Source organism: Cucumis melo, chromosome 9 (genome assembly GCF_025177605.1).
Source record: "Cucumis melo cultivar AY chromosome 9, USDA_Cmelo_AY_1.0, whole genome shotgun sequence".
Classification (NCBI taxonomy): domain Eukaryota; kingdom Viridiplantae; phylum Streptophyta; class Magnoliopsida; order Cucurbitales; family Cucurbitaceae; genus Cucumis; species Cucumis melo.
This window is the reverse complement of record NC_066865.1, coordinates 9,274,798-9,346,886: the sequence shown is the minus strand read 5'-3', so window position 1 is coordinate 9,346,886 and position 72,089 is coordinate 9,274,798. Positions and strand designations below refer to the sequence as shown.

Genomic DNA, 72,089 nt, shown 5'->3' with positions numbered 1-72,089 from the left:
CATGCATCTCAGAATGATTCCTGTTCTTTAATTGAAACGACTAATTCATTGTCATTGGAAACTCCGCTAAATTTTGATTTTGAAACTCTTGCATATGCCTTGCTGCTTATTTCAGCAATTTTGCTTGCTTCTAGGTTGAATTCTCTGGATTTTCATGTGGAGGGCCTAGCAGTCATGAAGTTGCACTTAAATGGCGAAACACAGCAATTGATAGGCGCAATAGGCGTGGCATTTCACAGATAACTACTGGGAGCTCAGAAAGTTTTGAACTGTCATCAAAAACATCAAGTCAAGAAGCTGAAACCTTCCTTCTGAATGCCATAAACATGAACTTCTTTGAGCGTTTAAACTTGGCTTGGAGAATTTTATTTCCAAGTCCAGCATCAAAGAGAAACTCCAATGCTTTGATTGCCAAGCAGCGACTAAAGATGATCCTCTTTGCTGACCGATGTGCAGTTAGCGATGAGGCTAAACGGAAGATTGTTAGCAATATTGTACGAGCTCTATCAGATTTTGTAGAAATTGAATCGAAAGATAAAGTTCAGTTGAGCATGTCCACGGATTCTGATCTAGGAACCATTTACTCTGTCACGGTACCTGTGAGGAGAGTGAAAGCAGAATATCAAGAAGCAGATGAGAGTGGAACGATAACAAACATAGAGTACAAAGATAATGGAGAGACGTCTGGGTCTGTTGATGTGAGGTTTGATTTCTTCATTCCAGATTGAATGCATCTATGCTTTTTGTATGAGTGAAATTGATAAATCATTTGTGTTTGAACGGTGGTAGTGACCAAAGCTTTCTTCTTCTGTATATAAATTGCATCGGGGCGTCAGAGAATTGTGTTTCATCTGAGAATGTAGTTGAATTTACTCTTTACCTTATTTTGCTGTGCTTATTTCCGTCTAGAAGTAGAAGCCACGTTGACGCTTTGTGTTATCTTTTCTTATTCTTGCGTTCCAACTTTTTATCTATACATATAGGTGACAACTTACACATAACCCAGTTGATTAAGATATAATAGACCCAGTTGATTAAGATATAATCTATTTGACTGAAATGTCAAATATTCCATTCTCAATCTTCTCTTTTTTTCTTTCGTTGGGGTAAGTTTTAGATTTTTTTGAAAATAAATTACCCTGACAAATAGCTATTTTAAGCGTGTGTGAAACATTTTAAATCTTTTTTCTTGAGAGATATTCAGACCCATCCAGTCAGGAAGGTAAGAATGATAAATTTGGAGGTGGCAGTTGGAAACATAGAAAAAGGGTAGGAATAAGATTTTTAGCTAATTGGGGATGTTTGGATTTATAGCTGTATGTGTCTGGCATAGGTTCAAAGTCAAATACAGTGTATTTATTTACCTGTGAATACGAAATTGCAACAAATTTCTTCATATTAATGGAATATCTCAATTTTAGATTCTTAATTAGTTATCTCATTTTACAATAACTAAACCTCAATCTTTAATAAATATATTTAATAAATTAATCAGATTTTTAAATTATATAATTAATTAATCCATAATATATATTTCTAAATAAGATTTCGAAAATATTAATTTTCCGAAGTAATGTTTTTTTAATAAATTTTGAAAATATGTTTCTTTTTCTTTTTCCTTTTTGTTATTTTGGATTATATCTTTATAGATATATTTTCACCATGTTCATTGTCTATGTATTTCTATTAAGTTTTTAAAATATGTATCCTTATCTTTCGCTTCTATCTTTAGAAAAATTTTGAAAATATTTATTTTGTATAAGTCTTCAAAATATTATTATTTATATTGTTTTTATTATTTTAACGTTGTTTTAAACTAATTTATAGACTATATCTTATTTGATTTTAACAATATTTGTATATTAATTACATTCTTTATACTACATTCTTTAGCAATATATTCTAAAAACATGTGTATAGACAATAATAAAATTATAACGAACAAATTTTTGTTATGACTTTATAACGAATGTCTATTTTCAATGGTAGATGAATTGAATCTTCCTAGTATCTCGATTATCATATTGTTGAGGTATATGCTCCATTTTCATCTTCGTGTCAAGAATTTGTATAATGTATTCAAGGTAAATCGTTGAGTCTGTATCGACTGGTGCTGGAAGTAAACATATTCGAATAGTGAACTACCTAATATCCAACGTATTTAACGATTCTATGCAATGAATTAAATAACAAATACAATAATAAAAAATACAAGGTATTTTGTATTCACTTTTTCATTTTTTGAATGATAAAGTTTTCTTAAATTCTTTAAAATTTAAGCATGCTTAAAATTTTCACTTTTGTCAATATACTAATTTTTTTCATCTATCTTGTATATTGATTTTTTTTTTTTCAGTTTCAACAAATACAAAGTATTTATGTATTTATTTAATTATATATTAGAATCGTAAACCACTTTACAAGATGATTTAATTTATTTCACTTTTCGTAATATACAGATTTTTTTATTCTATCTTATATATTGAAATTTGCTTTTCAATTTCAACAAATACAGTGTATTTCTTTAATTATAATTGTAAACCAACTTACAAAATGGTTTAATTTTTAGAGAACTTTTTCCTTAAATGACCAGGTATTTGTGTGGTTTTTAAATGTAAAGTAAAACCATATATTTTTTATATGAAAAAAGACTATGTTATTGAGTTACTAATTTTAAAAGATGAAAAATTATCTTATAAATTTAAAGATGGTATGTGTTGAATAAGAAATTTTGGAATCAATTACAAATTGACACATCAATTACTAAAATAATTGTATTTGGGATTAATTGAAAATCGACATGTGTCCTAAATTAAATTTAAAGACAAATTGGACAATTCTAAAGATGTCACATGTCTTTATCATGACAATTGAATTAAATTAATTATTTTGGTTTAATTAAATATTATTTTCTTGGGCTAAAATTCCAAAAAATGAGCTTAATTTAACCCAAAATTAAATATGACCCAAATCCATGTGATTGAAGCCCATTAGTATGGTCCATGGACCAGACCAGACCCAAGTTCATAAAAACCCACCAATAAACTCTAGAAATAGAGGAGTTAGAGGAGTTATCTTCATTTGTGGGTGGAAAATTTTTGACTCTACATGGTCTAAAAAGAATTCTCCTAAGAGCTAGAAGACTCCCCAACTCCTGAAGTCGACCACCCTCGAAAATTGAAGCTCCTTTGAAGATACAAGTTTTCTTCCAAGACTCCAACTTCAAGAACATCACGTGCTCCGCTTTCTCAAATCAAGCATAAGCATCTAGTTGAGAGAGAATTAGAGGATCAAATTCTAAAGATCGAACCACATCACATCAAATCAACATAAATACAACACCAACACAAGTTCAACCCCACGAACCAAATTTCTACAGAAATCTTGTGTGAACAAATTGGCACGTCCAGTGGGACATCTCTATCTTTCATCTCTCTCTCGTCATCCAAATCTACAAGAAAATCAATGACATCAAATAAGGTTGCATCCAAATCTTCTACTACAAGTGACTCTTAACTGGACTTGTCACCTAAAGTCACTTAAAGAGAAGCATGCAAGAACAAGAACAAGCTTCTGTCCTCAAGAAGAAAAGTTTGGAACAACTGATAAAATCTCCTAAAGGCGGGATCATCATTAGAGAGAATCCTTTATTCAACAACTCTATGCCTGCTTCTAATTTATCAGACAAAGAATCACACTTTGAAGTAGTGTCTGTCATGATGGCAGATGTGACAGCTGAGGCAACCATGACAGAGATGGAGAGGAAAATAAATTTTCTAATGAAAGTTATTGAGGAGCGAGATCATGAAATCGCCGCCTTGAAAGATCAAATGAAGGCTTGTGAAACTGCTGAGTCGAGCAAAACTCCTGCTGTCAAAGCTAATGATAAAGGAAAAGTTGTGTTACAGGAAAATCAAACGCAACAGTCTATGTCTGTCACCTCACTGTCAGTCCAACAACTACAGGATATGATTGCAAATTTCATAAGAGCTCAGTATGGAGGATCACAACAAACTTCTTTCATGTACTCCAAGCCGTACACCAAGAGAATCAATGACTTATGAATGTTTGTTGGGTACCAACCTCCAAAGTTCGAACAATTTGACGGAAAGGGAAATCCAAAGCAACATATTGTTCACTTTGTTGAAACATGCGAAAACGCAGGATCAAGAGGAGACCCGCTAGTCAGGCAGTTCGTTCGAAGCTTAAAAGGAAATGCTTTCGAGTGGTATACTGATCTAGAGCTGGAAGTAATTGACAGTTGGGAACAGCTGGAAATAGAGTTAATTAACCATTTCTATAGCACTAGGCGTGTGTCGTTAACATGATGAAGTTGACGAACACCAAACAGCGGAATGGAGAGCCAGTCATTGACTACATAAACTGATGGAGAGCTCTAAGCCTCAATTGCAAAGACAAGCTAACAGAACTATCTGCACTGGAGATGTGCACCCAAGGTATAAATTGGGAACTTCTCTATATTTTACAGGGAATAAAACCTTGCACGTTTAAAGAATTGGTAACTTGTGCCCATGATATGGAGCTGAGTATTGCCAACAGAGGAGCAAAAGATTTTTTAGTTCAAAGAACGAGCAATGACAAGAATGAAATCAATGACACTAAAAATATTGCAAATAGTGTCCTAAACGAGACTATGGTTTCAAGAGACTCCATTCAAATCTTTCTCTAAAAGAAAAGAAACAAAACTTGAAAGAAATCATAATGGCGATGAAAGCGACGCCCAACTCTTAGAGAAAGACAAAAAAATTTATCCCTTTCCTGACTCTGATGTTGTAGACATGTTGGAGCAATTGATAGAGAAACAACTTATTCAGTTACCAGAATTAAACGACCAGAGAAATCAGGAAAAGTAGATGAGCCTAACTACTGCAAGTATCATCGGGTTATTATTTAAAAAGTGCTTCGTGTTGAAGGAGCTAATTCTAAAGCTGGCTTGTGAAAATAAGATTAAGCTGGATATTGATGAAGTAGCTCAAACGAATCATGTTGCAGTCAAGATGACTTCAAGTGTTATGCCATCAATGTTGCTTTATGATCAAAGAGAAAGTTTGATTCAATTTAGGACTTTCGAACCTATACTTGTTCGATTCCAACAAAAGATCATGACGACAAACTCTAAAAACAAAGAAGAGCCTATTGAGCATGATGACAAAGAATGGATAATAGTGGCTCGTTAAAAAGGCAGACAAACAAATTCTATTCAAACGAAGTCGCACTTTCATCAAAAGCATTCAAAAGGAAGCATCTCTTATAAAAGTAAGGAAAAAAGAAACAAGAAGATGTTGAAGCCTAGGCCTATCAAAGAAAAAACCGAGGACTTCCTTTGACCTCGACGATCGATAACTTTGAGAGAATTCTTTCTAAGAAGCTTCCTAGAGGATAATAAAAAAGAAATATTAGAAGTCACTACATGTCATGCTGTCAGCGTAGTAGAAGTCGACAACAACTATGCGTTTTCTGAAGAAGTCGACAATTCAAATGAAATTAATCAAAGGACTTCTGTCTTTGATCGTATCAAGCCTTCAACTACTACTCGATCATCAGTCTTTCAAAGATTGAGTATGGCTACAAAAGAAGAAGAAAACCAATGTTCAACGTCTACTTCCACTCGAACTTCAGCTTTCAAAAGACTGAGTATCTCCACATCGAAGAAAGATTGACCTTCAACATCTTCTTTTGATCGTCTAAAGATGACAAAAGATCAACAACAAAGAGAGATGAAAATTTTGAAAACAAAGCTATTTCATGAAGAAAACAATAACGACGGTAAGATTCACAATCGTGTCCCATCATGCATGAAGAGGAAGCTATCTGTTGACATAAGTACAGAAGACTCCTTGACAGTGAAGCCAAGACATATTATATTCACCAATTATACAAACAAAGAAGGTGAACAAATCCTTGATGAAAATATGAGCTAATAAACATGCAAAACTCCTTATCGCAAGAGCCTAAACTACATGGTGCTCCTAGCACACAAGAGCTTAAAAGGTGAATGGCCAAAAAAGAAAAAATTGAACTACATTATGACTTGTCCCTATATTATAAAGGGTACGTAGGCAGTTTAAGGGAAACTTTAAGTTCAGTCCAGTAAAAAAAATCAATTGAACTAAGTTATGACTTGATCCCTATATTATAAAGGGTATGTAGGTAGCTTAAGGAAAACTTTAAGTTCAGTCTAGTAAAAAAAATCAATTGAACTACGTTATGACTTGATCCCTATGTTATAAAAAGGGTACGTAGACAGCTTAAAGTTCACTTTAAGTTCTGTCGCATGCAAAAAAAAAAAAAAAAAAAAAAAAAAGAATATTATGCATTGTGATGGTGTAGGCTCATAGTAAAGGATGTATAAACAACACAAAATAAAATTCAGGAGGAGACACACTAGAATAAGAACATTTTCATTACCATTAAACAAAATCTTGCATTTACAAGAATACAACGAAAAAAAAAAGAATGAGGGCAATGGGGCAAAGTTAAAGCTTCTCCTTGAAGTTCTTAAATTTTTTGCCTGTAGCCTCCAGGCTCTTATGAACCGTAGCTAGGGCTTCAGTGGCTTCTTTGGTGACTACAGAGATGTTTAATTGTTTACCTTCTTAAGATAGTTAGCTTTGTCTTCTTCAAGAAACTTCGTCGTTGCTTCTTCAAGTTCAAATTCAAAGGCTTATCATTCTAGGTGCAGCTTCGCCTCTTCTCCAAAATGTCGACCAGCGAAATCTACTCTTCGATATGTTGCAGACGAGGATCTTTCCATGCGTTGCGACCGAGAGGAACTTCATCTTCATCTTCTCACATGTGTTATGGTCAGAAGAATCTACATCTCCATCTTCTCACATGTGTTACAGTCAGGAGGATCTACATCTTCATCTTCTCACATGTGTTGCGGTCAGAAGGATCTACATCTTCATTTTCTCACATGTGTTGCAGTCGAGAGGATCTACATCTTCATCTTCTCACGTGTTGCGGTTGAGAATATCGTCGTCTCAAATATATTGCAGCCGAGAAGGTCGTCGTCTCAATTATGTTGTAGTCGAGAATATTATTGTCTCAAATATGTTCTAGCCGATAATGTCGTTGCACTACTACAAAAACTGACTCTCTTGACGGTTTTAAACTGTCAAGAATGAGTATTCTTGACGTTTTTAAAACCGTCGTTGAATCCAGTGTCAAGAAAGGCCATTTTCTTGACGGTTGTAAAAAGTGTCAAGAATTGATATCGTTGACACTTTTTAACCGTCAAGTATTCAATTTTTCATGACAGTTGAGAGCCGTCAAGAGGATACGTTTTTATGACTGTTTTAAACCGTCAAGAATGAGATGATGAAGCCCGAAAACCGTCAAGAATACGATTATTCATGACATTTCAAAACCGTCAAGAGTAAATTTTTCATGACATTTTAAAACCGTCAAGTATTCAATTTTCATGACATTTACAAACCGTCAAGAGTTCATTTTTCATGACATTTAATAACCGTCAAGAGTACTCTTTGCCATGACATTTGGAACCGTCAAGAGTGCTTTTTAATGACATTTTAGAACCGTCAAGAATTTTGTTATTTATGACATTTGCAAACCATCAAAAAATATATTGTTAATGACATTTGAAAACCGTCAAGCAACTTTTCATTTTTTTAATTGTAATTTATTTTATATTATTCTTCCTGTATTATGCTCCCATTGGTCCAAAAATTCAACTACATATAAACGACAAATATACATCAAATGGCAACTAAACATCATCCATTAAATATCATTTCCAAAACTTTGCATCATATTCATATATCATTTACAAAACCAATATATATATATATATAAACAATTTGAACAGATTTCCAAGAATTGAACTAAACATCATCTATTTAACTAACCTAGCCCAAAAGTATATCATCCCCAATCCATAAACTTTCATAATGGCAACCCCCTACATATATGAACAGTTCACCTATCAACAATTCACCTAAACTCTAATCCTCTACAAAGTCTCAAAAGTATATCAATTAACCTCTACCCTCCATATGAACATTTCAAAAAATCAGCCACAAAAAATAAAGTTAATTTCCTTTTGCAGAGATGACGTCATAAGTCCTAGATCACATGTACGAACCCAAAAACTCTACCAACTCAACCCGCACCTCATCTAACTCGGCTTGTGAGTATGATTTTCGTGTATCAATCTGTAGACATGCAAAATAAATGAATTAGTATTCATGAAAATTATTATACGTACAAAAGAAATAGTTTGATATATAACATACCGAATCCGAGATGACAATGCTTCCCCTATTTACAATTTCTCTCATATACTTCATGACATAGTATCCACACGTAGTGCTCCCGACTTGTAGTGGACACTATAAAAACAATAAATTAGAATAACGGACTAGTCTTAATTGCTAGTTATCTACAAAATACAATTGAATTTAAATATTTATACTTGCCTTTACTGTTCGCCATAAAGTTTGTTTCCTGCTTTTATTAATGTTCTTTTGCGAGTGAAATATTGCTATTGCTCTGTTTTGCCAAGATAAGATTGCACATATCTTAGAATATTGTACATGCATTAGAATTAAGAGCACTACATGATATAAAAGATTAAACTTACGTGTCGGTTACATATCTTGTAGTTGCTTTTGATGTCGTCCTTAGCGAGTCAAGGTAAAACACTGTATCCTCATACGCATTTATAGCAAGCAGTGCCCAATGACCCCTAATTATACAAAAATGTAAGTACTATTTTATTGTAAATGCAACCAATACCCTAACTAAACTTACCCGGGATTAAAAGGAGCAAGAACTACTTGGTCGGGTTTGGACACCATCAATCTACTACACAAGTTTCGAATTCGAGATTCTTGTGTGTTTCCAGAAGAGATTAGGGACGGATCTACAAAGACATACTGCATATTTTCTTTCGAACCACTAACAGACGAATACAAGTACCTACAAAATATATAAACTCGTAAAAGAGATACATAAATTTAGATGCAAAGGAATGAAATTGACTTACATCATATAGGCCACCAATGTAAACGTTTTCACTTCGTTCATGTTACAAAGATCAACGATATCCTCTCGAAGCACAGAAGTCTTTCGACTAACGCCAAAAAGGTCAGCAGGTAGTGAAAAAGTGATGCTGGAATCTTTCTCCATTACCTTCTCAGCATATCTGAGAATCGACTTCAACGCTAATGGCAAAGTTGATGTCGATTCACATACAACTTCTGTAGGCATTTTTATTAAGTCCCTCTCCTAATTCAAGAACATCCAAATTCAATAAGACGTACAATATTAGACATTCGAGTTTAATAGTGGATTACATACCTTCAAGACGTCCAACTCTGGTTCATTCATCTTCATCACCTCCTTCCCTTTCTTTTCCTTATGTTTTGGTTTGTCCAACGATTCCACTTCTATTCTCTTACCCTTCTCTTCAATCCCCTCTAACACTATTGGCCTTGAACAACTCCCGTGTGCAAACAACGGTGTAGATAAGTTTGAGCGAATTTGTGCCTCTAATTCACTAACTCGCCTACGGAGCTCTTCATTCTCAACTAGAATGTTCGCCTCATCTTTTGATGTTTTCTTAACTGAATGAAAGTACGTTGTTGGAGTAACGTATCCACCAACCCCATACACGACCATTGTGCTCTTTCGTACCCAATGCTTGTGTTAATACATCATTCGAACAGTGTCTATTCACAGATGATGAATCTGTATTCATTGATATCTCATCCTAAAAAAGATAGCAAAATTAATGTAAGTTATAGAAATGATTGCTTATGTAATGGATAATTGAAATGTGTGATTGTAATGACTTACTATTTTATGGACGACTTGCTGAATGTCGTCGTTGTCGTACTGTCCTTGCTTGTTAACCCTCCCCCCCCCTCCCGTGACAAATTCGTACAAGAATCCTAGTTACAACTTTTTATGCAACCATTTACAAGAAACAAACAACAAACTTACAACTTTTTATGCAACTATTTACAAAAAACAAACAACCCCCCCCCCCCCCCCCCAACTTTTGATGCAACCATTTACAAGAAACAAACAACAAACTTACAACTTTTTATGCAACCATTTACAAGAAACAAACCCCATCCCCCCCCCCCCCCCCCCCAACTTTTTATGCAACCATTTACAAGAAACAAACAACTTTTCATATGTTTTCTTTGTAGTCATCAATCAAACATTGTAATATAGTTAGATTTAATTATTTAAAAGTGAATGAAAGAATGAAGAAATCAATGAATAAACTTACTCCATATATGGTTGAACATCAATCGTATTTTCCAACACATATCGATGAGCTTGACGTAGAAGTTCTTGTTTAGGTTTGAATGGAACTCCCATTGACAACGGCCTACCAATGTTTGAAGTGTCTAAATGGTCTTGTGACTTGCGAGTCCCAAGCCCAACGGGATCCACTCCAGATAAGAAATCAGAACAAAATTCAATAGCTTCTTCTATTAAATAACTTTCGGCAATACAACCTTCTGGACGATATCTATTCCTCACAGAGTTTTTGATGACTTTCATGAATCTTTCAAAGGGATACATCCATCGAAGATATATAGGGCCACAAAGTTTGACTTCCCTAACTATGTGTACTGTGAGATGAATCATGATTGTGAAGAATGAAGGGGGAAAATACTTTTCAAATAAACACAATGTTACCACAATATCTTCTTCCAACTTGTCTAATTGTTGCGCATCTAACACCTTGTTGCATACAGAATTGAAAAAGATGCACAACCTAGTTATAGCATAACGAACATGTTTCGGTAGCACCGATCTTATCGCAATGGGAAACAACTGTTGTATGAGCACATGACAATCATGAGATTTTAAACTATTAAGTTTTAAATCTGTCATTGACACAAGGTTTCTAATATTGGAAGAGTAACCTTCGGGAACCTTTATTCTTGACAAAGTCTTTAAAACACATCGTTTTTCTTCCTTTGTAAGAGTATAACACGCAGGAGGAATGAATATTTTCTTCTCACTACTAATAGGGGCAAGCTCTGGTCGAAGTTTTAGATCAACTAAATCACGTCTAGCATTCAATCCATCCTTACTTTTACCAGGAATATCAAGAAGCGTACCTAAGATATTCATGCAAACATTTTTTTCGATGTGCATCACATCTAAACAATGTCTAACATGAAGATCTTTCCAATATGGCAACTCAAAAAAGGAAGATAACCTATTCCAACAAATCTTTTCACTTCTGTTCATCGATAGGTTCTTATGGATCTTCTTTCCTTTAGGAAATTCAAGATATTTCAATTTCAAGTACACATCCTCCCCAGAAAGTGGTTCTGGAGTTGTACCAAGTTCTTTTTTACCGTTGAATAACTTTTTTTGACGTCGGTACGGATGATCGCGTGCTAAAAATCTTCGATGTCCTAGGTATGCTATTTTCTTCCCATGTCGTAACCTTATAGAATTTGTATTATCTCCACAAATTGGGCATGCCTTATACCCTTAAACACAACATCCACTGAGGTTACCATATGCAGGAAAATCATTGATTGTCCACAACAAAACCGACTTTAAGTTGAATACTTCTTCTCGATAAGCATCATAACATTCAACACCATTTTCCCATAAAAGTTTTAAGTCTTCAATTAGTGGTGCTAAGTATGTGCCTATATCATCCCCTGGTTGTTTTGGCCCTGAAATTAGCATTGATAGCATCATGTATTTTCTTTTCATACACAACCATGGTGGAAGATTATAAATAACCATAAATATTGGCCAACAACTGTATTTAGAACTCATGTCACCATGAGGATTTACTCCATCAGCTGACAATGCTAAACGAAGATTTCTAGGTTCAGAACCAAAGTCTGGCGATTTAAAGTCTACTAACTTCCATGCTGGAGAGTCCGCGGGATGTCGTAACTTACCATCCTCAATTCTTTCACTAGCATGCCAAGTCAGGTTTTCAGCACATTCAATACTTCTAAATAGCCTTTTAAATCGTGGAATGGGTGGGAAGTACCATATCACTTTTGAGGGAATTTGCTTTCTCTCTTCATTTCTATCCTTAACGTTTTTCCACCTCGATTGACCACATTCAGGACATTCTGTTGCATTAGCAAATTCTTTCCTATAGAGACAACAATTATTAGGACATGCATGAATCTTTTCATATTCCATTCCTAATGCACCTAATGTTTTCTTTGCTTCGTACAATGAATTTGGGAGTTCATTGGTAGTTGGCAGAATTTCCCTCAAAGTTTTAAGTAATTCTGAAAAACTAATATCACTCCATCCATATCTAACTTTTAAATTATACAATTTAACTAGAATAGACAACTTGGTATACTTTTTACATCCTTCATACAATGGTTTTTCAGCATCAATAAGCAACTTCTCAAATCCATTTGGGTCTTTTGAATACTCCTCGTGAGCAACTTCAATCATTTCTTTTACACTTCCAACATCATTCTCTTCACATGTATGTGTGTCAAACTTTGAACATTCTCCATAGAAAGATGAGTTAGGAAGTGCTTCACCATGCCAAAACCAAATTTTATAACTTTCATCAATACCATTAACATATAAATGATCTCTAACATCCTTTCTACTATGCTTTTCACAATTCCCACATTTCAAACAAGGACAACGAATGTAAGAGGTACTTGTATTCGAAAATCCAAACTTGATGAAATTTTCCACGCCCAACTCATATTCTTTGAATAATCTACTTTTATGCATCCATGATTTATCCATAATTGTAAATCTATTGAAAAATAAAGTAAATTAAATTAGTTCAAAAAGTCTTGTCAATATATGAAAGAATACAAGAAATTCATAATATGAAAGAAATTCATATGAAAGAATACAAGAAATACAAGATTTTAGCAACTTCTACTAACAAAAAGAATACAAGTTACTATAGGCCATAACCAAATCTATAACATTAAAATCCAACAATCAAAATACAAAGGAATAAGAAACAAACATCAAGAAACTTCATATCCCCTCAATCTCCTTGCCCAAGTCTATGGATGGTTGAATCAACTTAGAAAATTTGATGGCAACACAAAAAGGGAAAAAAAAAGTGACAAAGAAAGTTTGGGATACTATAAGGTTTAAGTTACTTTCAACCTTCTAATTTTGCTAATATCAACTTGTAACATTGTCATTGGTCCTCATTACCAACTATTTAATGAAGTATGGTACGATATTTTGATGAACACAGGACACACAGCAAAGGGTAAGAAAGTTCCACTTTTCATTTTCCTTAATCATAACTTTCTTCAAAGCATGACTTCTACCGTTGCATAATAAATAGGAAAAGGAAGGGATTGGATATGTAATTTCTCTAATGTAATAATTTAGTGCTGAATTTTAGTTGGTCATGATAATAACAATATGACATTTTTTTTATCAAAAGTTATCATTTTATTTTTAAGTTGGTTCTATTTTAGCCTTTATAATTTCAATCCATTTTTGTCCTTTACATACAATAACTTATTTTTTTCTAATTATTATTGTTTAATTTTGAACCATACTTGTAAGTTATTTTATTATTGTCTAATTTTGAAGAAGGTTAGCGTACCTACAGAAATTAGGCCTATTGTTATGGTAAAAAATGAAAAAGTTGAAGATGACATACTTTGTCAAAAACTATATGATTTTATTGTAACATCTAATATTGAAATTCATGTTGATGTGGGTGAGTTAGAGAAAAAAGAGACCAAAACAAAAGCATATAGTTTGTTAAAAAAGAATCTTGCAAAAGCATGAGGATAGTTTATGGCCTAGAGATAAAAAGGAAAGAAAGGTCGAAAAGCAAAGGTCTATTGAGAGAATTAGTGAGGTTAAATCTATTTTGTATCCAAAACAAAATTTTTTGATCTTATATACAAAAAAAACTTGTTTCCTAACGGGTGAGCTCATCCCATGTTTTTCTAAAGTTTCTTTTAAGTTCTTATAAGAGGCCAAGACACTCATAAAGATGCTTGATTTTAAGGTTGCTTTTAAGATCAACAATGTCATATGCCATATGTCTTTGAAGGCCAAATCAAAGATAAACAACTCATAAGTCGCCTCAAAATTAAACCATGGCAGCAAAGACACTTTTGGAAGAATCACTGTGATAAAATGACAAAATGACTATGATAAAATGAACTATGAACTCAAAATTAAACCATGGCAGCAAAGTCACTTCAGTTTTGAACTCAAACTCCGAAACCAAATAATAAACTATGATAAAATGACTTACGGCTGGGTAGTCGTCGATGAATGAGGTGATGCGGCGGTTGTCGTCAGGCAGTTGTCGTCGGAAGAGACGCGGCGGTTGTCGCAGCCCGATTGACGAGATGAATGGCGCGAGGCGGTGGTCGTCGTCGAAGCTGCTGTCGTCGAAGCGTGCCGCCGTCGAAGCTGCGGTCGTCGAAGCTACGGCCGTCGAAGGTACTGTGTCGAAGCGGCAACCGTCGAAGGCTTTCTCGTGCAGCCGTCTTGTCGTCGAGCGTGCCGCCTTTCGAGATGAGGAAGAAGAATACCGCCTCTAGGGTTTTTTTTAGATAAATAAATTTAATAATAATAATAAAATTTAAAAAATTTAAAAAATAATATAAAATAATAAAAAAATAATAATATATTTTTTAAAAAATAGGTTTTTTTTAAAACATTCTTGACGTTTTTAAAACGTCAAGAAACATCAATAAATTTGAAAATGAATTTTTTTGACGTTTTAAAACGTCAAGAATTTATCGACATTTCTTGACAATTTTAAAATGTCAAGGATAAATATATACATTTGACGTTTTAAAAAAACGTCAAAAATATCAAACTCATGATAATTCTTGACGTTTTAAAAATGTCAAAAATGTAAAATAAACAACTTGACGGTTCCAAAACGTCAAGGAAACATTGCATATTACTTGACGTTTCAAAACCGTCAAGAATTCTGTAAATTGCCTCCCCTCCACCTTTTAATCAAAATTCTTGACGGTTTTTTCATTAAACCGCCCCTTTCTTCAACCGTCAAGAAAGGGTCTTTTTCTAGTAGTGTTGTCTCAAATATGTTACCACCGAGAAGGTCGTCATCTCAAATATGTTGTCGTCGAGAAGATTGTCATCTCAAATATGTTGCAGTCGAGAAGATCGTTGTTCTTAAATATGTTGCAGCAGAGAAGATCATCGTCTCAAATATGTTGCAGCCGAGAATGCCATCGTCTCATATATGTTGCAGCCGAGAATGTCATCATCTCAAATATATTGCAGTCGAGAAGGTCATTGTCTCAAATATGTTGTCATCAAGAAGGTCGTCATCTCAAATATGTTACAACCAAGAAGGTCATCGTCTCAAATATATTGTAGCCGAGAATGTCGTCATCTCAAGTATATTGCAATGGAATTTAAAGAGTTATATAGACACCTTTTAGCTTGTTTTTTGAGTTATATTGACACTTAAGAAACTTTTTAGGTTGACATTGATATCACGTGCGAATATCCTTCAACTAAGATAGTCAATCATGATATTTTATATTTATTCTATGCTTTAGTTGTAATGTATATGTTGTGGCTATCCTATAGCTACGATAGCCAATCCTGCATATGTTTCATATTTACTATATGCTTTAGTTGTAATAAGTTGTGCCTATCCTATATGTATTTTGTAGGCTTAAGTTTTAGTCATACTTAGGTAGTTTTAACTTGTTGTGACAGTTAAAGTGCTACGTAGACACTTTTTTGATAGTTTGTAATTGGTTTTTAATTTGAAAGTTACACGTGAGTAGTTTAACTTATTTTGAAAGTTAAAGTGCCACTTAGACCATTTTTTGAGATTTTGGGGTTGGTTTTGAGTTAGGAAGGTACACTTGAATATTTGTAATATGGTCTTTAGTTTCAACATCAGACTTGAGTAGTTTTCACTTAATTTGAAGGTTAACGTGCTCGAGTTACACCTTTTAACTTGTTTTGACATTTAAGCATACACAAACCCTTTCTTGAGTTAATTAACTTGTTTTATTTTAGTTAAAGTGCCACTTAGAGACTTTTTTTGAATATTTTTTGTTTGGTTATGAGTTTGGAAGGAACACTTGGGCATTTTGAAAGATTTTTTTTAGACTTAAAATACTTTTAAGGTGACTTTTAGTTTGAAAGTCACATTTAGTCATTTGTAACTTGTGTCGATAGTTAAAGTGTCAACATCGATCATTTTTAGAGATTTTATGTTTTGTTTTGAGTTAGAAAGATACACTTACTCTCATTTTAGAGATTTTGTGTATGTGTATTTTTTAGGTTGAAGAGTTAAAGTAAAACATTGACACTCTTTGAGTGTTTTGTAGGTCAGTTTAACGCTTAAACTAAGTGTTGTTTTGTGAGTTGAAGTGTCACCTAAACATTCTTTTGGGGACCTTTTAGGTTGGTTTTGGGTTTAAAGTCACACTTAGGCCATTTACATCTTGTTTGAACCTTCACTTTAAAGCATATGACATTTTTTTTAGCTTTTTGGATGGTTTTGTAAAAGTATCACTTCGACACTTTCTCAATTGATTATAGTTGGTTTTTTGTTTTATGATTACACTTAGGCCTTTGAAACTAATTTTGTAGTCAACTCTAGGAGTTAAGACACTTTTTGTAACATTTTTAGTTGGACTTTAGTTTCAAAGTCACACATGAGGCATGTAAGTGTTATTTTGAGAGTTAAAATGTTGCCTAGACACTTTAGACACCTTTTGGGAACTTTTTAGGTTAATTTTGGGTTTGCAAGTCACACTTAGGCCATTTGCATCTTGTTTGAACCTTCACTTTAAAACATATGACATTTTTTTAGCATTTTGGATGCTTTGTTGAACTATCACGTGGACACCTTTTAATGTATATTGTAGTTGGTTTTGAGTTTGGTAGTTACATTAAGTTATTTGTAGGTCGGACGATTTTGACCCATAAAGTGTACATATGTAATTTACAATTTATTTATTTTGATACTTAATTCATTTGAAACAAGTAGTTAAGATTTAACATGTTCTTATTCATTTTAATGTACATTTCAAAGGTTTATGTAGTAATTTAAAGAAGGGGAGAATGACTATTTTTTCTAGGCTTTCTGACTGAGCTAACCATTTTTTGTATATTTAATATTTTTTTTGTTCATTTTGATATGCTAAAATGAAAATCAATATAGCTCATGTATCATGATACACTAAAGAATTATTGTTTGTCATATTTTGACAAAGCATTAATGGTTGAAAATTATTTCATTTTAAAATTTTTTGTTGCAATGTTCGATATATTTTATTATAGCCAGAAAATTCATTATATATTTGAAAATTAATCTAGAAGCATACAACATTAGTAATAAATATGAAAAATTAGAATTTTCTTTGCCATGTATTTTATGTTGCTAGAAATATGTTGGTAGTTAGAAAGCTTTGGCGACGTTTTGTGCATGGGCAAAAAAGAAACAACTTATCTATCAACAAATTATTCGTAGCCAACAATTAAATTTTTATCTAAAAAAAGTATTTGACACATGCATATATATACTTTTGCCGACGAATTTAGCGTGGAGAGAATTTTTTTTTTTTGCCGACAAAAATCTTTTCATTAGCAGAAACAGTTTTTTCCCACGAAACAAACGTGGCGAGAAAGTCTATTTTGCCGACGTGATGATAATCGTGGGTAGAAAGACCTTTCTACCTACGTTTTTTTTTTGTGGGCGAAAATGTTTTTTTTGCCCACGACTTTAATTGGCATGGGCATTTCTAGCGACATAACGTGAACAACGCGAGGAACAGTTTCTGCCCATGAAGCGTGCCCACAAAAAAAAAAAAAGAAAAAAAAAAAAGAGAAAACATCAACAGAAGCTTTGCTCACATTTCTCTACGTCGATAATGACCAAAATTCTTGTAGTGCTTGGCCCAAAGGAAGATTTGACCTAACTATTAGTCTATTTATTTTCCTCTTGTATCATTTGTTAATATAATTAAGAAAATAATAAAAGGAGAGATTTGCACCGTGGTTTTTCTCCCTGAATTAGGATTTTCACGTAAAAATTGTGTTTGCTCTTCACCTCTTTTTACAATAGAAATAGTAGTGTTATTATATAAATCTGACTATTTTATGATATATGTTCTTATACAATCTCATCACATATAGGATACCCCCACTTACATGTTTCTACATGAGCATCTTGGGATCATTTCATTTATATTAACTACATAGTGGACCACATCCATAGTGTCGTTATAATAAGATGCACAACCTTATTGCTATACTATAAACCATTTAAACTATTAATCGAACTTGATCGACTATGTTTTGTCTCTATATAAGTTCAAATACTCACACTATAGTCAAGGAACATTGTTTATTGGATTCTAAGTGTATAATTACGAGTCAATTTCTTTTTTATTAACAATTTATTAAACAATATCTCAATAGCAATTTTATTAAATAATAGAAAAGTATAACATTCACTTATGAGTTTTAGGACATAAAACTCAATCGAAAATTCCCCTTGAACTCTCGACTCTTTTACTTAACTGCACTAAGAGTTGCTCTCAGTTTTAATATTTTAGGTTCCAACCCCCAACACCGATATACGACACAGAGAGTTGGAAGACGAACTCCTGATGATGTCCGATCTGTTTAATACTAAATAAAAACAGCAAAATTTAGCTCATATAGAACTTTTCCTTTCTACACATGTGAGTGTGATGAATTTGTAGAATTATAAATTCGTCTCGGAAAACTATATTTCCTACAACAATAAAAAATATTGAACTTCATTATTTATTTTAGGGAAAATTTCAATTTAAATTTTAAATCCAGAACTTTGGAAGTTATATCAATTTAAATACTAAATTAATTAATTTAAACCTAGAGTTGTATTAATTTAGATCATAAACTAATAGTTATATCAAATTAGCCCATGATCTTTTCTAAAGGTGCTAGTTTAAACCTTTAACTTTCATAATTATATCAATTTAAAACCCTCTAATTATAAGGGAGCAAAAGAAAAACAAGGAAAACCCAAATGAAGAAGCAGAGAGAAAAAAAAAGAAACACTCAATTTATGTTTTATTTGGATACACATATAGAAGTTGAGAGTTTAAATTAATATATTTATGAAATTTAAATGTTTAAATTGATCGACACTTATAAAAGTTCAAAGTCTAATTTGATATAACTATTAGTTTCAGATATAAATTAGAGAACAACACTATAATATATAAATTGATACAATGATTATTTTATATATGGTTTAAATTAATACAATTTTCAAAGTTTAAGGTTTAAATTGATATTTGTCCTTTATTTTATATTCGTAACTTTTAGATAAATTATTATAAATGACAAAATTGTTGAAAATATTTATAAAATATAGTAAGTTTTTTTTATCATCAATATCATTTATAGAAATTTATTAATATCTACCCGTGATAGTTATAAAGTTTTGCTATATTTTATAAATATATTATTTTTATATTGTTACAATATATTTGAAAATACTTCAAACTTGTAAAAGTTTTATTGAGAGAAAAAGAAAAGTATTTGAAGTGAAGAAGAGTGTCGGTGTAAATTTAAAATAGAAGGGTGTTTACGTAATATATGTTGTTGAAGTAAGATATAATTAACTTCAACCTTTTGTTTTAACTTTTTCTAAAGGAAAAAGAACAAAATGTTGTCTCACTCTTTTATAAATAAAGTACTCCATCAACATATCTCATGCTCACCAAATTATATCATAACTTCAAATCTAAGTTGTCTAACCATACCCATTTGAAAATATAATCCTTTAAGTTTGGAAAAGTTGTATATATTTCCTTCTAATAGATATGTTTTTTCTCATCATTATTATTAGGATTGTTTTTAAATGCAACAAGAATGAATCAACATATTTATAAATATAACAAAAATATCATTTATATATGTTAATAGATACTGATAGGCTACTATTATCCATCAATCACTATTACAAAATTGTGGTTAGTTGACGCTTTTTAACTGTCAAGTATTGGTTTACTTGACGCTTTTCAATGTGTCAACTAATCCAGTGTCAAGAATAAGGAAGGTTTACTTGACAGTTTTTACGTGTCAAGTATAATTATACTTGATATTGAAAAAACGTCAAGTATATACTTATACTTGACAGTTTTTATGCGTCAACTAATCTAGTGTCAAGAATAAGGGGTTTATTTTTGACAGTTTCGAAGTGTCGAGTATAATTATACTCGACATTTAAAACACGTCAATTATGGATTTATAGTTGACAGTGTTTATGCGTCAAATAATCCTGTGTCAAGAATAATGAGGTTTTATTTATGACATGTTATACACGTCAAGTGAAATTATACTTGACAGTTTATAGGTATCAAGTATATAAGGTTTGTTCAAATAAAAAAATATATATTTTGAAATATCCATATATTTTATCATTCACCTGTTTTGAAGTCCAACAATATTAAAATACACATCAATTAAAAATTTGAAATTAACTCAAACTTTCTATCAAAGAAATTGCATAGATATATCAATAAACCACAGATATAAGTTGGTGATTACATAGTTAATTACAATATATATATATATGTGTGTGTGTGTGTGTGTGTGTAGCCCAAACTTCTAACAATAGCCTAAACTTTCCATCAATGTATCGATATATAAATAAATTAAAATATATATGTAACCTAAAGGTGTTGTTACCATATCAAAACTAGTTCACCTATATCCCACTATCAATAAAATATCAACAAACTAGTTCACCTATATTCAGTATCAACAAAATAGCAATAAAACTAGTTCACATATATCCAGTATCAACAAAATTTGTCTATCTAACCCAAAAAGAACTTAGTTATCACCATTTCACATGTGACCACCCAAAAAATCAGCAAGCTCCATTCATACTTCGTCCAACTCGAGTTGACTATATGAGGTCCTAGTATCAAGTATATCAATTGTAAAAGCGTCAAGTAAACCCAGCTTTGTAGTAGTGAATACTAGATACTGATTAAACATCAATAGATGTCTAAAAAAGTTTTGTTAATTATATTTATAAATATTTTTAGTAATTTTTTACTTACAATGATCTTCCTAATTATTAACATAATTTTCATTTAGCATTTGAAATTTCAACTAAATTTCATATAAAAAAAGAAATATTTAAAACTATTTTTTATTTATAAAGCTACTTTGTTACTTTTTTTTAACACAGTTGCTTCTCAATAAAACAATTAATGAAACTAATTAGCAGTTATTGGTATAAGTTGTAGACTGAGATGTACAGCCTTTGATAGATTACTACCAATATCTATCGGTATCTATTAATGATATATGATAGTACTATATAAGTGTTTATTATTTTATATATTACCGATTGAGATAAGTATTTTTTTTAAAAAATTATTTCTCAATGTATGGAAATAGCTCTTAACTAAATATATGATAATTACACCTAAATTTAATTCATAAACCCAAAAAAGTTGGCACTTCCTATATACTCTACCCACACTTTCCTAGACACTTCATCGTCTCAATTAACTAACATATATATGTTCTAACTTCAACTTTTATTTAATGATCCGATTAATTTTATATAATATTAACACACTTCAATTAAAAAGCTGCCTTTATTTTATTTATTATATATACAAAAAGAAAAAAAACTATGGTTGTGGATATGCACCCTTTTGATTTCCAATCTAGACCTGATCACTTCAATACACCAATTATTTAAAAAAGATTTAGTACTGTTCAATATATTTAAAAAGAATCGGCAAAATAGCTGTGGTCACTTCGAAACTATTTAAATTAATAGAGCTATCTAAACATAGTGAAGAAATATATGTAAAAGGCTAATTAATTTATTGGGTCTAATTAAGAAATTGATTGGAGTTGAAGAAAAGAATATATATTTTTTTTTTTGGCACGATTCTAAATGTGATTTTACTTTTTTCGTTTGGATATGGACAAAGATTGGTAAGGGTACTTTAAATAAATTTGATAGAAACAAGTGATGTATGAGAATAAAGAATAATGTAAAGCACACACATAGATGCATGCAAAGTTTGTATCACATGATGAGGTAGATATATCTATAACTACAAAACGACCAAGCAATAATGCCTTGGCTAATTAAGATCCAAACCACTTTCTTTTCTAGGAAAACTAATCAAATCAAATCAAGAGAGGGGATCAGTTCATACTATCCACCTTGGGATTCATTTGTTCACTGATCCAAATCCAATAAAATGGAAGCCATGTTAATTTTGTTGGAATAAGTGGTATGTGATTGTTTGTTAAGAATTGTGTCATTTTAATTTCATAACTTCTGCTCTAATCTTCAGTAAATTAGACATTTTTTTTCCTAAAAAAAGATAACCAAATTGAAGAAATGATAAGACTATTTCCAATAAAATGGATTAGTCTAGCCATTTTTTTAGTTGAATTTTTAACATTTTCTATCATCATTTTTTCTTTCCTAAAAAATTCTTCCTATCTATTGAAGCTCAATCTCTCGACAAAGTATAGCTTGTTGGTGTTTTGGACGTGATGCTACTTTCATTCATTTCTAAAAGACAATTGATCTCTAAACTTATAGATTAAGATGAGTAAATTTGTCTTAACGAGATAACACATGAATCCTTTAACTCAAACACATTTCTAATACATTTATAATGTAGTGCAAATTTTATGATCATATATGTATTATTCTTATTCCACTAACAGATATAATTATATTGTTTTGAACAACAATAATTTGTCGACGAAAGAAGAAAGAAGATGAACAACAAAGAAGGATTACGAGATCTTTTGTACACAAACGTGAAGAAAGGGAATTGGGAGGAAGTGATAAAGAAATGTGGAGAAGATATAGAAGGTTTGGGTATGATGCTGACACAAGCAATGAACACGACGTTGCATTTGGCTGCATATGACAATAATGTAGAAGTGGTTGAGAGGCTAGTGAGAATGATTAGTATGTTTGAAAGAAAGGACATTCTTAGGATTAAAAATGAAAGAGGGAACACTCCTCTTCATGTGGCTGCGACAATGGGATGTGCTAGAATGTGTCGCATCATTGGTTCCATGGATGAGAAGTTAGTTGATGAGAGGAACAAAGACGGTGAAACTCCGCTCTTCTTGGCGGCCCTCCATGACCACAAGAATGCGTTTTATTGTCTGTATGACTTTTGTAAAATGGACCTTGTTCGATTTGACAAAAATTGCAGGAGGACTAATGGAGATACCATTCTTCATTGTGCTCTAAAAAACGACCAATTTGGTTGGTTCTTTTTCTTTCTTTTATGCTATGTTTGAATAATCTATTGTTTTCTTTTAAATGAAAGCAAGGTTGAATATAATATCTGAGTTGTGACAGATTTGGCGTTTCAATTAATTCACAAGAACAATGAGGCTGCTGCCTGGGCAGATAAAGAAGGTCAAACCCCTCTCCATGTTCTTGCAACTAAACCATCTGTCTTCGAAAGCGGTGCCCACATGAGCAGATGGCATTACATCGTTTATAACTGTGAGTAATATTTTCACGCTCCCTCTATCTATTATATTCTTTCAGGGAATAGAGTACGTACACCTATGTTGTTTTTCGTTCTCACAATTCATTTTTTCTTTCTCTTTTATTTTCTTTTTAATTCTTACTCGTAGTATGTATTTGTTTTTTTCTCTTGGAAAAGGTATTCATGTGGATGAACTAAAGCCTGAATCAGGAGCAACTGAAGCAAAGAAAACCACAAAACTAATGAGAGCTGCTTCCTTTTTCCCAGAAAACTACGCCACTTGCATTGATTTCGTTACAATTTTGTGGGACAAACTTTTAATCAGTTCGTAATCCTTACCAATTAATGCTATTCCACTAATTACATAGGAATTATTTATTTTTTTATAATTACTCACAATTTCAATCTATCTCTTGAAATCTGTCAATCATATATCATATCACTGCGGGATATCTTTTCCTATATTTACCTTATACACTTACTTATCAACCCTTTCATTCATTGTTTTTTACGTGATATATCTAATGGTAGCAACCTCTATGAATAATTTTAGTTATCAGTTGGAAACGAGCAACGAAGAGGAAGGAAGAAATGAACCCGTGTAACTATAATGAAACTAAGGGCCTCGATCTCGAAGTAGATGTTGACAAGGAAACTGAAAGTATGGAAATCCATCAATTAGACCTTCCCTCAGACTCTCAACTTCTCAAAAGACCTGGTGGTCATCCATTAGGTACAAAACATGCTTTTAATAATTCAAAATCAATATAAACCTTCACAATAATATGTATATATTTTCGTTGATTATTACATAAAGGAAGCCCTCGAGTTCCATTTTCCCGGAAAATTATGATACGTGTATCAACTTTTTTCAATTATTTTTCTCAGCCATCATGATCATTTTGGGATTGGGTAATTATTTATTTATTTATTTATTTTGAAAAAAATTTGTTTGATATAGATATGGATTAGTTAGAATTAATTAATTACTGTGTTGCTTTTTTTTTTTTTAATTTTTCCAAAAGGAAGGATTTGATCAAATTAGAGAGCTAAAAGAGGAGAAACAGAAACACTGAGTCCACCCGATATGGTCAGTTCAAGTGATGGAGAAACTTCTAACATTGAGTCCACCCGATAAATATGGCCAAAATGGAGATTCTCCCAAGATCTCAAGCTTACAAAAGGACGAAACAGTTCCTTATCTTGTCCAAGGACCTTTCGTCCGCTTCAATAACAATCAAATCACAAATGAAACTAAGTCAGGTAATAATTTATGATTTAATTAACAATTTCAAAATGCTAATGATCTCTCTCTTTCTTTTTTTTTTTTTCTTTTGAACTAAAAAAATGCTTGAATGAATGAATGAATGGAAAAATGATGAATGATGAGAGCAGAAGATAAAGTGAAGGTTATTGCAAAAGAGACGCCAATATTATTAGCAGCAAAGAACGGGGTGGTTGAGATGGTGAGTAGAATATTCGAACATAGTCCACTGGCGATTCATGATAGTAACCAAGAGAAGAAGAACATGGTTCTTTTGGCTGCAGAATATCGACAACCACATGTATACAAATTTTTACTTAGAAAAAAGAGTGATCTTGAAATCTTGTTTCGAGCTGTGGATGAGAATGGTGACAGCGCCATTCATCTCGCTGCTCACCTCAAAACTGATAACCCTTGGCACATCAATGGACCTGCCTTGCAAATGCAGTGTGAAGTTAAATGGTATAAGGTAATTTAATTATTATAACCTTTTTTACAAAGATAAATTATTTTATACATTTTTGTTGGAGAAATTTTAGACACCTTATGGATGTAGAAGCAAAAGTTCAGTAGGCCAGACCAAAAAACTACTTTCTTTTTTCATATGTGAATAATAAATTAAAATGGCTTATTAAAGGCTTACAAAAAACTGATACTTACTAAAAATAAAAAAACACGTTGTTACACCACTTACCCACAAACTTAACATGTTAACAGAAAATAAATTAAAAAATATTAATTTAAATAATCACGTAATTTGAATCAGTTTTCACTATTTCCTCTTGATTCAAATTTTGCTAATACCCATCGTAGGTCTAAAGTAATAGAACTTCTCCTTCGACAAATCTTTTGTGAGAATATCAGCCCACTGCTCATGTGTGCTACAATATGCCAGAGAAACTTCTTCCTTTGCAACCAAATCACGAATAAAATGAAAGCGAATATCAATGTGCTTTGTCCGACTATGATGTCGGATTTTTCGTCATTGAGATCGTTGCTTTGTTGTCGCAGAATATCACAGTTGCTCCCTCTTGCTCATGCTGAAGTTCTGTTAGCATTCTTCGCAACCAAATTGGCTGACATGCTGTAGAAGTTGCTGCAGCATATTCTGCTTCCGAAGATGATAAAACAACAGTTGCTTGTTTCTTTCGAGCTTTAAGTAATAACTCCTGACCTTAAAGTGAAAAAATTCGTTGAGACACTTCGCCTATCATCCAAGGAGCTCGCCCAATCACTGTCTTTGAAGCCGCATAATTTGAAATAAAAAACTTTAAAGTACCAAATGCCATATTCTATAGTTCCAACAATGTATCGCATAACGCGCTTTGCTGCTCCGAAATGATCCCTTGAAGGACATTGCATAAACCTGGAAATCACACCAATAGAATACGAAATACCGAGACGGGTATGAGTTAGATAAATCAAGCCTCCAACAAGGCTTTTAAACCGCTGCGCATCGGCCATCTCTGCACCATCATTTTGTTGTAGCTTCTCATTCACATTTATTGGTGTAGTTTCTGGCTTGCAATTGATCATACCAAATTTTTTTAGAAGATCCTTGACATACTTCTTTTGTGAGAAATATCCCACCATCAGTTTGACAAACTTCTAAACCAAGAAAGAAATGTAGCAAACCTAAATCTGTCATCTCAAATTTATTCTTCATATGTGATTTGAACTCAACTACAAGAGATTTAGATGAACTAGTATAAATGATATCATCAACATAAAGATAAACAATGATAAATTATTTTTACCTCCTTTTTTCACATATAGGCTCATTTTCACTCATTTTGAATCCATTTTGATGAAAATATCCGTCGATTTTGCTATACCACGCCCGAGGAGCTTGTTTCAACCCATACAACGCCTTTGTTAACTTATACATTTTTTCTTTGCTGTCCTTTTTAACAAAACCTTCCGGTTGTTCAACATAGACTTCTTCTTGCAGTTCTCCATTAAGAAAGGCTGACTTGACATCAAATTGATAGACGAGCCATTGTTGTTGTGCTACCAATGCTAGAACAATCCTCACGGTTTCGAAACGAGCTACAAGAGAGAAAGTTTCCTCGAAATCAATACCATGTTGTTGTGCATATCCTTTTGCCACAAGATGAGCTTTGTGCTTCTGATCTAAACTCCCATCTGCAACAAATTTCGTCTTATACACCCACTTCAAGCTAATTACATTTTTTCCTTCCGGTAAGTCTACCATTTTCCATGTTCCATTCTTCTTAATAGCTGTCATTTCTTCCTTCATTGCTTACTGCCATTCTTCTTTGCTTGCTACCTCATCATAACACACTGGGTCAGAAACCATAAAAGCAAATTGAGAAGAATTATAGATATCTTCCATGGACCGAACCTCTGAGATGACAGTTCATTCGATGTTTTATCATTATTTGATGGAGAGTGGTAACTTTGTGGTGTTGATGGAGCACTTGACGGAGGTATTGAGGTAGGTGTTTCCATTGAGGATTCAAGCATAGTTTGTTCTCCATCATTTGTCAATTCAACATCCACTAGAGAAACATATTATTCATTATTTTGCCAATCCCAACTAGCACTCTCATCAAACACTACATCTCTTATTGTGAGAATTTTGCCATTAAGAGGTTTATACAATCTATATGCTTTGTATTGAGTACAATAACCAACAAAAATGCATTTTTCAGATTTTTTATCATGTTTTTGAGAAAAGGTACCAAAGCATAAGAAATACAACCAAAAACTCTTAAATGACTTACATTGGGTTTTTTGCCATACCAAGCTTCAAATGGGGTTTTATTCATGACAGCCTTTGTTGGTGAGATGTTCAGTAAGTAGATGGAAGTCGAGACTGCTTCAGCCAAAAATCATTCGGAAGGCCTTTCATTTGCAACATGTTTCTTGCAATCTCCACCACAGTTCGATTCTTCCTCTCAGCTACCCGATTTTGCTCCGGAGTGTAAGGTGTTGTCAACTCCCTATGGATGCCATGTTCCTTGCAAAAATGGTTGAAGTTGTTGGACAAAAATTCTCCACCTCTATCACTCCAAAAAGTTTTGATGAACATGCCATTTTGCTTTGATGGAAAAGAAACATCAGAGAAACATGCAGCGGAAGACTAGGATCATGCTGTAGCTAAACGATTTAGAAATTAACATGCTGTAACTTAACGACTGACCTAAATGAAGAATATAGAAGGTAAACGATGAGCTTACCTTTGTAGTTCTCAACTTCTTCTTCGTTCCAAAACTTCTTCTCTGCCTAAAGATCGAGCAAAGGACAACCACTATGTTGACTACTAATCTCAGGACTAAGAACCGAGTTGTGGGACTCGTTTTTATAAAGGATACCTTAGAGAGATGGAAGGAGGAAGGTGTATCGTTTAAAGGTTTTTCATGAGATTTTCATCATCATCTTCTCATTCTCTAGATGGAAGTTTTTATAGAAAATGACATGCAAAATACATGCAATTTTCTTTTATGTAATCTCAACACCTAATTAATCCATTAACCCTTAATGGAATTTAATGGAATTAGTGGCTTATAAGATCATTACAAGTTGCCACATTTCCCACTAACATTTAGTAATAAATATATTAGTCAAAGGACAATTTGCTCATTTGACCAATTAAGTCAAAGTTAAACTTTGACTTTTCTTAGTCAAAAGTTAACTTTTTGACTTTTTGCTATTTTATCCGTCTTGACTAATTTCAACCTCTCGAGTATGAATCTGCATTCATTTTTCTAAAATTTAAATCATATTTGAATATAAATCCGGTCAAAGTTTTGTCTTTCAAAGTGAAAAATCGACATGTTGACTTTTACAACTTTGACCATTTCAAAACTTTCCAAGCACCTAAATATGAATCATATTTAAACATAAAACTTAAAGTTTATATTTACCAACTTATATCATATACACTTGTCGGTCTCTCTCTCTCTTTACCTAATTCGAACAATTCAAGTTATTCCAACCTATTGTTCTTAGTTGAATCCATATGAACTAGTAGGGGAACTTAATGAACCTATAGATCATAGGCTCCAACGATTTGAGATTAACTGGCTAAACTCTTTTAGACCAAGCTTAATCAACATTCGTTAACTAATGAGTCATTCCACTAAAGACTCATAGTTGCACTCCCCTCACTATAGAAATATTTCTGTCCACCTGATATAACCATGATGAGTAAGTTGATCCCCAGGTTGTTCGTAATCTTGGCTGGGTTAAAATACTGTTTTACCCCCGAGATTACATCTTGCTCCTTAAGACCCACAGACCCCACTATTGAACAATTGGTTTAAGGTCCAACCTATAAACCTGAATCCTTCTCGGGCCAATGAGAAGGCGGGGCCCTTGTTCAAGACTTGGATTCAGTCCTTAAGGGAACAACCTATCTACTATCTCAGAAGTGGGTAGGAGTGAATTTCGTCTTGCACCCTATGTCCTTAGCTATCCACTCGGTCTTATCCTTGAAATGAGAGGCTTATTGGGCTAGCGATGATTAGCTGCCCTCACCTATGCAGATCTAAGGATACTACCGAATGAACAGAAGTTCATAGTTAGCTTAGGATTAAGATCAAGTTACCTAGGTCATTATATATAAAATAATCAGTTTATAGTTTGCAACGTTATAACTAAAAGTGACTTTTTCGTGGTTCCAGTCTTATGCAAACCATTTACATAGGACACCCCCACTCCCATGTCTCTACATGAACAATTCAGGATTACATCGTTTGTACTAACTACGGAGCGAGCCGCATCCATAGTGTTTTTCCAGAATAAGGTGCCCAACCTTATTCATTCACTATAGACTATTTGGGCTATTAACTCGAACTTAATCCATGTTTATGTCTCTACATAAAGTTCAAGTGTATTGACGAACTGAAGGGATGAAAACCCTTTACAGCGGAATAATTACAGAAACCCAATTTTAATTGGAACCTTAAAAATACCAATACATTGGCAAAAAATTACAAAAACAATTTTTTATGGTTAAACATGCTTTGAATAAAAATACAGAGAAGAAAACTTACACTCGTTGATGACTCTAAATCTATCAATCACCAATTTGGGCACCATCACTTGGAAACCTTCCTATTCTCTGATTGAGATGGTTTGTGGGAACCAAAAATTGGAGTAAAGGAATGGAGAGATTTTTTTTTTAGAGAGAATGGAGAGTCTTCTTCTTCGCATAACTCACCCCACTAGGATTGTTACGCAAAGAATTCTCACTTCTTCAGACGGAAGAAGTGGGAAGTTGGAGATAATAAATGGGAACGTGGAAAAACCACCCACGTTCCCTATTAACTTAATAATAATTATTAAATTAATATACATTAAACTAATTAATTAATTTAATTAAATAATTAATTTAATTAAATAATTAATTTAATTAAATAATTAATTTAATTAAATAATTAATTTAATTAAATAATTAATTTAATTAAATAATTAATTTAATTAAATAATAAAATAAATAAATAAATAAATAAATAATTAATTAATTAATTAAATCATATTTAATTAATATTTTCATTTAAATCATATTTAAATGAATATCTCTCGCATAACCTATAGTTTTAATTTAATTAATTTAATTAAATCAAATTTAATTAAAACAAATTAAACTAAACTATTAATTAATTCTCCAATTAATTAATTTCTAAATTAAATATCTTATATTTAATTTAATCCATAATTTAAATCATATTCAAATATAAATTTCTCTCATAACCTATAGTTTTAATATGTATCATATACACATTAAAGTTTAACTTATAGTTTTAATATGAATCTAATTCAAATTAAACTAATATTTGAACTTATTCAAATATTTTATTCTCTCGTAATTTAATTTTGAATCATATCCAAAATTAAATTTATATAATAAAATCTAACTAAAATATAATTATAATGTATCAATATACATTATGTTAATTCCTAAAGTAAATTTGAACATTTCAAATTACAACCAATGCAAATAAATCTCATTACTCTTTATGAGCTAGGAATGGGACCTAATGGACCTACAGATCAGAAGCTACAACCATATGAGATTAATTAGCTAAACTCATTAACTACATTAATCAATATCCGTTAACTGTGTGTACACTCCGCTAAAGACTCACAGCTGAACCCTTCTCACTGTAGATATATTTCTGTGTCCACAGATATAAACCAATACCAGTAAGTTAGTCCTTCACAAGTGTTCGTAACACCAGCTGGGTCAAATTACCGTTTTACCCCTGGGTTACCTCTAGTCCTTAAATACTAGTGCTCCTCTAATGAACAACCTGTTTATGATCCAACCACTAAACAGAACCCTTCTCGTGCCATAGAGAGGGTAGGGCCATTTGTTCAAGCCCCGGAGACACCATTTAAGGGAACACTTATCTACTTACCCTAAAGGTGGGAAAGAGTGAATTCCATCCTGTGTGATATGTTCCCAACGCCTCACTTGGTCTTGTCCCCAAAATGATAAGCATATTGAGTCAGCAATTTGACCACTCTCACTCGTACAAATCAAAGGACAATCCCTCGCAAACAGAAGTTCATAATACACTCAGGATTAAGACTAAGTCACCTAGGTCATTCTAATGAAAATAGAAATCCAACTAGTTAACGGAGTTACATCTAGTGATTACTATTTCGTGGTCCAGTTTTATGCAAACTCATTGCATAGGATACCCTCACTTGCATGTCGCATACATGAACACATTGGATCAATGTGTTTGTATCAAATACAAAGTGAGTCGTATCCATAGTGTTAACAGGATAAGGTACCCAACCTTAACCCTATACTATAGACCCTTTAAGTTGATCTTGAACATTGATCCCCGTATGTCTCTACATACTATTCAAGACTCATCAAACAACTTAGGATGTTAGTTTATTGGATTTAGGTTATTAAGACAAAACTAATAATATAATCAATAACACTTATTAAAATTATAATAATAAAACACTTTATTAATGACAGTCAATTGATTATATTTACTATCTACAAGTTTTAAGACATAAAACCCAACACAAACCTAGTAAAATAGCCTCGGGACCTTAATTTATTGATTTTAAGATTATAGCATTCAATAATAAATTTTATTGAATCAAATAATAAAGTATGAGTTTTAGGACATAAATTCCAACATGCTTTTCTACCTTTGCCTTGAAATGCTTGAACTTCTCAATGTTTCTGATTTGGTTTCTAGAAAATATATCCAACTCATACGGCTATAATCATCTATAGAAATTAAGAAATAAAAGCTCTTACCAAGCAACTTTGTTTGCATTGGCCCGCACAAATCAGTATGAATTAGCTCGAGATACTTCGAGGCTCTTGAAGCTTTCCCAATAGGAAAAGATTTTCGATTTTATTTTCCATACACACATCCTTCATAGATATTAATAGCACTAATTTTCGGTAACCCAATAACCATATCTCTTTGATTTAGCAAAGAAAGCCTTTTAATATTAAGATGTCCATACCTTAAATGCCATAACTCCAAGTTGTTCTTTGTTGTATTAGTTGTAGTAGCAGTAAGAGCAAAATTTTTCACATTTGAAACTTTCAGTGGAAACATTTTGCTTTGGGTCATCTTTACTTTTGCCAAAACTCGTCCTGTTTGCTTATTTTTTATCAAGCACGCACCATCATCAAACAAGATTGAATGCCACTCTCCATTAGTTGTCCAACACTCAGCAAATTATATCCAATATCGGGCATATACTGAATATTTGTGAGAATTCTATTTCCATCGTGAGTTTCAATTCCCACCGTTCCTTTGCCTTCTACTTGTAGCTCCTTGCCATTTCCGAGCTCCACCTTTAAATTTTCTCCTTGGTTAAGCTCCTTAAATATAGGCTTCAAACTTGTCATGTGATTCGAACAATCGCTATCAATGAACCATACCTCCGCTGTCTTTTGATCACTGGGTATGTTTGTCATAAAAAGCTCATTTTCACCCTTTCCATTATTCTCCAATGCTTCATTTTCTGCTGCGAAATTGGCTCTCTGATTTTTGTACCAACAGTCTACCTTTACATGACCAAACTTCTTGCAATGGTAGCATTGAATATTAGCTTTGTTGCTTGATTGCACTCTAAACTGTCTTTGTTCTTCATTTCGGTTACATCCTTTTCCGGTACCACGACCTCGACCATGATATCCTCCTCTTCCTCGGCCTCGAGTCATCACACGATCACTGTCATTATACTATTAAACTACATCCTTTACCTGAAACACTTTTTCTTCGTTTCTTTCCATCGATCTATTGATTCTCGACTCATGTGCTTGATGAGATCCCATTAATTCAATAAATGTAAAAGTGGACAGATCCTTTGATTCTTCTATTGCAGCCACAACATGATCAAACTTTGGAGTCAAACTTCTGAATACTTTCTCCACTATGGTCTGATCCGTAATCGTCTTGCCATATGTTCACATCTGACTAATAATTGTCGTTGCCCGTGACAAAAAATCAGCAATTGATTCTCCATTTTTCATCATCAAGGTCTCAAAATCTCGTGATTGCAGTTTAACCACAAGTACTCTTGAATCTCCTTGAAATGCTTTTTGCAAAATCAGCCACGCCTGTTTTGATGTTGTTGCTACATCAATCCGCAAAAAAAATTGTCATGTACTGCTTGTTAAATAATCACCAACGCCTTCGAGTCTTTCTTCCTTTTCTCCCGCAACTTGCATTCGTTGTTAGGATCCACATAGCCTTGTTCTACTAAGTCCTATAAGTCTTGAGATCTAAAAGAAGTCTTCATACAAATACTCCAAAACTTGTAGCCTTCTCCTTTGAAGATTGGAATAAGTGGTTGTGCTGTACCCATAGCATTGTCGTTGCTGCCCATCTTTTCTCACTGTGTTTTACACTTAACTCACTCTCTCGAACCTTGCTCTGATACCAAAATTGTTGGAGAAATTTTAGACACCTTATGGATACAGAAGCAAAAATTCAGCAGGCCAAACCAGAAAACTACTTTCTTTTTTCATATCTGAATAATCAATTAAAATGCCTTATTAAAGGCTTACAAAAAACTGATACTTACTAAAAATAAAAAACGCGTTATTACACCACTTACCCACAAACTTAACCTGTTAACAGAAAATAAATTAAAAAATATTAATTTAAATAATCACGTAATTTGAATCAGTCTTCAATAACTTTTACTCTCTCATTTAATTTTTTATTTGTCTTGTTTTCATTTCTTTCTTGAAATTTATTCTTTCGATATAATGATATATATAATGGCATGCATGATGATGAGCAGTATGTGAGGGATTCAGTGGAACCCGATTTCTTTGCTAAACACAACTACAAGGGAGTACTTGCAAGAAACATCTTCTACGCCACACACAAGGAGCTAGCTAAAAAGGGTGCGGAGTGGCTTGTCAAGACCATCGATTCATGCTCCATGGTCGCTGGTCTGGTTGTGACGGTAGCCTATACTTCAGCCACGGCTGCCCCGGGTGGTAATGGGGATGATGGTACCTCGCCATTTGAAATGGAAACATGATTTTTTATCTTCTCTATAGCTTCACTTATTGCTCTTTGCCTCTCCTCAACTTCAGTGATTATGTTCTTGGGAATTTTGACATCGAGATTTGACGAAAAATGCTTTGGCACCACGTTGCCTGTTAGATTGTTCGTTGGCCTTTCCTCACTTTTCTTCTCTATTGTCGCGATGCTGGTTTCGTTTTGTGCAGGCCACTACTTTCTACTTAGTCATCGCTTTCAAAATGCGACAGTTGTCATCTACCTTGCAACTTCTCTCCCCGTTGCATTATTCTTCGTCATATCGCAACTTCCTCTTTTCTATGATATGCTCGTTGCCATTCTCAGTAAGACACTTGAAAGGAGAAGTGATCATCCCAACTTACCTGAAAAGGCGAAGAATTCCAAAAAAGTGGAAGGAGATAAAAAGAATCAATCACGAAAAAAAGAACAAGGTCCTTGACCTTAATCCTCGAGGTCACCCATGTATATATATTATACACCATGTTATGGTGTTTGTATTATTTGTGATTATGGATGATAATATTTGACGTTAATTAAAGTTTTATCGTTATGTATGACTACAATATTGTTTGAATACTGTGATATATTGGAACCATATTTGGAACTCTGATATTATGTGTGCAGAAATTAAATAGTGTGATACCATTTTATACCCTATACAACAATTTTGAAAAAGTAAAAAGCCCACAACGTGAAATAATAAAAATATCTCGAGATTAATCAATCACAAATGCATTGAAGAAACGATTTTGTACTACCCAATCTAAATGGATCTTATATCAAGTTTAAATGATCTTGTATCTTTATACCCAATCTAAACCATCTTGTACACTTGTTAGTTTAAACGATCTTGTATCCTTTGTATTCGGTCTAAACGATCTTGTACACTTGTACTTAGTCTAAACGATCTTGTACCAACCTAAATGATCTTGTACCAAATCTAAACGATCTTGCTATACGATCTTGTACCCTTGTACCCAATCTAAACGATCTTGTACCCTTGAACTCAGTCTAAACAATCTTGTACCAAATCCTAATTATCTATTAGTGTTAGTGGTCTATGATCTTTGTCTATATGGGATAGACAACTGATCGTTTAGACATTTGTACACTATTGTTTAGATCCTGTACCAATATCGTTTAGATTTGTACCAAGAAGGAAAAAAAGAAGATGAGAGATGAAGAAGGGAGAAATTCTAGAAGAGAAAATGAAGAAATTGCAAACCAGAAGAGAAAATATGAATGAGAAGTAATAATATGAAGTAGTTAATAATACGAAGAGGAGAAGAATAAATACAAAGAAGAAAATTAAAAATGAATTGAAGTGAAAAATGGTTCCATACTATTAAAAAACAAGAAAGGCCAAATCTGGAATTTATGAAAAAAATAGTAGCTTCATGAACTTTAAGTTTTTTTTGTTACAGACGCCATAAATATTTTTTGGTTTTGTTACATGTACGTAAATTATCCTTTTCTCTATCAATAGTTGAAATTTTAATTATGAATATTTAAAGGAGACTATTTTGCTTTTAATTAAATCAACAAATTTAATTGAAATTTTATTTTTATAAAATCAATTTCAAATTTGGAAAAGAAAAAGGGAAACGGTAGTGGGTGACAAATTGAGTTTAAGGATTTGCAAGGTTGTCACACTTTTTCTATTTTGCAGATATGACAAAAAATAAGTTTAACCCAAGTGATACATCGATAGATCGATGTATACTTGATACACTCGTTACACATTTGATACATAAATTTATATACACAAATGTTGAAAATATGAAAACACATTAAATATTTTTAATTTAATGGCCATTAACTAAATATTCCTAATGATATTTGGCTAAATAAATTAAAGCAACATGACATTTTTGTAAATAAGTTGTACTTTATCAACTGTATGGCAAAAACAACGTGAAACACTTTTCAGAGAGCGTTTGGGGCAACGAGAGAATTATTATAGTCCTAGATTATTATAGTTGGGGTTTAATAGTTTGTGATTAGGTGTAAACTATTTTAGCTTGGATTCTAATAATATGTGTTTGTGCATATATTTTTACAGTAAATATATATTTTTCTTTTCCCAATCCTTTAACAAAAATTTAAAATCTTTTATCGTAAATTCAAATATTTGGTATAAGTATGTACCAAATGTATATTAAATGTCAGATTTTTCACATAGTTTAAGTCCACAAGTGAAGGAAAATGTTTGATGATATAAAATTAAATTTGTGTCTTTCACCCATCAACTAAAGCTTTTGGATCAATTGATGATTTAAGAATGAAGTTGAATCGATAGTGTATTGGTTACTGTTATTGACTCTATATTTGTACAAGGATTATGGCCGCTTCTCGGAATAGTTGATGTCTAAGATAATGTCACAAAAGTTGTTTAGAAGTTGTTTCATACAATGTTATTTCTGCAAAAATATTTTCTTCATTTTGTGAGTTATTCTGTTATGTTTTTATGCAAGAATCGATTCTTTCCTTTTTTGGTTTTTGTTGGATTTGGTTTTGAAATTTTTCTTTATTTCTACTATGCTATTTAAGTTGAGGAAGTATCCTTGCTAAGGTTGCCCCATACATATATTTACATACAATTGTTTATTTAGCAAAGAAGCAATAAAGTTTTTGTTTTCACCTGTTGTGACTCATTGTTTTGACGATCCGGGTGTGATATAGTTGAGTTAATGCAGAACGCTAGTTGGCCTCAGGGGAGCCCAAGGTAAAGTTGATTGAGAAGGGTCATTCCATCTGAGAAGAATTCTAAGGTATCATTCTTTGGTAAGGAGTTGATCTCGAGTTGATCTCTACTTCTTTTTATTACTAGAAAAAAAAAGGTCTCTTTTGACGTTTTTAATGTTAAATATTTGACGGTTTTTGAAAAAGACATTAAGAAATGAATGATTTCAAAGATAAAGAGTAAAAAATTTGAATGAAAAGACGGAGGTGGGAGTATTTTTTAAACATTTTCACGTTGGGACCATTTTCTTTTATGAAAATGTCAAGAATCTTTCTACTTTTCTACTACTAGCACGGGCCGAAAATTTTGACGTCGGGACCTTTCTTGATGTTTAAAAAAAGTCAGCTATATCTAATTCTTTCTTGACATTTTAAAAATTTCTAAGTATTTCTAAGTAGTATATCTATTTTTTTTTTTCTTTTACGTTTTGTTAACCTCAAGAATATTTGAAAAAAATTAATAAAACATTTCGGTACTCTTCGAACAAAACGCTAGCTAGGAGCCCTCGCGAATTTTCCACGCTTCATGAGATTATTTCTCACACATTGAAAACCTCTGCCTTAGAATTTCTCTTCTTGGCCAACGCTCGTCCATCGTCCACCTGCTTATGACCACCATCCCCACCGTCAAACCCAACCATAGAACAAAAACGACGAGAGCCCCACCATCCCACCATCTCACCTCTAAAACTGACGGCCGTCCCACCGTTAAATCCACCCAGTTTCAACTCCCCTATCTAATTTTTTAATCCGGAAGTTGATATTAAGTTCTCATTTTTCTACCGAAGAATGTCTTTGAAATCAACTTAACTTGAAATGAGTAACTTGTGGACTGATTTTTGGCTGAAATTAGTGTCTGTGGACTGATTTTTATTTTGGATTTCTTTCTATATTGGGGGGCGGGGGACTGAAATTATTTTCAATGAGTCTCTTTTTCATTTTTTGAGACTTGAGATCTTTGATGGAAAAGCATCTAATTTATTGAGACTAGAGAGTGGAGATCTATGACATTTAGAACACTCAAGGTTGGTTATGTTTTGATTTGATTTTTTGTTGAGGTGCTGGTTGATATAGTCTAATTTGATATATTTAATTTTTTATTGAAAGTTTTACTTTTCTAAATTAAGTTGAGGGTAGTTACTCAATTGAAGCAACATTTTGAAAAATTAAAAACAAAACAAAGAAAAAGTCGAAAAATTTTATTAAATAAAAAGAAAAAAGAAAACCAACCTAAGGAAAACAAACGTTTTGAAAAACAAAATAATTAAAACTACTAAAGAAAACCTAACTCGGATCCTACGTAAATATGGAAACAAGAAAAATGTTCATAAAATTCAAAAAGTAAAACCATCTATCGGTCATGGTATTTATAAATCCTCAAAAAACAAAAAAATTGTGGAACCATGGACATAAAATCCCCATATAACAGGTCATGGGTTCTTGTCGCTCACAAGCTTACCTTTACCTGCAAATTTAAACATATATAGAAAGGGAGAGTATATAAATATACCAGTAAGGAACCCACACTACTACAAAAATAGATTCTCTTGACATTTTTAAACTATCAAGAATTATTATTCTTGATGGTTTTAAAATTGTCATTGAAGTTAGTATCAAGAAAGTTGAAATTCTTGACGGTTGATAAAAACGTCAAGAATAGTGAACGTTGACGTTTTATAAACGTCAAGTATACAATTTTTCATGACAGTTTAAAACCGTCAATTGTATAAGTGTTCATGACAGTTTAAAACCGTCAAGAGTATGAGTATTCATGACATTTAATAATCGTCAAGAAATTGATTGTTTATGACATTGCAAAACCGTCAAGAATATACTTGTTTATGACATTTTAAAAACGTCAAGAATGTATGTACTTCTTTATGACATTTTAAAACCGTCAAGCATGTTCCGAATTTTTTCTAAATCGTAATTCAATTATATTTTTGTTCCTGTATTGTACTCTCATTATCCTCGGTATAGTGGTCCAACAACAGTTTCATAAATATATATAAACGATGACATTCATTAAATATAGTTCAAAACTCGAACATATTATGCATGAGGACAATTCCAAAACTTTAAAATATATTAACATTTTACCATATATGTATCGACATTTCGAAAACTTTACATATTTGTTTGATATTGTCATATACAAAACATTACTTCTATCAACCCAACCTAATATGATAATTCTAAAATTACAAAACCAATCCAACTATGCTATTTCAAAAATCATAAGACTACAATTCTAGTTCAAGAGACACAAACTTAACTAAAGAAGCTTGAAACTCAATGACGTTGGATGAAACTTGGCTTCAAATAAACTTGCATTTTGCATCCTCTATCTCCAATACATGCGCTAAAATAAATACCACTAACAACAGAGCCAATCTACAAGAAGTAGATAACATTTTGATAGCGTTTTAGGAAGGCTATAAAAACAACTTTGTAATAACAGAAGAAAGGGAAGCAACAATATTACCCATTGAAAACATCTTTAAATGTTTCCTTTTTCACACCCCCAAATCATAAAGGAATACAAGGAGGAAGAAGAATCGTGTACAGTAAAAGCCTGGAGAGGGTAATAAAGTGCTAAGCATCATAAAGATAATTTAAAGACGAGAAGAAACAACCACAAGCTACTTTAGGTTAGGCCTGTACATTATTTTGAAGATAAGATAATATTCATTTAAATCTTTTCGAGTTGACAAAGTGTATAAAATCCTAAAACAGGAAAAATAAAAGGGAATCAAAAGAAACATTGATTATATGCATTAGGAGCATATTAAGAGTAACATAAATAGAACAATAAAATAAGTATTCAGAATCGATTACCAAGATGGTCCAAGACATAGAACAAGTCAAAGGATGTGCCAACAAGAATATCCAGATTCTCATCACCATCCTTCATGAATTCGGTATAGCTTGTCATATTTCTTTTAATACATGAGCTTCCTGAAATGGCAATTAATTTCACGTTGGTTATAGAAACTAATACTTAATTTGATTAACTTGAGATTCCATTTTACGAACAATTGACAATCGGAGGAGTAACCTCATCTATCTTAATATTATTAGATCTCCACATCATTGACGTGGGATCCTCAACGATACTTGTCCTGTCCTATTATCTTCAATGAACAAGACAATTGAACAGTGGTCAATAATTTTGTAAAGGTAAGCATAACAAGAAGCAATGAGGCCTTTAGAAAGGAAGTATAAACAAAATTTTTTATGTTGCCTTACAGATAAACATAACCGTTTTATACTGTATACATGTATGGCTTCCCACAAATTGAACAAAAAAAAAAAAACATTAATTTTGTTAGAGTATTAAAAAACTAATGGATTTTGAACATGTTGGATTTGAGACGGTCTAAATATGAAGACATATATAAACATCAATGATTTTACCTGTCAGTATTTAGTGTTCTGAACAACACACGTACTATTTCTTTGGGGGATATTTAAGGACTTCATAACTTCAGCTATAAAAATACACTTCAAAGTTTACAAATATAATAATGCGTACCACCTTGGTACAATCTACATGAACATATCATCAACCAGATAAATTGGCATTCAAAAAAAGAAAACGAAAAAACAACCACAAGTTATCTAGAAATATTAATTTGTCGACTTAGAAGTTACACTAATTTTAATTTCTTTATTTCGTAGATGAATGATTATTTACATTTTATCGTCGGTTCAGATGAAGCCATGTCACAACAAATCCAACATTGATCATATATCAACACCAAGACTAATTTCACATCCCAAATGTTGTTGTACTAAAAAAATAAAATACAGATGAAGGAGGAAGCTTCAAAGTTCTACACAAATGGTGACTTACCAACCCACCTGCCACGAATAATGGTATAAGCACTTTTTGGACCGTCAGATGTTGAAATCTTCCCTAATGTGATATAGTGATGCATTTTATTTCTCAAAATTAGGTTGCGAGTTCACATAGGCCTTCAAAATATAGACCAATTTATTGAACTCCCAACGAAATGCTTTAAGTTGTACAAATCAACAAAATCCAACCAACAACCATTCCAGTACCATAGCATAGCTATTTATCTAAACCTAGATCCTAGGGATTTAACTAACCCGGACAACATCAAAACACATAAATTTAGAAGCTACACTCCATTCTGCAATGAACACTGTTTTCTAATAAGAGCCACAAGAAATTTCTACAGACAAACATTTTAGAATAAAAGATAAGAAATTAATCAAATGAACAATGGAAACAAAAAACAATAAAACATGCATAATGATACAGAACAAACAACCTTTTACTACTTAACGAGAAATGCTGGTGTAGATACAGGGAAGAACGTTGAAGCCAAACTGTAAAAATTAGAGAGATAATAACAGGTGTCTCTTATTTGGTTGAGCTAAAAAAGAAAAGGAAGGATAAATAACAAAACTCATTTATGGGAACCGGTCAACAACAATCAAAAGCACTAGAGCCTAATCGAAACTTCACTATGCTCTATGCTTGAGTAATAAACAAAATCCCCCTAAAAATTTCTTCTAAATCTCCAGAAGAGAAGTTAGAAGGTCCCATGAATGTCAAATACATCTCACAGTCCCACCATCGGAATAAGAAAGAATAATATGCTTTGTATTTAAATCATATAATGGTGCAAAAAAAAAAAAAAAAAAAAAAACAAAAAAACAAAGTTAGAAATCCACCTCTTATCAGCTTCATCATTTATAGAAGGTCCTACATACTTCACTCGGTCACCTGAGGCTTAATACAAAGAGTTAAGAAAAAATAATAAATGATCTCCTAAAGCAGATGATTACTATAAAAAAATATACTAATACTTTTTACAGTAATCATCAACATAAAATATCCTTAGCACCATCAACATCCGCACATTGCATCAACCCGCCAATCACCATATTATAAGAGAAAACATCATGCTCGGACATTCGACGAAAGAAGCTAATGTTGAAGACTGATTCAAATTACGTGATTATTTAAATTAATGTTTTTTAATTATTTTTCTGTTAACAGGTTAAGTTAGTGGGTAAGTGTTAAAGTTAGTGGGTAAGTGGTGTAAGAACGTGTTTTTTATTTTTAGTAAGTGTCAGTTTTTTTGTAAGCCTTTAATAAGGCATTTTAATTGATTATTCAGATATGAAAAAAAGAGAAATTTTTCTGGTCTGTCCTGCTGAATTTTTGCTTGTGTATCCATAGTTAACAAAGGCGTTGTATGGGTTGAAACAAGCTGCTCGGGCGTGGTATAGCAAAATCGATGGATATTTTCAGCAAAATGGATTCAAAAGGAGTGCAAATGAGCCTATCTTGTATGTGAAAAATGGAGGTAAAAATGATTTCATCATTGTTTGTCTTTATGTTGATGATATCATTTATACTAGTTCATTTAAATCTCTTGTTGCTGAGTTCAAATCACATATGAAGAATAAATTTGAGATGACAGATTTAGGTTTGCTGCATTTCTTTCTTGGTTTAGAAGTTTGTCAAACTGATGGTGGCATATTTATCTCACAAAAGAAGTATGCCAAGGATCTTCCCAAAAAATTTGGTATGATCAATTGCAAGCCAGCAACTACACCAATGAATGTGAATGAGAAGCTGCAACAAAATGATGGTGCAGAGATGGCTGATGCGTAGCGGTTTAGAAGCCTTGTTGGAGGCTTGATTTATCTAACTCATACCCATCCCGATATTTCGTATTCTATTGGTGTGATTTCAAGGTTTATGCAATGTTCTTCAAGAGATCATTTCAGAGCAGCAAAACGAGTTATGCAATACATTGCTGGAACTATAGAATATGGCATTTGGTACTCTAAAGTTTCTGATTTCAACTTATGTGGGTTCACAGACATTAATTGAGCCAGCTCCTTGGATGATAGGCGAAGTATTTCAGCGAATGTTTTCACTTTAGGGTCAGGAGTTATTACTTGGAGCTCGAAGAAACAAGCAACTGTTATTTTATCATCTTCAGAAGCAGAATATGCTGCAGCAATTTCAGCAGCATGTCAGGCAATTTGGTTGCGAAGAATGCTAACAGAACTCCAACATGAGAAAGAGGGAGCAACTGTGATATTCTGCGACAACAAAGCAACGATCTCAATGACGAAAAATCTGACATTTCATAGCCGGACAAAACACATTGATATTCACTTTCATTTTATTCGTGATTTGGTTGCAAAGGAAGAATTTTCTCTGTCATATTGCAGCACACATGAGCAGTGGGCTGATATTCTCACAAAAGCTTTGTCAACGGAGAATTTCTATTACTTTAGAGCTATGATGGGTTAAGCTAATTTGAATCAAGAGGGAGTATTGAAGACTGATTCAAATTACGTGATTATTTAAATTAATGTTTTTTAATTTAATTTATGTTAACAGGTTAAGTTAGTGGGTAAGTGTTAAAGTTAGTGGGTAAGTGGTGTAAGAACGTGTTTTTTATTTTTAGTAAGTGTCAGTTTTTTGTAACCCTTTAATAAGGCATTTTAATTGATTATTCACATATGAAAAAAAAGAGAAATTTTTCTAGCCTGTCCTGCTGAATTTTTGCTTCTGTATCCATAAGGTGTCTAAAATTTCTCCAACAGCTAATCCCATCGCTACACTGTCCATTCAAGAAGTAACCACGAATCATGGCGTTCTAAGTTACAACATTTCGTTGACGCATCTCATCGAACAGTTTATGAGCTTGTTCCACTAACTCATTTCTCATATAGTTTGAGATCTCGAAATTGAGAAGCTTTAGATTTGGAAACGTCGGTGGAGCATGACTGGCTTGCAAACGACAGATCAAAGTAGTAAGAGAGCATAAATTCCTGAAATATAAAGAGAACGTCCATGTGAACCTGAGTGCAAACGAGGACCGAGCTAATAAAAACATTCTCCATTAGTTTAGAAAACAAATCACTAATATATATAGTTTTCCCTCTAAAGTTTCTCCATTATCCTTTTGGAGAAGCCTTCCGACAATTGATAAAGTCAGAAACATACATCCACTGAAATGCATTATGTAGATTGGGAAAATTAAACATATTCATAACATACCAAGCTGTTCATGGATGGTTCAAATTAGAAACACAAAACAAGAACACAAAAATGGGATTCCTAAGTCTTAAAAACTACTTCAGGCCACACTGTACAGAAACAAAAAAAATCTAATTTGTTTGTTAAAAATTCCCTCAGCAAATTTCTTCTATTTAGTCACAAACTTGTGACCTAAAGCATTTCTATACAAAAGCGACCTACATAACTTAACCCAAAAATTAACAAGCCATTTCAACACAACAAATATGAAAATCACAAACCCTTTCAAATTCCTAATAATACTTCTTATCAAAAAAACAACATCTATCAAACAATAAAAAGGATCAATAGAGAGTTGCAACAAATACACATAACTGACAAAGAGGATCAACAAATACACATATCTTCAAGCTTTTAGTACTGAAAATGTTTGTGTGAAACTAGAGATTCGAGCCTTCAGTTGTGGGTGGCCATTAGCCATGGGTTGTCGTTGAGCGTGCTAATCGAAATGGTTTTTCATTTGAGTGGTTCGAAACACATTTGATAGAGAAATAGAGAGAAAAATAGTGCTGAAACATTCTTCCCTCAGAGTGCCGAAACGTCGAAACGCGTCCCCTTCAGTGACCGGTCGAAACGCGTTATGGGTCACCACCGATGAGAATAGTATTCTCTTTTGTGTGGTGGTCAGCCGATGGAGATGGAGAAGAACATACAAAAGGAAGAACGAAGTACATATCATTTGACGTTTAAAAAACGTCAAAAATTTAATAGATAATAGTTGTTTTTAAAACGTCAAGGAAAAATGCAAATTACTTGACGTTTAAAAAATGTCAAGAGAGCTAAAAATTGACGTACCTCCATCTTTTCATAAAAATTCTTGATGGTTTTTCTTTGAAATCACCTCTTTCTTGACGTTTTTTTCCAAAACCGTCAAGTAATTAAAATTACAACCGCCAAGAAAGACCATTTTTCTAGTAGTGTCATTATTGGTATTGCTAGATGAACAACTAACTTCCTATTAGGCTTATACCCTTAGTCACATCAATCTTTTTGTCCCTTAGGAGTACAAACATTAATTATAAAGTGAATCTAATGGTACATTTATCAGTCATGTAGTTAATAGTGTAAAGGTGGTAATCCTGTAGGACATTATACATGTAGGGTATACTAGCCTAATGATAACTTGTAGAAATACAAGTTATTATAGCCTTTTAAGTAGAATAATGGAATCAAAACACGTAGTAATTGTGTCAAAATGCGTAACTTCTATTGAAAATTCATAAATATTTGGAAATACACTTTACATAAATCTACATGCTCGTTTCACCTTGTTTTTAGTGTTTTAACACAGGATATTAACAAAAGAAGAAACTAGTGAATTGTAGAGCGACTCGCACAAAGGCTACACGAGAAGACCCCATCTAACAAGTACAATTTCTAGGCAAGGTGCTACGTCGATATGCTAGGAAGGTTCACTAGAAGACAAGAATGGTAGTTGGAGTTAATATGACTTGACAAGGCTGCATTTAGCTATGATAGGATAAAAGAATAGAAGTTTTTCGTCGAAAGTTGCTTATAAAATGACTCCTTCTCTACCAAGTAAAGTGGTTGGCTTCGAGAGAAGTAAGATGTCTGAATGGACCGACCAGTAGAGCCTGAATGGGCCAAACCTTAAAGAGTTGCAGAAAGGAGTAGCCTTCCTACCGTCTATAAAAGTTTTCTTCTTCTTCTCCGGTTAGTCTGTAAGTGAAAACTTAGAGTCCTAGTAGAAAAGATCCCACCTTTATTTTCTCGTAAATTCTAAAGTCGTTCTCTTTACTTTCCATTTTTGCATTTCTTTGTAATGTATGTGTTTGCATTGTACAGTATCCTAAGGCCTATATTCTTAAATACATTGCATGATTATACGGTATACCTTTTCAATCTATCATTCCTTTACTACTCATCTATCAAAGTATTATTTGTAGTTTAGTCTTGTGATAAGTTCTTGATAAGAAGCTTAGCTTATAAAGATTATAGCATTAGTTGAGTTATAATCATCACTTGGCCAGTGTATATTGCCAACTACTCACGAGAGCAAGTAGTAAGGATATGGCTAACGCATGTAAGGAAGAGCTTGAAGACAAACTTCATCTTGGCAAGATAACTTCCATCATTTGTATCCCGAAAGGAGAACAAGTGTGGGTATTTAGCGCTGAGCAGTTGTCACCCTTAAAAGAGAAGTGCTATAACTCTTGTAAGTAAATCATTTTAGATAGATCTCGCTTAACCAAGCTTTATCATTTACGTCCTGAAAGGCACGTAAGTGTGTCGTTTAAGGCACTAAGGGGTGCTCAGCTTAATCATAAGCTAGTTAATTGGTCTTTATGGTATCAAGGTTGCCGCATGGCTTAATCCCCTAATAATGTGGAGACCTTCCTTCACTCTTTCTTACAACAAGTTAATTCACATATCCATCTCGCGATCATTCTTACTCCCCCTTTTACAAATTCTCTAGTGTAGATAGTAGTTTAACTTAGTCGACACCTTTACTCTATACTGTATAGTTATTTTATACCGCCTAAATGAAGCGAGTGAGCTTTAGAACTAAGCTTTGATATCAATTCCCTGTGTTCGACCCTGAATCATACAGGAAACCTATTGTATCGCTTATACTTGGACAAGCGATAGGAAAACTTGTGCTCAAGAAGGACTTAATAACTATGCGAGGACAAGAGACATAGAGAGCATCTCCCATGCAATGACCATGCCTCATCGCTTAAAATTAGATATAGACATACACAACACTAGACACTAAGTTCGAATCCACTCTAAGTGTTTGACGTCATTGTCCAGGAATTGAAATTTTAAAATTAGGAATATGGTTTTACTTTGATTTTGGGAAAAATATTTGAGTCTGGTAAATCGTGCATTGAGCCGAAGATCGCGTGAAGAGGTCCATGGTACCAAAGTAATTTGTGATTACATGGACTAGCCCCAAGATTGAGTTCATCTTTCGGTAAGTAACAAGAGGAACCCCAATGGATGCGTTTAATTACAAATGAAGTTGATAACCTTAAACGCCTGAAATCTTAAATGTTTAATCTGTTGGATTTAAGAACCCTTATGAAGGCATCAAAGAAAGTGTCCACCCAGCAATTTTAGTAAGATATTTGTCTTAACTGACTACGCGATGAATATATATGTTTCATGTGTAGAAATCCCTCATTTAGTTTAATATCATTTTCATTTTTTTTTCATTGGTCCATTTAACTGGCTTGAAGACTCATTACTACAAAATATGCTTTACTTGACATTAGTAATAACCATTTTAAAGAAAAATATCAAATAACTTGTTTAAAAAACGGACATTTTACGAACTTTTTCAAACTTTTTCATGTTCGTCAGTACTTGACGTTTTATAAATGTCAATGTAGTTAATATTTAATTGACACGAAAAGAATGTCATGTAAAGAGTAATGTTGAGTTTTAATTGATATTTTTTAAATGTTAAGAAAGCCCTAGCATTATTTTCTCCCAATTTTTCCCTCTTAAATTTCATTTTCCCACCTACTTTAATAATAATAATAATAATTAAAAAAAAAAAAACAAACAAACAATTCCTCCGTTTCCCTTTCCTTTTCCCTTTCCCTTTTTCTTTCCCTTTTTCTTTCCCTTTTTTGTTGCTCCAAGCCCCATCTTCGTTGTGAACGCCATCAAAACCCCAACATCATCGAAACTGCCACTCTTTTGACCACGTCTACTGTAGAAACTACAATGCATTTGGAACCATATCACTGGAACCCTGTCGAAATTGCAATTCTTTGGAACACCATCGAAACCACAATGTTACTCGCTAATTTTGACCAAGTCCTCGAAACTGACCACGTCAAAACCCAACACTAGTCACTAATTTTGACGTTGACAAACATCTCCACCATTCCTAACATCTTTAGGTGCCAAACCCCAACCCCTTTGAAGGTATGAATCTTACTCATTCCCTATATTTTTAGTTACTTCTCAATAACATGTCAAATAACAATCTCTTTGATCTGTGTCTTATCTCTGTCTAATGTGCATGTTTCATTGTCCCATCCAAACCCTAAATCCTAACCCTTTTAATATTGTGTTCTCTTTTGTAGTATTGATTTGGTTATACATTTGGCTAATTGTTAAATAAAAGTATAATATGACTAATGGTTTGTTTGAGTGTAGCTTGATTGGTTGGTTAACTTTATTTAGCTTCAAGGATATAAGACCTAGCACATTAAGGGAAAAAGTCTTAGAAAATATTGTTGGATTTAGTGTGTGGAGGAAGGTGATCTTGATTGTATGTAGTTTATGTGTAAATCTATTATGAAAAATCGTGATAAGGACAAGAGTATTATCACTCATGCGGGTATATGTTGCCAAGTTGCAGAAGATGTAGCGGAATGTCGAGGATCCAAATTCTAAATCCTAAACCTAGGGCATTACAGTACGGGTGTTGATTCATTTGAACATGTTTTGATCCACCCCATTAAAAATTGCATTCAAAGCACGAAAATTGATGTGAGGTCCTCCTTGTTGTATAATAATATTATCTTTTCAAGAAAAAATAAAGCACAAGAATTTCCAAGAGAGACTTCATCTTCTACACTAGAACTAAAAGATTTCTAGCTTCTAGGATTTTCTATCTATTGACTTCAAGAAAGCAATCATTCTAGCTTTTAAGTAAGCATGGTTAGATCCATCAAGAACAAGAGGTCATGTAGTAGAGCTTCCTTCACGCACAGGTTCCATAAGATACACAAATTACATAGCTTACTCTGATACCAATTGAGAAAACAAATATTCTCTTAACTTGATATCTTAAGTTAACACGTGAGTTAATAACTGAAGGAATAGCTTAGGAAACAAATAACGCTAATAACAAATAGAACACCGAACATTGTTAACCCAGTTTGATAACACAACATCTACATCTGGGGATCCTTTAGCCCGATAGAAAATATCATTTATAAAGATTGAAGAGGATCACAAGTACATAATTTATCAAGAATAAACTATGTTGAATTATATAACTTTTACAAGATAAACGTTTAGGCTCCCTTAAACAACTTGATGTGTGAACAAGGAATTCGATCTAGACTCTCCCTAGATCATATACTTCATGTTTCACCCTTGCGTCTCAATGTCTAGGCTCCCACTGTAAGAAACTCCTAAGAATAATCTTCAATTTTAGGTTCCCCCTAACTTGCACAAATTTTCTCAAACAAGTACTTCATAATAACAGTAATAGGATGATCAACACCACACACCACACAAAAGGGTATATCGAAAAGACTTTTTCAATACATAATTTGTTGCATGTACACCCCATTTCTGTCTCCCACAAATATAAATATACCACACAGCCCACAAAGCCACAAGTTGTATTTTAGGTTAGAATAACCAAAGCCAACTACATATCTCTATTAATAAATATTAACCATATATTTTATTAGCAACTTTGAGAGAATGTATAGTAACAACCACAATCCTCTTTATCTTTATTAATAAATATATTAACCATATATTTATTAATAGACATTAACCCAACATAACAACCAAATCTAAACAAATATTAACCATAAGGAATTTATGCTCTAATTTTTCCTTTAATTAAATGAGCCAACCAAACTTTGTAACATAATGGAATTAATGATGATTTGAGAGTTTATTTTTTTGATAAATTTGTCTTAGTGGGATGAATGTAATGCAGAAAATGGGAAATGAGAAATGAAAATTTTTGTATATTTAATATGTCAATAAAAGGTATACATGACATTAAAAACACGTCAAGAGTTAAATAATGTGTCAAGTATCCCTATATTTGACAGAAATAAAATGTCAAGAGTAACCAAATATGATCGAAATCAATGTCAAGAATCCAACTTAGCGTGTAAAAAGAGTCAAGTATACTATCTTACTTAATCTGTAAAAAGAGTTAAGTTAACTATCTTACTTAATATGAAAAATATGTTTGGAAATATATAGTCCGACGTTTTTTCGGTGTCAAATGATTAAAGTATACTTGACGGTTGAGTACTTGACATTGCATCAATGCCAAGTAACCCAATTTTTATAGTAGTGACTTAAAGTTATCTTTTAAACTAAAAGATTAGAATGTTGATAAAAAAACATAGAGACCAAATAAAAATTCAAATTCAAACTTTCTCATGTTTTCTTCCTCAAGAATATTTTGATAAAAAAGTTATAATTTTCTAATAATTGAGTTTAAGATTAAAATAATTTATTTCACGAGGGTTTTTAAAAAAATGTAACAAACCGGTAAAATATTTACACCGTATAGAATAACTTTGAAAAGGAAAAAGCTCACAAGCCCACAACAAGGAAATAACAAAAAAACCCCACGATTAATCGACCACATGGGCACATGAAAAATTTTCTAATTTAAACGATCATATAATATTATTTAAAAGATCGTTTAGATATTAGTACGTTATCGTTTTAGATTTTTGTAAACAATTGTTCGAATCATCTATCTGGAATAAACAGTAATAGTGGTCTATCTCTGTCTATCTCGGATAAACGAAAGATTGTTTAGATATTGGTACAAGTATGCCAACATCTAAACAATCTTGGTAAATGATTTTGTAGCAAATCTAAGTGATCTTGCACAAAATCTAACCGATATTGATACACAATCTTCGTTTAGCTAGCTATTGGTACACAATCACTTAGAATCTTGGTAAACGATGGTTGAGATCTAACAATTATCTATCAGAAATGGATAGTGATAGAGATTTATCTCTGTCTATTTGGAATAGACGACTGGTGGCTTAGACTTTGGTACACAATCGTGTAATGAAAAAAGAAGAAAAAAAGAAGAAGATGAGAGATAACAAAAAAGGAAGAAATCGCGAACAAGATGAAGTGGAAATATATATTTGTAAACAATTGTTTGAATCATCTATCTGGGATAAACAGTGATAGTGGTCTATCTCTGTCTATCTCGGATAAACGAAAGATTGTTTAGATATTGGTAATTTAGATATTGGTTTAGATATTGGTACAAGTATGCCAACATCTAAACAATCTTGGTAAATGATTTTGTAGCAAATCTAAGTTATCTTGCACAAAATCTAACCGATATTGATACACAATCTTCGTTTAGCTATTGGTACACAATCGCTTAGAATCTTAGTAAACGATGGTTGAGATCTAACAATTATCTATTAGAAATAGATAGTGATAGAGATTTATCTCTGTCTATTTGGAATAGACGACTGGTGGCTTAGACTTTGGTACACGATCGTGTAATGAAAAAAGAAGAAAAAAAGAAGAAGATGAGAGATAACAAAAAAAGGAAGAAATCGCGAACAAGATGAAGTGGAAATATATAAATAAGTAGAAGTAATAATATGAAGAAAATGTGCAGATATTCAAAGCGAAATTCAAAACCAAAAAAAGCAAATCTTGAATTTATGAAAATACAATGGTGGTTTCATGAGCTTTTATTTTTTTTTACTGGGGCCTTAAAGATTTTTTGGTTTTGTTCCATATATGTAAATTAACCTTATTTCAATTTGAAGTTAGTATATTATGATTGAAAAAGAAAATCAAGATCCTTTTCAAATTAGCGCGAAAGGTGACAAAAGTTTATAATGAAATGTTATTTCTAAACCAAGTAAGATCTAAATATCATATATACATACATACATATATATATATAATATTAAATTTATTAAATGGACAACATGAATCACAAGATTTAATAAAGTCACATATCAATTTGTACAAAAAGACTATATTATAAAATTTTATAACACGTGTATCTAACGTAGTAATAAACTAGTTTATATAAATTGAGTGAAGATGTAGTTTGAACTATGTTTTCCAAAAATGGTATTTCATGTACCTAAATATATGTATGACAAAAAATAATGGTGCAAAAAGAAAAATAGACATGATCTAAGATAATCAATATTTGTTTCATAGACTACTATAATTTGAATTATTATAATTTGCACTTTAAATAGATACTACAATACTCTACACCCCAAACACAAGCTATAATATTATGCATTCTAAATATAAACTATAATAACACATAATTTATTATAATCTATAGACTATAATAACTCATTTTATGCCCCAAACATCTTATTAAACATTAATTTCAAGTTTTCGTGGTATCAAAAGTAGATATATTATATTATAGAAATCCATGTTTGATCATTTTTGGAAGAAAAATTAGAACATATACAAAAAAAAAAAAAAAAAAACTAATGCGTGTGTGATGAATTCATAGATTTATAAATTTGTTTCCAAATCAAATTGAATTTTATTTATTTATTTACTTATAGTCATATAACTTTTCCAAATTTTCCATTCGGAGGGGATGTAAATTAAAAGAGAAGGATGTTCATCTTGTATGTTACTTACAACTTAAATCTTTTACTTCTTTTAAAGCAAAAACTTAATGTTGCTTTACTCTTTTATAAAAGTACACCATCAGAATATCTCATACTTGCTCACAAAATTAAGTAACCTATCCATACACATCTTCTTCCCACTTTTCTTAAGTTCGTTTTAGCTTTTCTTTTTAATTGGATATACATTTTTGAAATAACAAGACACCGGTAAAAATATTTATAAATATAACAAAATTTTAATTCCAATCAAACTGCGATTGATTTCATGAATTCGTTTTAAGATAAAACCAAATATTATATATGAGATGATATATGTAGAACCCAATATACGGATATTTCATTCCAATAAAATGAAATTGGAATAAGATCAAGAATGGTAAACTTAAAAGAGACACCATTTTAAAGAAACATATTGAGGATTTTACCTAAAAGATACACAGAGACCTCGTGCTTTTCATAAAATAAAGAGACTACACTCTATCGATTGTCAATTGATTTTGAGATGAGATTTCATACTATCTAATAGAAATTATATTGACGTAGATTAATTAAAATAGAAAGGGTGTTTATTATATATATTCTCGAAGTAAGATACCACTTGAACTTAACTTTTTTAAAGAAAGAAATGGAATGATTGCTTCACTCTTATATAAAAGTACACCATCGATCAACATATATATCATGCTCATAAAATCATACCATAGCTTCAAGTGTAAGTTGCCTAACGAATAGAAATGTACTATACATTTTCTCCTATTCTTCGTTTCAAAAACATTTAAGCCTTGTTTTGTTTTCATTTAGATTTTTATTTTTATTTTTAATTTTTTGTTTTATAACTTCTGCTTTTAACCCTATATGTTTGGTAACTTATTTTATTTTTTGTTTTTTAAAAATAAAATATATTTTTTTAAAAGCTTCTTTTTTCTTTTTCACAATTTTTTTATCGGAATTTTAAAAACAAGTTTCTTATTTACAAAACTAAAAAGTGAATTAGTTACCAATCAAGTCTTTGTTGAAAAATTAATTCTAAAAAAATAGAAAACAAATGAATTATCAATCGATCAAGCCTTTAGTCTTTAAAAATTGTATATAATTTTGGAAAATCCGTGGAAATAGCAAATTTATGGATAGAAAAAAGAAAAATAGCAAACTGTTAAATTATTTTGATTTATGACAAAACTAACTGCCATAATAAGTTTTCCATTTTTTGGCCCGAAATTACCCCTCCACGGATATGACAATTGTTCATATACAAATACAGTGTATTTGTTGAGATAAAAAAATCAAACAAAATATCACATATCTCGAATATAGTGTATTTATAAATACACTCACTTATGATAATTATTAACTAAATCAAAACATTATTATATTATTCCAACAATCATTAAAGATATGTCATTAGTTTCAACATCTCTTAATTATCAGGATAAAAATCAAGAAATTAACGAAAAATAACTTTAAAAATTCAATTTTTTATTTTTTGAATTATAGATTCAAAATTGAATCTTTCCCTAAAATCATGTCATAGATAATGCAATATCCATTAATTTCATCATTTTTATTTTTTAAATTATTTACAAAAAATTACATAAATTAAGTAATTTTATATTCAAAATTGACTTTTTGTATTTTTTTAAATTATTTACGAAAAAATATACATAAATTAATTAATTTTAGATCCAAAACTGAAACCCTCCCAAAAATCATATCAAGGATAATGCAATATCAATTAATTTCACCATTTTTTATTTTTTAATTTATTTACGAAAAAAACATTCATAAATTAAGTAATTTTAGATTCAAAATTGACCTTTTGTATTTTTAAAATTATTTATGGAAAAATACACATAAGTTAATTAATTTTAGATTCAAATTTGAATCCCTTCCTAAAATCATGCAAAAAAGAATGCAATATCTATTAATTTCACCATTGTCTATTTTTTAAATTATTCCTAAAATAATGGATATCTTCTTCATACCCGACCGCTACATTAAACTAAAACCCGAGAGCTACAGAAAACACATAACGGAGAGTAAAAAGAAAAACAGATAACCATTATTGAATCTATGGAGTATACAACAACCATAAGTCATGGAAGATATGGTTCCCATCATAATTTTACTTCATACAAATTGTATGGAGTAAAATAGAAATATAATGTTTCAATTTGTAAAATACAAATTGGACACCTTAATTTAATTAACATTATTGCTTTGAATCTCTAAAATTATGTCAAGAATAGTATTTGTTATATATCACACCATAAAATTACAAATTGCTCCCTACTGAGTCGTCCGAGCTGCTTTCTTTGTTACCCGAGCCATGTAGGCTATTCTCTTCCAAAGTGAAGAAAGAGATGCTACGGATTTCAATTGCTTCCAAACTCTAAATAATGAATGGGATGTGAAATGGTGGGTGCATAGTTTATATTAATTATAGGGTATTTGTGAATTCTATTACAAATGTATTTAGAAATCACATTTGTCAATTAGGTAGGGGAATTTAAGTCATTGTTCTCTCATCTATTATTTAAAAAATTTCTGTTTCGCTATTTTTTCAATTTAAAAATAGAATTACCATTTATCCAAAGTAAACTCTAATTTTGCTATTCTTCTTGTCAGCCCTATAATTTTCATAATTTCAAACCCACTTTATTTGAAGGCTTAGCTAATTTCTTTTTAGAAGTATTGCCTTTTAAAAAGGGAATTTTCAAAATTGCTTGTTAAAATTTCGAAGACATTGCTAAAGACGATAATAAAATAGAAAAATTAATAAATAAAAGACAAGTATTTTAATTGACAAAACTACCGAAAATATTTACAAATATAATAAAATGTTATTTATCAATAATAGATAGATAGTGATAAACGTAATAAATTGTTATCGGTCTCGGTTAATGTCTATTGGTAATAGATGATAGTCGTCTATGAGTGATTATCAATGTTTATCATTGATCAACAGTGACAATTTGGTATATTTATAAATATTTTGATTCATTTTATTATGTTTAAAAATAAAGAATCAGTGTCCGCTAAATTTTCAAAAGATAAAACTAAATAGTCAATTGATTATCAAATTGAACCTAAACTAATTCTCTAGGCCGAAAAGTTTGGCTTTTCCTAGTCCTAGCTACTATACCAACACATTTTGAAACTATTTCTTATTCTCACTCAATTAACACAGTATAGTTCTAATTATAGAAATTAAATTTAAAACATTAACATATATAACAACATTTTTAAAAAAAATGATGAATGAACTACTATTATTAATAGATTTTTATGGTCTATCAGTTATAAGGATATGATCTGTATAAATCATATGTGATAGACCATATACGTCGATCAACAATAGAATTCTATTAACGATAAATTTTGCTATATTTAAAATATTTCTTAAATATTACTACACAATTAATTATTATTTTTAAAATTGTTTTCTATCCCAATTGCCCATTAACCTATATTTTTGCTTTCCTCTTTTGTTGTTTGTAATCGGATTAATTTTATATAATATCGACTCACTCCAATTGAAAGTGTGCCTTTATTATTTTATTTATTATTATATACCAAAAAAATAAAAAAAAATAAAAAAATCTATGTGGGTATGCACCTTTATTTTTTCCTATGTTTCCATTTCAATCCATAGCTGATCACATTTCAATATGTCAATTAGAAATTGGATACATGGGATTAACGGTTTAATTAATTTTTAAAAAATACAATAAAATCGTAAGCCAATTGTTTTTCTCCAAAACAACACATATTAAGTTGGGACATCCAACGTGCCACATGAAAAAAAATGTTACTATGTTATTCGAGTGATTTCGTACTTCAAAATTTACCTACTTTAGACAAATGTCTTTTAAGAACATGAATGCTTATCAAACAAATCTGCTTCTTTAAAAATTAAAAACAAAACAGATACCATAAGCATTATCAAACAGATCCTAAATTGTCCAAACATTTTCCCTTTGATCACCTACAACAATCTTACTGTATCGAATAACCCTACTCCTTAACTGCAGAAAGATGACTGCAAACATATATATTATCTAAAACCAATCCATGAGTTTTTTATTGTTTGAATATCTGCCATTCACCAAAAGGGCCAATTATTGGCCTTAAGAAATTGCTTGTTACTGAAGAAGAGAATTTTTACATTCGTTAAAAAGCACGATTCTAAATGTGATTTTACTTTTTCTTTTAGATATGGTCCTTAAATTTGTAAGAGTACTTTAAATAAATTTGATACAAAAAGTGATGTATGAGAATAAAGAATAACGTAAGCACATGTGCATGCGAAGTGTGCAGGAGGCATGATACATATAATATATTTGTTGATATAATAATTTTGCATATGGTGAATTTATAATTGAAAAATTATAGCAAATAGCATAATTGAGGAAATAAACTAAAAATATAGTACAAGAATATAATATAATATTTGTAAAAATAGTAAATATTGACCACTTCAATATTAAATTTTTTAAAATATCAAGTCTGTTAATTTTCGGTGACTATCATTGATATAAGTTATGACTAATAGCTGCTATCAATTGAGAGCTATTGATAGCACAATTCTCAAATTGAAAACACATTTAAGTGTTAGCAACTTAAAACAACTATATCAATTGTTATCACAGCTATCAATGATAGCTTTCAATTTAAGAAGATCAAGAAAGAACACTCGTAATATGGTGGCAAATAGAAAGTTATCATTGATAGTAGTTATTAATGGTAGCTTTTAACGTGTGAAAATTAGGAAGAAGTGTGTGAAATACTCATTTCTCAAATTGAATACTATCACCGATAGCAATGATAGTAGCATACTAGTGATAGCATCTATCACTAATAGTTGCTATCTATCACTAATAGTTGCTATCGGTGATAGCTTTTAATTTAAGAAATTTGAAAAGCATTCAAAATAGTGGGTTCCACATAGGTTTTTAGTATTGTACCAATTTTTGTGTTATATGTGCAATCTTTTTTTATCTTTGTACGATATATTCTATTATTTTTCTTTTACTAAAATGCTATTTATGCAACTGGTCTTTTATAATATTCAGGAGAAATTGAACGATAGAAGAGAAACTTACAATATTGGGGTGCTTGGTCACCAACACTTTGAGAATCAAGTCAATACAAGGGTTGAAGGGAGCTATAATATGAGTAGAAAATTTTAGGATGTATCTATCTCTATTCATAGATAAGTTTCTTAATGATTATTAGCTAATTAACTTCTCTAGTTATTATTTAAGTTGTTACAAATCATTCTTAATTGTTGGATTTGTTTAATTAGTGATCGAAGCATGTGCAAAAATACCAAAGAAAAAGAAAGAAAAAAAAACTTAACCGATTAATAAACTTATGAATCAATGGCCAACTCGGATAGTCTCCGGCCACAGTTAACCAAATAAATTTATAGCTTTATGAACAATCCTATTATTTGGGTCGGTCGCTCTCATAGCCAAATAAATGTATGGTTTTATGGGCCAGTTTTCATATATATTTCACCAAATAAACATTCACTTTTTCGAGTTGAGAGCAATATCAATAAATACAAACCAAGTATTCCCCTTGAGATTCGTCCATTCTTTAAGGCTATACCCCACCAAATATATATATACACACATATTGTGCTACATTGGTTTATCAAAATAAGTAAGGAAGAAGAAGATGATAAGCAATAAAGAATATTTAGGAGATTTTTTGTACACAAACGTGAAGAGAGGGAATTGGAGGGAAGTGATAAAAAAATGCAGAGAAAATATAGAAGGCTTGTCTTTGATGCTGACGCAAACAAATAATACGACCTTGCATTTGGCTGCGTATGACAATAATGTAGAAGTGGTTGAAAAATTAGTGAGAATGATCAGTATGTTTGGAAGAAAGGACATTCTTAAGCTTAAAAATGATAGAGGAAACACTCCTCTTCATGTGGCTGCGGCAATGGGATGTGCTAGAATGTGTGGCATCATTGGTTCCGAGGATGAGAAGTTAGTTGATGAGAGGAACAAAGACGGCGAAACTCCACTCTTCTTGGCGGCCCTCCATGACCACAAGAATGCGTTTTATTGTCTTTATGACTTTTGTAAAATGGACCTCGCTCGATTTGAGAGAAATTGCAGGAGGCATTTTAATGGAGATACCATTCTTCATTGTGCTCTCAAAAACGAGCAATTTGGTTAGTACTTTTTTTTTTTTTTTTTATAATCCTAAGTTTGAATAATCTATTGTTTTTTAGAAAGAAAAATGAAAGCAAGGTTGAATATAATATTTGAGTTGTGACAGATTTGGCATTTGATTTAATTCACAAAAACAATGAAGCTGCTAGCTGGGTAGATGAAGAAGGCAACACACCTCTACATGTTCTTGCATCCGAACCATCTGCATTCAAAAGTGGGGCCAAGCTCACTGGATGGAAATACATCGCCTATCAATGTGAGTAATGTGTTTTTGGAAAATATTTTTCCCCTACTCTTTCTACCTTCTTGTACCACAATCACGTAATTTAATTTACAATCAAAATCACTTAAAGTGTTACAAGTTGAGATATTAGAAACCAAAGAGTAAAGAATAGCGTTTGGAGCTGATGCTGCTGCTGCTAATATTTCACCAAAACTTAAATATAGCGATTGATTTTCTTTTTTATCTTTTTGACTCGAGTAATGATATTGTTTCTTTCTTTTCTTTTCTTTTCCTTGTGTTTTTTTGAAAGGTATTTGTGTGGATAAACTGAAGCCCAAATCAGCATCAACCCATCGCCTAGCAAAGAAGTCCATGGAACAAGATAAAGCTGCTTCCTTTTTTCCAAATAACTACGCCACTTGCATTGCTTTCTTTACATATTTGTGGAATGGAATTTTAGTGGGTTCGTATATAAGTGGGCATTATTTTGGTATATTTATGAAAGTATCACTATTTATTGTTGTTTATAACAATTAACAACTCTTTTATTATAATTTCAGTCACTACTGGGATAAAACAAGGATCGAAGAGGAAGAAGGAAGAAGCAGTGGATCCATGCAACTACAATGCAGCTAAAGATAGCACAGATCTTGAAAAAACTGGTGACGAAGGAATTGAAATTATAGAAACCCATGAATCAGACTCTACCTTCAATGCTCAACTTCTCAAACCACCTGGTGGTCATCAATCCGGTATGAAAAAAACACTTTTAGATGTTGGATAGGTGGAAATGTCTGTGGTTGGGTCCATTTCTTTGAGTTATAAATTTCTCTAACACAAATAACTTTTATTAACCAATGAATTCAAACCAACCTACCCATAAAGCAATTGGATTCAAACCAAAACCATCGTAAAGCAATTGAAAGTTGGGTTTGATCAAGTTACTTGAATCATTTATTTAATTATTAAACATTTAAAATTTTGACTTATTGATTTTTTAATATTGGATTTAGATTATTAATAACAGTGAAAACATTATTTTCCAAACTGCTAACTCTAATTTTAACTACTAAACATGAATTCCAAATATTGGATTAAGATAAGGGAAATTTTCCTATATATAATAAACTATTGAAATATTTATGATTCGCGTAACAAAACTTATAAAGTTAGCTACTTTTTAAATATTTCAAGTTTGTCCTTCCATCTTTTTCTCGTCTCTAGTCTTTCTCTGTACTCATCTTTTTTAGCTACGATTTCTTCCATCTTTCTTTCCCTCTTTCTTTTTTTTTTTTTTTAGATTTGGGTAACCAAATCTATTTCTTTCTATCGCCTTTCTTGTTTTTCTCTTTTTTTTAGGAGTGTGCATGTCTTTTTTCCCCTTTCTTCTTTTTCTTTTTTTTTTCATTCACTACATGGATCGTATATCATCTTTCTTATTTTGTTTTTTACGTTTAGATTAGGTAACCAAATCTGATGGTGTATAAGAATCTTGAAAAAATTGGTTAGATATTTAAATTAGGGTAACCAAAACTTGTGTATAAAGAATATTGAAAAAAATAGTTTTGGAAAAAAAAATCGTTTAGATTTGGGAGCCAAATCTAAACGATCGTATACCTGTAACGACCCAACTTTTCCGGACTAAGCTGAGGTCACTACCAAATACCAAAACTCGACCATTCAACATAAAATTTAAAACGGACCAGATACGATTCATTAAAACATTATAAACCTTACAAAAGACAGTTTCGGGCCCTATTTTAAATAATTCAAAAAATGTCACAAAATAAAATGTCAAATCACCAGTCCAAAATCACAGTCAAAATATTCTGACAAAATACATAGCGGAAGCGAAAAGAAAACCAGACGCGTCCATATGGCCTTCACTCATCCTTCCTGCCTCTCGTCGGTCTGCCCCTCGCTGTACCCCTACCTGAAAGTTAAAGAAGAGAAAGGGTGAGTATAAACATACCCAGTAAGGGACCCACTACTGGGCCCGTTAGGGGACAACAGTTAACTCCCTATTCGGGGGTACCCTACATAACAGTCTAGTGCTTCCGAAGGATGCACATATCAGTCTAGTGCTCCCGAAGGATGCACATATCAGTCTAGTGCTCCCGAAGGACGCACATATCAGTCTAGTGCTCCCGAAGGACGCACATATCAGTCTAGTGCTCCCGAAGGACGCACATATCAGTCTAGTGCTCCCGAAGGACGCACATATCAGTCTAGTGCTCTCGAAGGACGCACATATCCGTAAGGCACACTACCCCATAGATGAAGCTAACTGTTACCTCTCAGTCCAAACTAAACTGTCTACATCAGTCACATCCAAACGGCATTCATATCACAGTCCCGCCATAGGCTTTGTCAGTCAGATAGTATAGGTTTAAACATCTACCTCCTCAGTTGGTATATGCCCTTCCGATTCGCACACCAATAGAGAAAACCCTAGGTCCAATCGACTAACCAACCAAAACCGGACTCACTGTCCATCCCCGTCCAAATTCCATGAACCACATCCAGACCAATATTTTACTACATACTAAACCGTAACTTTAAGGTCTATCAACATAAAATTTTCAATCCACAAATAGCAGTCACAGTATATTTTCATCAGACAAAATATAATATCAGTACTTAACAGTCAACGCGCATGCAGTTATTCAGTACAGTCACTAACGTGCAATCCCCTGTGGATTGCTACGTTCTCAGCCTGGACTCGGGGTCCAGTAGTAGGAAAACCCTTACCTGATACTCGGTTATGCCTCTCGATCGAAATCCACGCTCGACAGATCCACCTAACGAAACACGAAAGTTTTAGTTGATGACTTTAGTAGCAGTTGTTTTAAAAGGTCATCCGTTGACTTACCCAAGGAAAGGAAGCTATCTCCAACCAGGCCTGCCGCGGAACCCGAGAACTTAAGCGTCAATTCTGTACTACCGTGAACCGAAGTGGAGGAAGGAAGGCTTAGGTGGCTCGGCTCGGCTCGGCTCGGCTTGGACTCGGCTCGGCTCGGCTCGACTCGACTCGGCTTAACTCGGCTTGGTTCTCGGCTCGGCTTGGTTCGGCTCGCGGCTCGGCTCACTCGGCTCGCGGCTCGGCTCACTCGGCTCGCGGCTCGGCTCACTCGGCTCACTCGGCTCGTGGCTCGGCTCACTCGGCTCGTTCGGCTCGGCTTGGACAAGGATGGCGGCTCGGCTCGGACAAGTATCGCGGCTCGGCTTGGACAGCGATTGCGGCTCGGCTTGGACAGCCGGCTTGGAGCCGATTTAATCTTCACACTGCCCGGCGGCGGAACGCGGCGGCGATGGCAGAAATGGTTTGCCCGGTTTCTTTCGTCGACGATGGTAATACGACGGCTGACGCTTTACCACCGAGGCAGAAACGGCCGACGGCTGGCCGTGCACGCGGAACTGAGAAGAAGGGCAGTCGGGGACGGCCGTCGTTGATGCTTCCCGCCGGTGATGTGCGAACACAGAAATGGACGGCCGACGAAGGCGTGCGGACGACGTCTGTGTGCCGGATGAAGAAGTCGAAGAGAAGAAGACGAAGGAGAAGAGAGGGCTGGCGACGTCGGGCGAAGGATGGAGGAAAAAGAGGAAATGGATGGGCGGCGCGCGGCGTGAGGAAGGAGGAAACGGAAGAGATGAAGAAAATTTCGATGGGGGGGGGGGCGGCGCGAATTTAGGGTTAATCTTAAAAAAAAATTTATTATATATATATATATATATATATATATATATATATATATATAATTCTTAATAATTATATAATATTAATAATTTAAAATAAATAATAATATATATATTAAATATAAATAATAATGATAATAATAAAGTAATAATAATAATATATTAATAATATTAATAATTAAATAAATAGTAATTTATTATTATGTAATAATAATGTTATTGTTTAATAATATTACTATAATATTCAATAATAATAATAATTCAAATATTAATATTATAACAAATAAAATAAATATTAATAATAATAATATAATTAATATTATTATTATTATTATATCAACATAAAACGAGAAAAATTTTACCTTAATTTTTTTTTTCGGAGCGTTACATTCTTCCCTCCTTAGGGAACTTTCGTCCTCGAAAGTTTTATTCCTCGAACAGTTCGGGATAACGGGATCTCATGTCGTCTTCACGCTCCCATGTAGCCTCTTCTACCCGGTGATTCCGCCATAAGACTTTAACTAGGGGAATTTGTTTATTTCTCAACGTCTTCACCTCTCTAGCAAGCACCTCAACAGGTTGTTCAACATAGCTCAAGTTTTCATCAATCTCTAGTGGCTCGTAATCCACTACATGGGATGGATCTGGCACGTACTTCCTCAACATAGAAACGTGAAACACATCATGGACTGTCGAGAGTGATGGGGGCAACGCCAAGCGATAAGCTACAGGGCCAATCCGCTCCAGAATCTCAAACGGCCCAACAAAACGGGGACTCAGCTTTCCCCTCCTTTCAAAACGCAAGACACCTTTCATAGGTGTTACCTTTAAGAACACCTTATCCCCTACCTCAAACTCAAGGTCCTTCCGTCTCACATCTGCATAACTCTTCTGCCTACTCTGAGCGGTATGCATGCGTGATCTAATCTTCTGTATCGCTTCGTTAGTAGACTGAACTAACTCAGGACCCATCAATCTCTGCTCACCTACCTCACCCCAGCAAACCGGGGATCTACAACATCTGCCGTACAGGGCCTCAAACGGTGCCATGCCAATAGTAGCCTGATAACTGTTATTATAAGCAAATTCCATCAAATGTAGGTGGGAGTCCCAGCTACCTGGAAATTCCAATGCACACGCTCGCAACATATCCTCTAAAACTTGGTTCAGACGCTCAGTCTGACCATCAGTCTGTGGATGGAAAGCTGTACTAAAATCTAACCTCGTGCCCATAGCAGTCTGCAAGCCCTTCCAGAATTTGGAAGTGAAACGGGCATCTCTATCAGAAACAATCGACACTGGCACTCCGTGTAATCTCACTATCTCAGACATGTACAACTGTGCCCACTTACTAGCAGTATAGGTGGATTTACCCGGAACGAAGTGCGCTGATTTAGTAAGTCTGTCCACCACAACCCAAATCACTGTAAATCCCCTCAGAGTTCTCGGTAGCCCTGTAATGAAATCCATGGACACGTTCTCCCACTTCCATTCCGGTATGCTCAAGGGTTGTAATAAACCCGCTGGTTTCTGCCTTGGTGCCTTAACCTGCTGACACACCAGGCATTTACTAACAAATTCTGCTACTTCCCTCTTCATGTTACGCCACCAATAAACCCGCTTCAGGTCCTGATACATCTTCGTACTACCTGGGTGCATGGAAAATGGGGAACTGTGCGCCTCAGATAATAATTCTGTCTTAACCGCACTATCTGACGGAACACAGAGGCGTCTCTCAAACAACAGTCCACCATCAGAGGATAACGAGAACTCAGCCGTTTGCCCTGCCTCTGCTAGGCCACGCTTCTCAACCAGATAAGGATCGTTACTCTGAGCATCAATGATCCTCTGCCTCAAAGTCGGCTGTACCGTCAACTGGGCTAACTGCATAGTAACTGCCCCCACTGACACTGCAATCTCAGCCCGCTCGAGATCCTGACGCAATGGGGCCTGTCGGGTAATAAGTGCTGCTGAATGTGATACCTTCCTACTAAGAGCATCTGCTACCACATTTGCCTTGCCTGGATGATACAGTATCTCACAATCGTAATCCTTCACTAATTCAAGCCACCTTCGCTGTCTCATATTCAATTCTTTCTGAGTAAAGAAGTATTTCAAGCTCTTATGATCTGTGAATATCTGTATCTTTTCACCATATAAATAATGCCTCCATATTTTCAAAGCAAAAACCACTGCTGCCAACTCTAGATCATGTGTAGGGTAGTTCTGCTCATGACTCTTCAACTGACGAGACGCATAAGCGACCACCTTACCCTGCTGCATCAAAACACAACCCAGACCCTTCTTGGAAGCATCACTATAAATCACAAAACTGCCAGAACCATCAGGTACAGTAAGAACCGGCGCGGTAACTAGCTTCTGTTTAAGGGTCTGGAAACTGTCCTCACATGCCTTGCTCCAAACAAAAGGAGCTCCCTTTCTGGTCAACTGAGTAAGAGGAGTAGCTATACGAGAGAAGTTCTCCACAAATCGTCGATAATAGCCCGCTAAACCCAGAAAACTGCGAACCTCACTGACTGTGGAAGGTCGGGTCCAACCGGTGACTACCTCTATCTTAGCTGGATCCACCGAGACTCCAGCCTTAGAAACCACGTGGCCCAGAAAGGACACCTGCTTCAGCCAAAACTCGCATTTCGAGAACTTTGCATACAACTTATTATCTCGAAGTGTTTGCAAAACCATACGTAAATGCTCCTCGTGTTCGGCCTCCGTCTTGGAGTATATCAAGATATCGTCGATAAACACGATCACAAAAGTATCTAGGAATTCCCTAAACACTCTATTCATCAAGTCCATAAATACTGCCGGAGCATTCGTCAAACCAAAAGACATCACAATAAACTCGTAGTGTCCATATCTGGAACGAAATGCTGTCTTCGGTACATCCTCATCCTTAATTCTCAGCTGATGGTATCCCGACCGAAGATCAATCTTAGAGAACACTGTGGCTCCCTGTAACTGGTCAAATAGATCGTCAATCCTGGGCAAGGGATATCTGTTCTTTACGGTTACCTTATTCAACTCCCTATAGTCAATGCATAGATGCATCGATCCATCCTTCTTCTTAACAAATAAAACTGGCGCACCCCAAGGTGACACGCTCGGTCGAATGAATCCCTTATCAAGCAATTCCTGCAACTGTACCTTCAGTTCTTTCAGTTCTGCAGGGGCCATTCTGTAAGGGGCTCTGGATATAGGAACCGTGCCCGGCTCCAACTCTATGGCAAACTCAACCTCTCTGTGCGGAGGTAACCCTGGAAGTTCCTCAGGAAAAACGTCCGGATAGTCCCTCACCACCGGTTCTGACGACAGGGATACATCCGCCTCTCTAGTATCCACCACACTCGCTAAGATACCCCAAGTACCCTGACTGAGCAGTTTACTGGCCCTGATGGCTGAGATTACCTGAGGCAACGACTTTGACCCTCCTCCCTTAAATTTAAAACTGGCCACCGAGGGAGGGTTAAACGTTACCTCCTTACGTGAACAATCTATGCTGGCGTGGTTAGCGGCCAACCAATCCATACCCAGGATTACATCAAAGTCCAGCATATCCAGAACTATCAGCGTTACTTCAATCACATGGCCTGCTATCTCAATCTGGCATGCCTTCACCTTTTCTTTCGACAACATACATTCCCCGGAAGGAGTAGATACTGACAGAACATGGTGTAAGGGTTCTACCTCTAGGCGGGCATGCGACACAAATACGGAAGAGATAAAAGAATGTGACGAACCCGAATCAAACAAAACTAAGGCGTAATGCCCCAACACTGGGAGCGTACCTGTCACTACTGTGCCTGCCTTCTCAGCCTCAGTCCTGTTGGTAGCAAAGACTCTACCCTGATGTGGAGCACCTGCTCCCTGATTCTGCGCGATCCCCGTGAGTCTCAACGGGCATCTATCAGCTGTATGACCCTCTTGCCTGCACTTAAAGCAGGTCCTGGTCCCGAATAAGCAACGGCCCAGATGGTGCTTCCCACAAGTGGTACACAACGGCTTTCCTCTTGCAGCCTCCCCTGCCTCAAAAGGTTTCTGCTGGAAGCTGCGAAACTCACCACCTGGTCTGAAATTCCGCTGTGGCACTGGAACAGGCTGCTGCTCAGCCTTCCTCTTCTGTCCCGATGTCGAACCTCTACCAGCGGTCTTAGACGAGTTAGCCCTCTCCTGTAAACTGAGATCCACTGCCAGGCGCAGTGCATCGGCATGAGTAGCGGGTCTGAAATCTCCGACCAAACCCTGAATGTCCAGTCGGAGGCCTCTAACAAACTTATCAGCTCTGGCCGCCTCGGTCGCTATCATCTCGGGAGCGAAGCGGGATAACATGTCAAACTCCGCATCATACTGCTCCACTGTCATGTCACCCTGCTCTAAGTTCAGAAACTCCTGCCGCTTAGCATCTCTCAAACTGGCAGAGAAGAATTTCGCATAGAAACTCTCCTTGAACTGCTGCCACGTGATCTGACTCACATCACCACCTAGCATCCTCTCTGTAGTCTCCCACCATGCAGTACCTCTGTCAGTCAACATAAAAACAGCACACTGAACCTTCTGATCCTCAGGGCATTTCATGTAACGGAATATGGTTTCCAAGGACGATAACCACATCTGCGCCCTGGTGGGGTCCTCCAAAGACCCATCGAACGTCGTGGGATTATACTTTCTGAAATCCCTCAGATGCTTAGCCTCTGCCGACAACTGATCCGGCACAAACTGGGGTGCAACTGGTACCGGAGCCGGAGCTGGAGCAGGAACTGGTGCTGGAGCTGGCGCTGGAGCTGGCGCCGGAGTTGGCGAGGCAGGCTTCTGCTGCTCCCGCATCTGCATAATCATATCTCTAAACCTCTGCTCCATGGCGGCTAGGTCCGCATGAGTAACTGGCGCAGTCGGGTCAGGGGTTTGGGCTACAGGCTGCACCTCAGGTTGAACGCGTCCTGCTCCTCTTCCTCGGCCTCCTCGGCCACCCCTACGTGCACCTCTCCTTGGTGGCATTTTCCTAACAACCACCAAACGATTCCTTTGCCAAAACTCGACCATTCAACATAAAATTTAAAACGGACCAGATACGATTCATTAAAACATTATAAACCTTACAAAAGACAGTTTCGGGCCCTATTTTAAATAATTAAAAAAAAGTCACAAAATAAAATGTCAAATCACCAGTCCAAAATCACAGTCAAAATATTCTGACAAAATACATAGCGGAAGCGAAAAGAAAACCAGACGCGTCCATATGGCCTTCACGCATCCTTCCTGCCTCTCGTCGGTCTGCCCCTCGCTGTACCCCTACCTGAAAGTTAAAGAAGAGAAAGGGTGAGTATAAACATACCCAGTAAGGGACCCACTACTGGGCCCGTTAGGGGACAACAGTTAACTCCCTATTCGGGGGTACCCTACATAACAGTCTAGTGCTTCCGAAGGATGCACATATCAGTCTAGTGCTCCCGAAGGAGGCACATATCAGTCTAGTGCTCCCGAAGGATGCACATATCAGTCTAGTGCTCCCGAAGGACGCACATATCAGTCTAGTGCTCCCGAAGGACGCACATATCAGTCTAGTGCTCCCGAAGGACGCACATATCAGTCTAGTGCTCCCGAAGGACGCACATATCAGTCTAGTGCTCACGAAGGATGCACATATCAGTCTAGTGCTCCCGAAGGACGCACATATCCGTAAGGCACACTACCCCATAGATGAAGCTAACCGTTACCCCTCAGTCCAAACTAAACTGTCTACATCAGTCACATCCAAACGGCATTCATATCACAGTCACATCCAAACGGCATTCATATCACAGTCCCGCCATAGGCTTTGTCAGTCAGATAGTATAGGTTTAAACATCTACCTCCTCAGTTGGTATATGCCCTTCTGATTCGCACACCAATAGAGAAAACCCTAGGTCCAATCGACTAACCAACCAAAACCGGACTCACTGTCCATCCCCGTCCAAATTCCATGAACCACATCCAGACCAGTATTTTACTACATACTAAACCGTAACTTTAAGGTCTATCAACATAAAATTTTCAATCCACAAATAGCAGTCACAGTATATTTTCATCAGACAAAATATAATATCAGTACTTAACAGTCAACGCGCATGCAGTTATTCAGTACAGTCACTAACGTGCAATCCCCTGTGGATTGCTACGTTCTCAGCCTGGACTCGGGGTCCAGTAGTAGGAAAACCCTTACCTGATACTCGGTTATGCCCCTCGATCGAAATCCACGCTCGACAGATCCACCTAACGAAACACGAAAGTTTTAGTTGATGACTTTAGTAGCAGTTGTTTTAAAAGGTCATCCGTTGACTTACCCAAGGAAAGGAAGCTATCTCCAACCAGGCTTGCCGCGGAACCCGAGAACTTAAGCGTCAATTCTGTACTACCGTGAACCGAAGTGGAGGAAGGAAGGCTTAGGTGGCTCGGCTCGGCTCGGCTTGGACTCGGCTCGGCTCGGCTCGGCTCGACTCGGCTTAACTCGGCTTGGTTCTCGGCTCGGCTCGGCTCGGCTCGGCTCGGCTCGGCTCGGCTCGGCTCGGCTTGGTTCGGCTCGCGGCTCGGCTCACTCGGCTCGCGGCTCGGCTTGGTTCGGCTCGCGGCTCGGCTCACTCGGCTCGCGGCTCGGCTCACTCGGCTCGCGGCTCGGCTCACTCGGCTCGTTCGGCTCGGCTTGGACAAGGATGGCGGCTCGGCTCGGACAAGTATCGCGGCTCGGCTTAGACAGGGATTGCGGCTCGGCTTGGACAGCGATTGCGGCTCGGCTTGGACAGCCGGCTTGGAGCCGATTTAATCTTCACACTGCCCGGCGGCGGAACGCGGCGGCGATGGAAGAAATGGTTTGCCCGGTTTCTTTCGTCGACGATGGTAATACGACGGCTGACGCTTTACCACCGAGGCAGAAACGGCCGACGGCTGGCCGTGCACGCGGAACTGAGAAGAAGGGCAGTCGGGGACGGCCGTCGTTGATGCTTCCCGCCGGTGATGTGCGAACACAGAAATGGACGGCCGACGAAGGCGTGCGGACGACGTCTGTGTGCCGGATGAAGAAGCCGAAGAGAAGAAGACGAAGGAGAAGAGAGGGCTGGCGACGTCGGGCGAAGGATGGAGGAAAAAGAGGAAATGGATGGGCGGCGCGCGGCGTGAGGAAGGAGGAAACGGAAGAAATGAAGAAAATTTCGATGGGGGGGGGGGTGGGCGCGAATTTAGGGTTAATCTTAAAAAAAATTTATTATATATATATATATATATATATATATAATTCTTAATAATTATATAATATTAATAATTTAAAATAAATAATAATATATATATTAAATATAAATAATAATGATAATAATAAAGTAATAATAATAATATATTAATAATATTAATAATTAAATAAATAGTAATTTATTATTATGTAATAATAATGTTATTGTTTAATAATATTACTATAATATTCAATAATAATAATAATTCAAATATTAATATTATAACAAATAAAATAAATATTAATAATAATAATATAATTAATATTATTATTATTATTATATCAACATAAAACGAGAAAAATTTTACCTTAATTTTTTTTTTCGGAGCGTTACAATACCAAATTTTGAAAAAAAAATCGTTTAGATTTGAGTTCCAAATCTAAACGATCGTGTAGCCAAATTTAAACGATTGTATACCGAATTTTGAAAAAAAAAATGGTTTAGATTTGGGATAACCAAATCTAAACGATTGCGTAGTTAAATCTAAACGATCGTGTAACTCAATTAATTAAACTATCTGTAACCAAATTAAACGATAGAATAAAAAAGTACAAATCTAAACGATCCTGTACAAAACAATAGTCAAATTTAAACGATCGTGTATCAAATTGCATTACCAAATATATTACGCGCATGGTTGACGGGATATTTTTTTGTATTTTACACGGTGGGTCTCTGGGCTTTTTCCATTTTTGGAATTATTCTATATAGTGTAAATACTTTTTGCCACTTTTTTATATTTTTGGCAAAACCCCTTAAGATAAAGAAGGGTAAAAAAGTTTCTTTTCTGAACTACTAAAAAACTATTTTTAGGACTTGTGAGAGAATATATTATTAAAACCTAAAATGTTGAGTCAATATTATTTAACCCAAACATTTTTAAAATTTTCAAATATTTGATTAAGATTAATTATCGTGAAAAGTTTATTTAAAAAACTATTTTTAGAACTTGTTGGATAATAAATTATTCAAATATAATCAAATCAAATAAAACTAAATGTCTCTGTGTGCATATGTATATATGTTGAGTCTATCACTAATAGATTTTTTTTCTTTTACAAATAATATGATTGGGTCAATAGGTACACCCGAACATCTCCACTAGGTGGACACCCTTTAGCGTCCTCATCATCCTCGTTTCATTAAATATAGAACCATAAGAGTACAGGAAGCAGAATGAAAACAAAAAAAATGGGCTAGAGATAAGCCCGATATAGAGGGATCCCAAAGCTACATAAAAGCATGAATGTTTAAAGCAATGGAACTAGCATTATTATTTGCAAAGAGCTTGGATCTAGTAGACCAAAGACCTGTAAGTGCACGAATTGAAGGGATGAAAAGCCCTTTACAGCGGAAGAATTACAGAGACTCAATTTTAATTGAAACCTTAAAAAATACCAATACATTGGCAAAAATTACAAAACTAATTTTTTATGGCTAAACATGCTTTGAAGAAAATACAGAGAATAAGAACTTACTCTCGTTGACGACTCTAAATCTACCAAACACCAACTTGGGGAACCACCATTTGGAAACATTCCTATTCTCTGATTGAGATGGTTTGTGGGAACCAAATTGGATTGAGGAAATTTTTCTTTACAGAGAAAATTTTTTCAGAGAGAACGGGAGAGCAACTCAGTCTTCGCAGAACTCACCCCTCAAAATTTTTGTTACGCAAAAATTCCCTCTTCTTCAGACAGAAGGAGTGGGAAGTTGAGAGAATATATGGGAACGTGGGAAAACCACCCACGTTCCCTATTAATTTAATAAATAAATATTAAATTAATATATATTAAAATAATTAATTTAATTAATTAATTAATTAATTAATTAATTAATTAAATCATATTTAATTAATATTTCATTTAAATCAATTTAAGTGAATATCTCTCGCATAACCTATAGTTTAATTTAATTAATTTAATTAAATTAAATTAAACTAAACTATTAATTAATTCTCCAATTAATTAATTTCTAAATTAAATATCTTATATTTAATTTAATCCAAAATTTGACTCATATTCAAATATAAATTTCTCTCATAACCTATAGTTTTAATATGTATCACATACACATTAAATTTTAACCTATAGTTTTAATATGAATCTAATTCACATTAAACTAATATTTGAACTTATTCAAATATTTTATTCTCTCGTAATTTAATTTTGAATCATATCCAAAATTAAATTTATATAATAAAGTCTAATTAAAATATAAACTTTATTTTATAATG

At 33.8% G+C, this 72,089-nt stretch overlaps 4 protein-coding genes across 5 annotated transcripts in view; 3 read left to right on the top strand and 1 right to left on the bottom strand.

Moving 5' to 3' along the window:
• Positions 1–884, top strand: part of LOC103503356 (cell division topological specificity factor homolog, chloroplastic-like) — a 4,179-nt gene extending 3,295 nt beyond the window's left edge. The window contains exon 2 of the mRNA XM_008467525.3: positions 135–884. Within this exon, the coding sequence (XP_008465747.1) occupies positions 135–728 (594 nt within the window). The 3' untranslated portion in view covers positions 729–884. The remainder of the gene's footprint in view (positions 1–134) is intronic.
• Positions 885–7,848: 6,964 nt separating this feature from the next.
• On the bottom strand, positions 7,849–9,663 carry LOC127150840 (uncharacterized). Its single transcript, XM_051089530.1, has 7 exons — positions 9,343–9,663; positions 9,029–9,270; positions 8,794–8,961; positions 8,624–8,728; positions 8,460–8,532; positions 8,277–8,372; positions 7,849–8,195 (listed from the first exon to the last, which is right to left on the bottom strand). Exons 1-7 carry the CDS (start codon positions 9,661–9,663, stop codon positions 8,112–8,114), a joined length of 1,089 nt encoding a protein of 362 aa, XP_050945487.1. The 3' UTR covers positions 7,849–8,111.
• A 12,476-nt stretch (positions 9,664–22,139) lies between these two features.
• LOC103503355 (uncharacterized) lies at positions 22,140–34,741 on the top strand. Of its 2 annotated transcripts, none has more exons than XM_051089700.1 (7): positions 22,140–22,277; positions 22,770–23,278; positions 23,375–23,524; positions 23,688–23,834; positions 24,064–24,243; positions 24,536–25,243; positions 34,042–34,741. In XM_051089700.1, exons 2-6 carry the CDS (start codon positions 22,777–22,779, stop codon positions 24,544–24,546), a joined length of 990 nt encoding a protein of 329 aa, XP_050945657.1. In that variant the 5' UTR covers positions 22,140–22,277; positions 22,770–22,776; the 3' UTR covers positions 24,547–25,243; positions 34,042–34,741. The 2 variants fall into 2 exon arrangements, with proteins under 2 accessions (XP_050945657.1, XP_050945658.1); XM_051089701.1 differs by having other exon boundaries at positions 22,767–23,278.
• A 23,402-nt stretch (positions 34,742–58,143) lies between these two features.
• Positions 58,144–72,089, top strand: part of LOC103503276 (uncharacterized) — a 23,706-nt gene continuing 9,760 nt past the window's right edge. Inside the window, exons 1-4 of the mRNA XM_051090031.1 lie at positions 58,144–58,659; positions 58,767–58,916; positions 59,194–59,346; positions 59,444–59,635. Of these exons, the coding sequence (XP_050945988.1) occupies positions 58,152–58,659; positions 58,767–58,916; positions 59,194–59,346; positions 59,444–59,635 (1,003 nt within the window). The 5' untranslated portion in view covers positions 58,144–58,151. The remainder of the gene's footprint in view (positions 58,660–58,766; positions 58,917–59,193; positions 59,347–59,443; positions 59,636–72,089) is intronic.

Coding starts and splice junctions, on each gene's coding strand:
- LOC103503355 (XM_051089700.1), top strand. CDS start 22,777: ATGAACAACAAAGAAGGATTACGAGATCTTTTGTACACAAACGTGAAG. Junction 23,279..23,374: donor TCTAAAAAACGACCAATTTG/GTTGGTTCTTTT, acceptor GAGTTGTGACAG/ATTTGGCGTTTCAATTAATT. Junction 23,835..24,063: donor GTGGGACAAACTTTTAATCA/GTTCGTAATCCT, acceptor GAATAATTTTAG/TTATCAGTTGGAAACGAGCA.
- LOC127150840 (XM_051089530.1), bottom strand. CDS start 9,663: ATGGTCGTGTATGGGGTTGGTGGATACGTTACTCCAACAACGTACTTT. Junction 8,729..8,793: donor CTTGCTCCTTTTAATCCCGG/GTAAGTTTAGTT, acceptor TTGTATAATTAG/GGGTCATTGGGCACTGCTTG. Junction 8,533..8,623: donor ACAAGATATGTAACCGACAC/GTAAGTTTAATC, acceptor TTGGCAAAACAG/AGCAATAGCAATATTTCACT.